The sequence below is a fragment of the Trachypithecus francoisi genome, unplaced genomic scaffold (assembly GCF_009764315.1).
Source record: "Trachypithecus francoisi isolate TF-2019V2 unplaced genomic scaffold, Tfra_2.0 Lachesis_group0, whole genome shotgun sequence".
Lineage (NCBI taxonomy): Eukaryota > Metazoa > Chordata > Mammalia > Primates > Cercopithecidae > Trachypithecus > Trachypithecus francoisi.
The window spans coordinates 123,455,343-123,527,431 of record NW_022681453.1 but is presented as its reverse complement, the minus strand read 5'-3'; the positions used below and the strand labels follow the sequence as shown (position 1 = coordinate 123,527,431).

The 72,089-nt window shown below is 37.8% G+C and overlaps 1 long non-coding RNA gene and 1 other non-coding gene across 2 annotated transcripts; one reads left to right on the top strand and one right to left on the bottom strand.

Moving 5' to 3' along the window:
- The first annotated feature begins 13,584 nt into the window (after positions 1-13,584).
- Positions 13,585-53,212, top strand: LOC117077215. Its single transcript, XR_004434700.1, has 3 exons — positions 13,585-13,676; positions 14,595-14,785; positions 52,697-53,212. It is a non-coding gene; the product is annotated as an uncharacterized LOC117077215 (long non-coding RNA).
- A 15,748-nt stretch (positions 53,213-68,960) lies between these two features.
- LOC117084727 lies at positions 68,961-69,124 on the bottom strand. Its single transcript, XR_004437628.1, has one exon. It is a non-coding gene; the product is annotated as a U1 spliceosomal RNA (small nuclear RNA).
- Between the last annotated feature and the right edge of the window lie 2,965 nt (positions 69,125-72,089).

Genomic DNA, 72,089 nt, shown 5'->3' with positions numbered 1-72,089 from the left:
CACAAAGAGGTCAGAAAAAAGACATGAGCACTATTGATTGATTTATTTATTTAGAGACAGCATCTCACTCTGTTGCCCAGACTAGAGTGCAGTGGTGTGATTTCTGCTCACTGCAACTTCTGACTCCCAGGCTCAAGTGATCCTCTTGCCTCAGCCTCCCAAGTAGCTGGGATTCCAGGCATGCACCACCATTCCCAGCTAATTTTTTTTTTTTGGTGTTTTTAGTAGAGACGGTGTTTCATCATGTTGATCAGGCTGCTCTTGAACTCCTGACCTCAACTGATCTGCCCACCTTGGCCTCCCAAAGTGCTGCGATTACAGGTGTGAGCCACCATGCCCAGCATCTTTTTTTTAAAAAACGAGAATTGGGCATCAAGAGAGTGGAGAGTTTCAAAAATAGTGCTTAGTGCAGTCAAGTACTTCAGAAAGTTCTTAGTCATTTTGCAAGGCTTAATAGGTTAGTTCCAAGGATTGTGAGCAAATTGCCTTCCACTCAGTTAAAACAACCTCAAGAAATTCTGGAAGAATATGTACAAAAAAAAAAAAAAAAGAAAAGAAAAGACAGAAAGCAAGCCAGTCCACACCAAACCCAAACAATACTTTTTGTTTCCAGATGAAGTATTGGCCCAAACTGCAATGTAGAACTGTAATTTAGATATTTGGTTGACACACAGAAAGACCTTAAAGACTCTTTTACTTAGAATAGGCATGTTACTTGGAACGCCCAATCTCATTGTTCTGTGTTTTATTTAGATGATGAAGAAATGTACATTCAAGGAAAATCAAACCAACTAAAGGAGGAAAAACTTTGAGTTCTGCTTAAGGTCTAGGACTTCCTAAGGCTAATTCCAACTCCTCCAGATGAAGGCATTTTTTAAGCTAGAGAAAATTACAAGTAATATTAAAATTTTTTGAATGAAAGAGAGAGAGAATTCAAATTAAATCTAATGTCTGAGAAAGAGAGATCAGAATCCACCATGACTTGTCATGACATGAACTCTGTGATCCAAATAAACACCCTGTCCCTAAACCAGAAATTTCCCTTAGAGATCAGTATCTTTCCAATATTCCAGTAAGAAAATCTCAGAAATACATCTATTGAAGTTTATCATTAGGAAGACATTGATTTTTTTAGGGATAGCATTTTTTTTTTAAATTATACTTTAAGTTCTAGGGTACATGTGCACAACATGCAGGTTTGTTACATATGTATACATGTGCTGTGTTGGTTTGCTGCACACATTAACTCATCATTTACATTACATGCTATCCCTCCCCCACCCCTCCACCCCATGACAGGCCCCAGTGTGTGATGTTCCCTGCCCTGTGTCCAAATGTTCTCTTCGTTGAATTCTTACCTATAAGTGAGAACATGCGGTGTTTGATTTTCTGTCCTTGCAATAGTTTGCTCAGAATGATGGTTTCCAGCTTCATCCATGTTGCTACAAACGACATGAACTCATCCTTTGTTATGGCTGCATAGTATTCCATGATGTATATGTGCCACATTTTCTTAAACCAGTCTATCATTGATGTACATTTGGGTTGGTTCCAAGTCTTTGCTATTGTGAATAGTGCTGCAACAAACATATGTGTGCATGTGTCTTTATAGTAGCATATTTTATAATTCTTTGGGTATATACCCAGTAATGGGATCGCTGGGTCAAATGGTATTTCTAGGTCTAGATCCTTGAGGAATCACCACACTGTCTTCCACAATGGATGAACTCCAACCAACAGTGTAAAAACATTCCTATTTCTCCACATCCTCTCCAGCAACAGTTGTTTCCTGACTTTTTAATGATTGCCATTCTAACTGGTGTGAGATGGTATCTCATTGTGGTTTTGATTTGATGACCAGTGATGATGAGCATTTTTTCGTGTGTCTGTTGGCTGCATAAATGTCTTCTTTTGAGAAATGTCTGTTCATATCTTTGTCCACTTTTTGATGGGATTGTTTGATTTTTTCTTGTAAATTTGTTTAAGTTCTTTGTAGATTCTGGATATTAGCCCTTTGTCAGATGAGTAGATTGCAAAAATGTTCTCCCATTCTGTAGGTTGCCTGTTCACTCTGATGGTAGTTTCTTTTGCTGTGCAGAAGTTCTTTAGTTTAATTAGATTCCATTTGTCTATTTTGACTTTTGTTGTCATTGCTTTTGGTGTTTTAGTCATGAAGTCCTTGCCCATGCCTATGTCCTGAATGATATTGCCTAGGTTTTCTTCTAGGGTTTTTATGGTATTAGTCTAACATTTAAGTCTTTAATCCATCTTGAATTAATTTTTGTATAAGGTATAAGGAAAGGATCCAATTTCAGCTTTCTGCATATGGCTAGCCAGTTTTCCCAGCACCATTTATTAAATAGGGAATCCTTTCCCCATTGCTTGTTTTTGTCAAGTTTGTCAAAGGTCACATGGTTGTAGATGTGTGGCATTATTTCTGAGGCCTCTGTTGTGTTCCACTGATCTATATCTCTGTTTTGGTACAAGTACCATGCTGTTTTGGTTACTGTAGCCTTGCAGTATAGTTTGAAGTTGGGTAGCGTGATGCCTCCAGCTTTGTTCTTTTTCTTAGGATTGTCTTAGCAATGCAGGCTCTTTTTTGGTTCCATATGAACTTTAAAGCAGTTTTTTCCAATTCTGTGAAGAAACTCATTGGTAGATTGACGGGGATGGCATTGAATCTATAAATTACCTTGGGTAGCATGGCCATTTTCACAATATTGATTCTTCCTATCCATGAGCATGGAATGTTCTTCTATTTGTTGTGTCCTCTTTTATTTTGTTGAGCAGTGGTTTGTAGTTTTCCTTGAAGAGGTCCTTCATATTCCTTGTAAGTTGGATTCCTAGGTATTTTATTCTCTTTGAAGCAATTGTGAATGGGAGTTCACTCATGATTTGGCTCGCTGTTTGTCTATTATTGGTGTATAAGAATGCTTGTGATTTTTGCACATTAATTTTGTATCCTGCGACTTTGCTGAAGTTGCTTATCAGCTTAAGGAGATTTTGGGCTGAGACGATGGGGTTTTCTAAATACACAATCATGTCATCTGCAAACAGGAACAATCAGACTTCCTCTTTTCCTAACTGAATACCCTTTATTTTTTTCTCTTGCCTGATTGTCTTGGCCAGAACTTCCAACACTATGTTGAATAGGAGTGCTGAGAGAGGGCATCCCTGCCTTGTGCCAGTTTTCAAAGGGAATGCTTCCAGTTCTTGCCCATTCAGTATGATACTGGCTGTGGGTTTGTCATAAATAGCTCTTATTATTTTGAGATCCATTCCATCAATACCTAGTTTATTGAGAGTTTTTAGCATGAAGGGCTGTTGAATATGGTCAAAGGCCTTTTCTGCATCTATTGAGATAATTATGTGGTTTTTGTCATTTGTTCTGTTTATGTGATGGATTATGTTTATTGATTTGTGTATGTTGAACCAGCCTTGCATCCCAGCAATGAACCGACTTGATCTTGGTGGATAAGTTTTTTGATGTGCTGCTGGATTTGGTTTGCCAGTATTTTATTATGGATTTTCACATTGATATTCATCAGGAATATTGGTCTTAATTTCTCACTTTTTGTTGTGTCTCTGCCAGACTTTTGTATGAGGATGATGCTGGTCTCATAAAATGAGTTAGGGAGGATTCCCTCTTTTTCTATTGATTGGAATAGTTTCAGAAGGAATGGTACTAGCTCTTCTTTGTACCTCTGGTAGATTTCGGCTGTGAATCCGTCTGGTCTTGGACTTTTTTTGGTTGGTAGGCTATTAATTATTTCCTCAATTTCAGAGCTGAATTGGTCTATTCAGCGATTCAGCTTCTTCCTGGTTTAGTCTTGGGAGGGTGTATGTGTCCAGTAATTTATCCATTTCTTCTAGATTTTCTAGTTTATTTGCATAGAGGTGTTTATAATATTCTCTGATGGTAGTCTGTATTTCTGTGGAATCGGTGGTGATATCCCCTTTATCATTTTTTATTGCGTCTATTTGATTCTTCTCTCTTTTCTTCTTTATTGGTCTTTCTAGTAGTCTATCAATTTTGTTGATCTTTTCAAAAGTCAGCTCCTGGATTCATTGATTTTTTGAAGGTTTTTTTGTATCTCTATCTCCTTCAGTTCTGCTCTGATCTTAGTTATTTCTTGCCTTCTGCTAGCTTTTGAATGTGTTTGCTCGTGCTTCTCTAGTTATTTTAATTGTGATGTTAGGGTGTCAATTTTAGATCTTTCCTGCTTTCTCTTGCGGGCATTTAGTGCTATAAATTTCCCTCTACACACTGCTTTAAATGTGTCCCAGAGATTCTGGTATGCTGTGTCTTTGTTCTCATTGGTTTCAAAGAACATCTTTATTTCTGCCTTCATTTCGTTATTTACCCAGTAGTCATTCAGGAGCAGGTTGTTCAGTTTCCATGTAGTTGAGCGGTTTTGATTGAGTTTCTTAGTCCTGAGTTCTAGTTTGATTGCACTGTGGTCTGAGAGGCAGTTTGTTATAATTTCTGTTCTTTTACATTTGCTAAGGAGTGCTTTACTTCCAATTATGTGGTCAATTTTGGAATAAGTGTTATGTGGTGCTGAGAAGAATGTATATTCTGTTGATTTGGGGTGGAGAGTTCTATAGATGTCTATTAGGTCTGCTTGATGCAGAGATGAGTTCAATTCCTGGATATCCTTGTTAACTTTCTGTCTCGTTGATCTGTCTAATGTTGACAGTGGAGTGTTGAAGTCTCCCATTATTATTGTATGGGAGTCTAAGTCTCTTTGTAAGTCTCTAAGGACTTGCTTTATGAATTTGGGTGCTCTTGTATTGGGTGCATTTATATTTAGGATAGTTAGCTCTTCCTGTTGAATTGATCCCTTTACCATTATGTAATGGCCTTCTTTGTCTCTTTTGATCTTTGATGGTTTAAAGTCTATTTTATCAGAGACTAGGATTGCAACCCCTGCTTTTTATTTGTTCTCCATTTGCTTGGTAGATCTTCCTCCGTCCCTTTATTTTGAGCCTATGTATGTCTCTGCATGTGAGATGGGTCTCCTGAATACAGCAGACTGATGGATCTTGACTCTTTATCCAGTTTGCCAGTCTGTGTCTTTTAATTGGAGCATTTAGTCCATTGACATTTAAGGTTAATATTGTTATGTGTGAACTTGATCCTGTCATTATGATATTAACTGTTTTTTTGCTCGTTAGTTGATGCAGTTTCTTCCTAGCCTCGATGGTCTTTACATTTTGGCGTGTTTTTGCAATGCCTGGTACCGGTTGTTCCTTTCCATGTTTAGGGCTTCCTTCAGGGTCTCTTGTAAGGCTGGCCTGGTGGTGACAAAATCTCTAAGCATTTGCTTATCTGTAAAGGATTTTATTTCTCCTTCACTGATGAAACTTAGTTTGGCTGGATATGAAATTCTGGGTTTAAAATTCTTTTCTTTAAGAATGTTGAATATTGGCCCCCACTCTCTTCTGGCTTGGAGAGTTTCTGCCAAGAGGTCTGCTGTTAGTCTGATGGGCTTCCCTTTGTGGGTAACCCGACCTTTCTCTCTGGCTGCCCTTAAGATTTTTTCCTTCATTTCAACTTTGGTGAATCTGGCAATTATGTGTCTTGGAGTTGCTCTTCTGGAGGAGTATCTTTGTGGCATTCTCTGTATTTCCTGAATTTGAATGTTGGCCTGCTCTGCTAGGTTGGGGAAGTTCTCCTGGATGATATCCTGAAGAGTGTTTTCCAACTTGGTTCCATTTTCCCCCTCACTTTCAGGCACCCCAATCAGATGTAGATTTGGTCTTTTTACATAATCCCATACTTCTTGCAGGCTTTGTTCATTTCTTTTTCTTCTTTTTTCTTTTGGTTTCTCTTCTCGCTTCATTTCATTCATTTGATCCTCAATTGCTGATACTCTTTCTTCCAGTTGATTGAGTCGGTTACTGAAGCTTGTGGATTTGTCACGTATTTCTCGTGTCATGGTTTTCATCTCTGTCATTTCATTTATGACCTTCTCTGCATTAATTATTCTAGCTATCATTTCTTCCACTCTTTATTCGAGATTTTTAGTTTCTTTGCGCTGGGTACGTAATTCCTCCTTTAGCTCTGAGAAGTTTGATGGACTGAAGCCTTCTTCTTTCATTTCGTCAAAGTCATTCTCTGACCAGCTTCGATCCATTGCTGCCGATGAGCTGCACTCCTTTGCAGGAGGAGATGCACTCTTATTTTTTGAATTTCCAGCTTTTCTGCCCTGCTTCTTCCCCATCTTTGTGGTTTTATCTGTCTCTGGTCTTTGATGATGGTGACGTACTGATGGGGTTTTGGTATAGGTGTTCTTCCTGTTTGATAGTTTTCCTTCTAATAGTCAGGACCCTCAGCTGTAGGTCTGTTGGAGATTGCTTGAGGTCCACTCCAGAACCTGTTTGCCTGGGTATCAGCAGCAGAGTTTGCAGAAGATAGAATATTGCTGAACAGTGAGTGTACCTGTCTGATTCTTACTTTGGAAGCTTCCTCTCAGGGGTGTACTCCACCCTGTGAGGTGTGGGGTGTCAGACTGCCCCTAGTGGGGGATGTCTCCCAGTTAGGCTACTCAGGGGTCAGGGACCCACTTGAGCAGGCAGTCTGTCCATTCTCGGATCTCAACCTCCATGTTGGGAGATCCACTGCTCTCTTCAAAGCTGTCAGACAGAGTCGTTCGGGTCTGCACAGGCCTCTGCTCCTTCCCCTGTTGTTTTTTAGCTGTGCCCTGTCCCCAGAGGTGGAGTCTACAGAGACAGGCAGGTTTCCTTGAGCTGCTGTGAGCTCCTCCCAGTTCAAGCTTCCCAGCAGCTTTGTTTACCTACTTAAGCCTCAGCAATGGCGGGCACCCCTCCCCCAGCCTCGCTGCTGCCTTGCAGTTAGATCGCAGACTGCTGTGCTAGCAATGAGGGAGGGTCCATGACCGTGGGACCCTCCTGGCCAGGTGTGGGTATAATCTCCTGGTGTGCCCGTTTGCTTAAAGCGCAGTATTGGGGTGGGAATTACCCGATTTTCCAGGTGTTGTGTGTCTCAGTTCCCCTGGCTAGGAAAAGGGATTCCCTTCCCCCTTGCGCTTCCCAGGTGAGGCAATGCCTCACCCTGCTTCAGCTCTCACTGGTTGGGCTGCAGCAGCTGACCAGCACCGATTGTCTGGCATTCCCCAGTGAGATGACCCCAGTACCTCAGTTGAAAATGCAAAAATCACCAGTCTTCTGTGTTGCTTGCGCCGCGAGTTGGAGACTGGAGCTGTTCCTATTCGGCCATCTTGCTCCGCCCTTCTGGTTTACTTTATTACTCAGATTGTTCCAGGTTTGGCCACTGGGACCTTTTCCAGTTGGTTCCTATATCCCTTTGGTATAGCCACATCATTGTCTTTTTGTTTCTTTGTTTGTTTCGGTACTTCAAGGTGCTCAGGGCTCATCTAGTATGTTCTTTGCCCCGTCCTAGAGTCAGCCATTTCTCTATGGAGTTCTGGTTCCTTTGATTAAAGAATGGTGTTAGAAATCAAGGTCAGGATACTAGGTCTGTTCTTTGCTACTGGGTCTCCTTGCTTCTAGGCCTTCTTAGCTAACAGAGCAAGGAGACCTATAAATGTATATGAATGCCCATGTATCTATAAATATTTCCGTATGTAGCTGTCTTTATTAAGCTAAACATTGATTCATATTGATGTCTCCAACTATAATTCATTAACATATGGCCTTGTCCCCTTGCTTATCTTCAACCTCCCCTTCCATCATCCACTTGACTCACCATCCAGCATCCATTTATATAATTGTTCAGTTCCAATATAAGTGTATATTGGCTTAAGAATTATTAACCTGTAGCTTTGTAGGAATCGATTTTATCACTGAAAGTACAGTGTTAACTATAGTTCCTTTTGCCTTTGTTCTTTCAAAAATTGCTTAGGTCAGCACTTTATTCCACCATCCCCGTTAGTGAGGTTGATTCAATCCTGTGATGTCCCCAATCTCTTCAGTGAGTTTTTAAAAATTTATATACATTAAGGCCTACTCCTTGTGTTGTAAATTTCTCTGGATTTGATAAATGTTTAATGTCTTATATTCAGAATTATTATATTATACAGAATAGTTTTACATCCTAAAAAATATCCCATGCTTCACCTATTCAATCCCTCTCTGCCACTAAATCCCTGGCAAATATTGATCCATTTATTGCCTCCATAGTTCTACTTTTTCCAAAATGTCATAAAATTGAAATCATACAGTATATAGCTTTTCTATATTAACTTTTCCACTTAGCAGTATGTATTTAAAATTCATTCATGTCCTTATGTGAATTTGTAGCTTATTTCTTTTTATTGCTGAATAATATTCTTTTTATGAGTGTACTACAGTTTATCCATTCACCTATTAGAGATCATCTGGGTTGCTTTCACTTTTTGGTGATTATGAATAAAATTGCTGTCATCATTTACATTCAGGTTTTTGTATGGACATGAGATTTCAAATTAGTTGGATAAATACTGAGGAGTGTAATTGCGAGATCATATGGTAAAACTATATTTAGTGTTATAAGAAGTCACAATGGTCATCCAAAGCAGCTGCACCATTTTGTATTCTGAATAGCAATGATTGAGAGAGTTTTTGTTGCTCTCCACCCTTACCAGCAATTGGTACTGTCAGTTCAGATTTTTAGTCTTTCTAATGGATAGATAGTGGTATCTCATTTTTGTTTTAATTTACAATTATCTGATGACAAATTGTCTTTTCCTATCCTTATTTGCTCTCTGTATATCTCCTTTGGTAAGGTTTCTAATACTATATTATGCCCATTTAAAAAATAACTTCAACTTTTATTTTAGATTCATGGGGTACATGCACAGGTTTGTTCCATGGATACATTGAGTGATGCTAAGGTTTGGGGTACAAATGATCCCATCACCCAGGTAGTGAGCTTAGTATTGAATAGGTAGTTTTTCAGCCCTTGCCCCAACCTTTTCCCTTTAACATCCCTAGTGTCTATTGCTGTCATCTTTATGTTCTCTAGTACCCAATCTTTAGCTTCCACTTATAAGTGAGAACATGTGGCATTTAGGTTTCTGTTCCTGCATTAATTGTCTTGGGATAATGGCCTCCATCTGCATCCATGTTTTTGCAAAGGACATGATTTTGTTTTTTTTAAATGTATCCTCTTTTTTTTTTGAGGCTGAGTCTCGCTCTGTCGCCCAGGCTGGAGTGCAGTGGCATGATCTCAGCTCACTGCAAGCTCCGCCTCCCGGGTGAATGTTTGCTCATTTTTAAAAATTGTGTTGTTTCCTTATTGTCGAAATTTTTGTATATTTTAAATACAAGTCCAATATCAGAGTTCTGAAAATAGTGTCTTCAAGTCTTTGGCTTCTTTTTGCATTGTTTTAACAGTATCTATCATAGAGAAAAATTTTGATTTTACTGTGTTTCCTTCAAGAAATTTTAAAGCTTTACATTTTACATTTAGGTTTACAGTCCATTTTGACTTCATTTTTGTGAAAAGTATAAATCTATGTCTGGATTCATCTTCTGTGGGGTGTGCATGTTCCATTGTTCCAGCACTATATTTTTTAAAAATTCTCTACTGAATTGTTTTTGCTACTTTGTCAAAAAACAGTTGACTGTATTTGTGTGGGTCTATCTAGGCTTTCTTTTTTGCTCCATTGAACTATATGTCTATTCTTTTGCCAAGATCACAGTCTGCGTCTTATGCAAGCCTTGAAATTTGATAATGCAAGTCATCGAGGTTTGTTCTTCTTCAGTATGGTGTTGGCTACACTGGGGTCTTTTGCTTTTCCACATAAACTTCAGAATCAGTTTGTTGGTTTCTGGAAAATAGTTTAGTGGGATTCTAATTGGGATTGCATTAAATCTATAGATCAAGTTGGAATGGTTTGGCATCTTCATAATATTGGATCTTCTAATCCATAAACATAGAATATCTCTCCATTTATTTAGGTCTTCTTTGATTTCTTTCATCCGAGTTTTGTAGTTTTACACATACAACTCTCATATATATTGTTAGACATACACCTATTTTATTTTGGGGAGTGGTAACATAAATGATATATATATATATATATATACATATATTTAATTTTAAATTTCAATTATTCATTGCTGGTTGTGGTAGACAGAAAAATGGCCCCCAAAGATGTCCATGTCTTAATGCCCCGAATCTGTGAATATTTAACCTTAAATTGCAAAATGCACTTTGCAGATGTGGTTAAGGATTTTGAGATGGGGAGATTATCCTGGCTTATCTGGGTGGATCCAATGTAATCATTAGGATACTTACAAGAGCGAGGCAGAAGAGTCAGAATCAGAGAAGGAGATGTGATGATGGAAACAGAGTCCAGAGAATCAAAGAAAGGTTTGCAGATGTGGTGCTCCTCATTCAGAAAATAGGTTGAGTCCATGAGCCACATAATGCAGGTGGCCTCTAGGAGTTAAAAATGGCAAGTAAATGGATTTTTCACTGAAAATTTTGTCACTGATCATTTCCTTGGGTTGAGTCTACTGATGAGCCCATCAGATAATCTTCACCACCCTTGCTCTGTTTTAGATTTCTAGCATCACCATCAATTCACCAAAATTACCATCTAAGTCAGGAATGTACAAGCTTTTGGCTTCCCTGGGCCACATTGAGAGAAAAAGAATTGTATTGGGCCACACATAAAATACACTAACGATAGCTGATGAGCTTAAAAAAAAATCGCAAAAATCTTTTAAGAAAGTTTACAAATTTGTGTTGGGATTCATTCAAAGCCATCCTGGGCTGCATGTAGCCCGTTGGGCCATGGGTTGGATAAGCTTCATCTAAGTGTTGCTGCTAGTTAGTTGTTCCAATGGCTTTTGCTGCAGATGATCTTGGCTTTGGGTTCTAGTTTGCCTGGGACCTATGTTCTCAGATGGGTTTTTAAAAAGTCACTAGTTTTCATTTTGTATAGCCCAATCTAAAAATATCTGCCTTAGAAGTTTGCACTAAAATATACTGGAAAAAAAAGATTAATTCAGAACTTTAGAATCTCTGTACCAGGAATTTAGGATTTAAAAACTCAGGAGTTTTGTAATTTTGGGAGTGAGGGGTGCACATACATCTTTCTTTTTTTAAACTGATTTAAAACTGAAATTTATCATGTTTTTCAATTATAAGCATAAGCAACAAAGCACAATAGTATTGGCAGTAGCTGTGACATTGTTACCAATGGAACTCACACGTATTTTCATATTACATTTATAGTTCTTTTCTAATAAATTAAAGTATCATTTATGCTGAACTCTTTGAAAAAGGGTTAGTAGACTCACCACTTGATCTTATTATTTAAAGCATTAGTGAAGATGCGGACATATAACTAAACCACAAATTTGCTTAAACATTTCTTTCACTAACTATATTTAGGTATATTTGTTTCCTTTTCAATTTGGTGTATTTTTATTTTAAAATGCAAAATTATTCTGAAGAAGTGTGCAAAGCAGAATAATGACCCCCAAAGATGTCCACACCCTACTCCCAGGGACCTGTGAATTTCTTAAAAGAGACTTTGGGTTTGTTGACCTGTAAATTAGTTCAACCAGTGTTGAAGACACTGTGGGAGACAGTATGGTGATTCCTCAAGGATCTAGAACCAGAAATACCATTTGACCCAGCAATCCCATTATTGGGTATATACCCAAAGGATTATAAATCATTCTGCTATAAAGACACATGCACATATATGTTTATTGCAGCACTGTTCACAAAAGCAAATACTTGGAACCAACCCAAATGCCCATCAATAATAGACTGGATAAAGAAAATGTAGCACATATACATCATGGGATATACACTCTGCAGACATGAAAAAAGATTCATGAAAAAAGAGTTCATTTCCTTTGCAGGGACATGGATAAAGCTGGAAACCATCATTGTCAGCAAACTAATACAGGAACAGTAAACCAAACATGGCATGTTCTCACTCATAAGTGGGAGTTGAACAATGAGAACACATGGACACAGAGAGGGAAACATTACACACCAGGGCCTGTTGGAGGCTGAGGGCAAGGGAAGAGGTAGCATTAGGAGAAATACCTAATGTAGATGACAGGTTGATGGGTGCAGCAAACCACCATGGCATGTGTATACCTATGAAACAAACCTGCATGTTCTGCACATGTATCCCAGAACTTAAAGTATAATAAAAATAAAAAGACAGACTTTGGGGATATGATTAAAGTTAAGGACCTTGATATGGGGAGATGATCCCAAATTATACACATGGGCTCAATCTAATCATACAAGTCCCTAAAAGTGGAAAAGAAAGGCATAATGTTGGGTCAAAAAGATGAGTCATGAGTACAATTGTACCTGTTTTTGCTGGAATTGAAGCTGCAGGCAGGTGACCATGAGCCAAAGAATGCAGTGGGAAAGACCTTCAGCTACAGACAGGAAGAAAATGGGGATCTCAGTTCTACATCTGCAAGAAGTTGAAATCTACCAGCAATCCAAATGAATAGGAAACAGATTACCTCCTAGAACCTCCAGCCTGCCTACATTTTTATTTTAGTCTGGTGTGACCTGTACTAGACTTCTGACCTACAGAACTGTAATAACCTGTTGTTTTAAGCCACAAAGTTTGTTCTACTTTGTTACAGCAGCAATACTAAACTTATATGCAAAGAATGCCCGTGCTTCATCAAAATATCAATGTTGTACATGACAAACAAAGAACCCAGCTGTAGTTTAATTCAACATCAGAGTCCCAACATGTTTTCAAAGGTAAATGTTATGGAATGAAATAATTAATGATCATTAAAACATCCCAAATTTTGGCACTGAAAATGATTCCATCTATGTTAATAAAGACATAAAACAATTGTAATAAATTTCTACCTTATCTCTTCCAATTTGGTTCCTAAATTTTCTAACTCTATGTGCATGGCTGATTATGACAATTAAAATTTTTTTTTCTGAAAATTATGATGCATATATAAACTCGGGCACCTAACTCAAGAGTAGCTTTTAAGGAATTGATTGCCATAAGCAATCAATTGAATGTAAACTTATGTCATTAAAGAATGCATATGGGTGGAAAGGTTGTACTAGCAAAATCTAATGAAGAAAATGATGTATTAGAAATACAGAAGAGTGATGGCTTGTTCTGAGTATGCATCTTAGGTTAGAATAGATTATCTTCTATTATAATTTCAATATTCTTTGGTAAGAGTAACTCTGAAAATGTATGTTGGTGCCAAAGCAACATCACTGTGTATTATTTATGGAAATATGTTTCTAAAGTAGTAATCAGAAGACCATGAAATTCTTTAAACACCTGTTAGGATTAGGGAGTGGTAGAAATCTAAATTAGGCTGTTGGAATATTGCAATATTTTACCAGATAATAGAAAGCCCATAGGCAATTATATGAAGGGACAATTCTTGAAAAACATTCTTGATTTTTTTCTTGGCATACACTTTCTAATTAGTTTTACTTTAGCACCTTTCTTTTTTATAGTTTGCCAAAATGTACTATCTTTTATTCACAGCTTTTGGTCCCAGGATTATTCAACCTAGCTCATAAAAGAAAACAATATTGCATTTGTAAGCATTTGTTCCTAGAATTGGCAAGTTTAGTCGAGAAAAGCTGGAATGCCATTAAAACAACACCCTGTCATCTTTCAATCAGTCCTTAGCTGAAGTTAAAATACCACTCATTCTACATGATCCAGGTAAAGATCTTCTTCCTTAAGGCACTTTACTGCCTCAGGCCTCTGTGGTTTGCTTTTTCCCTAAAAATCCTTAAATGTTTGGCACCCATGAACACTAAATGGAGTTTTCAGTATTCAATTCACTCATTCATCCAACACTATTTGATTGTCTGCTGGGTGCCAGTCATGGGGCTAAGCTCTGTAGATACAAGGATGAAAAGGACTCTGACCACATTCTTAGTATAAGAGGGAAATAAATGTGAAAAGTGATAGTTACAGTACAGTCTGATAAGCACTGTCTTAAAACTTGGAAGATTATCACACATTGACAATTATAAAATTATGGAGATGTGTTCTCTCTTTAGCTGTTAGTTAAGTCCCTAAAATGCTTTATGCTTTGTCTCCCTGTATTACCATGCTGATCTGTTCATAATGCCTGTTTTTAATTAAGTCTTCTTGATAAAATGTTTTTCTCTTACTGTGCTCTTCTCTTATTTTTTTTTCCTCCCATTCTTTCCATTTCGTACTGTGAACAGTGAGAAGGCATTTCTTCTCAGCCCAGTACTACTACTTTGAGTTAGTAGAGGGGAGTGGTTAAAAATTCAGGCTCAGGGTAGAGATTACCTGCATTTGAATCTAGGTCCAGCCACTGGATAGCCTTTTAACATAGGCAAGTCATGCAAACTCACAGTGCCCAAATTTCCTCATCTGCAGAATGATGAGGAATAGCACCTATTCCACAGTGTTCTTGTTAGGATGAAATGAGATACTGTGTGTAAAGTGCTTGGCATATAATAAGCACTGTGCAAATAGTGGCATTATTATTTGACAGCAGAACAGAGGCCAGAAATTTCTTCAGTTTAATTTAGGGCCAAATAGAAATGCTATTAATAAGAAATGTATTGTTTTTATTTTTGATTGCACATGACTGCTGGAGAGCCTCTGTAGCATAGAGTGAGTAGCCCCTTAGCAAGAACCAAAATGGAGGGTATGGATGAAGCTCAGATCATCACCATCTGGAGAATAGAGACAGTGCCTGAGTCACCAGGAAATCTGTCCCCTGCTCATCCCAGAATCCCTGATCTTTGACTTTTTAAGGGAACATGTGACAGATAATGCCATCTGAGAAGGTGAGCAGCAGATCTTCTAAGTGGTAGGATTGAGATTTCAACCTTTGGCTCTCTGACTTTAAACCATGTTTTTCATGTTTTTTCCTCTCCATAAATAAAGTGTGTTCCCAATGGGACAAGGATCCAATGAATGAGTATGTAGGAAAGAGACTTGTACAGGAGATGCTGTGATAAAGTGGTCTTAGCAAGAATTGGGAGCAGACATGGCAGTGTGGGATGTCATCTGTTGTCTAGGGCAATGACGATGTAGAACAGGGACAATATTTCTTAGTAGTGCTGCCATATGCTTAGATACACCCTAAGCTTTGTTGGTATGAAGTAGTCTGTAAAACGATTGGCTGTTGGTGAAACCACAATCAGTTTTGGCCTTTAAATTGTACTGTGTTGATATTCAATATTTACTCTGCTGGAGTGTCATATAGATTTGCTTTTTCTTCTCAATGCTGTGGCTTGACATTGCCTTAAATTCTAATAGATTATTAGTGTTTTAAAAGAGTGTGTCATTTTATATTCATAGTAATGAAATTCTGATGTTAAGGATCACACAAGGTTGTCAAGACAAGACAGAATTCATACAATGCGCTGCCTACAATGCTCTTGGCCAAAGGGCTTTCACCACTGGCAGAACCTTGTTACAATAGCCCTACCTTCCTGGATTCCCACAGCCTGGACCCTGAGGGCTGCCATGGAGCCAGGCTCCTGTATGGCATGGGTTTGGGGAAGAAGCCAGACAGAGTTCTTAGCAGGAATATAAATTGTGTGAGGAGTCATAAAAACTAGATAAGGAATGTGTTGTTTAGTAGTTAAAGATGTGCCGGCCTTAGTTTAACTATTTTAAACCCTTAGAAGGATTTGGAAAATGAATTGAGAGCTGGTTTGTTATTTTTGCCCCCATAAGTCTTTGTTTGTCTTTTTAACAAGCACAACGGCTTTAGAAATCCTGTCTCTAGTGATGTTTACTTCTTTTCTACTTGGGAAACATTCTAAGGCTCACAATGGTACTTGTGGCACCCTAGCACATTTCCCCACCTCTTATACCCCACCCCTCCCAATATAAAAAGAAAGAAAAGGAAAAGCTACCAACTGCACCTGAGCATTTGTCAAAATTCTTTGGCACAATTCAGCGCCTGCAAATGTTACAGGAGGATGTGCAGATAGATGCAAAAGGGCGTTTGTCAAATCAAGAGAACACTATTCAACCGGGACGCATTTCCAGCTCTCTGTTGTGTGGTCGCCTTGAGAATAATTATGTACAAGCACTGCTTGGATCTTATGGTGACCTAGCTAGGGGAAGAAGATTCTGGGAATAAACAGCAGCTAAGCAGCAACAGAGCTTGCCGTCTGTTTAAATAATGCTCTGTAAATGTCTTCAGGTAGCCTGTCTAAACCCTGGAATTTTATTTTCTTCAGGGTTGCTAACCTCTTCCCTGTGCTACCAAACTGTACAGGTGAAACCTTTGCATTTTATCTTTTAAAAACCTGCTTCTCACTGCTCCCTAAATACAACTACCATCACAGTTTTTCATGATTATCTCTGACTCTTTTAGCATTTGCATGTGGTTAGTTTTCTTTCATTATTTACTAGCCTTGAATGAATCTGTAGCCTTTTATATTTTATAGATATTATATAAAATACATCATGTTTGTCTCATAAAGATCTTGTTTTTCAACACTTTTGACTGTAGATGCATAGTTTTTGCAGCATGCTAAATCTTAATCTCAATTTTGTATTTTCTGGTTAAAATCATCTCTGTAAAAAATCAATAAAAGAGAGAAAGCACACTTTTTTTCCAGGTGCTCCCAGGTTGATCTTGTACAGTAGAAAGTTACAAGAGTTCACATATATCTGTCCAATCTAGAAAAATTTATTACACCTCTGATTCTGAGTGAAAATACAGAATGACTATCTTTAACTTTCAGGAAGCAAGGACTATAGTAGCTTTTTTGTTGTTGTTGTTGCTAATGGAAAATCTCCATTATTCCATAATTTTTGGAGCCTGTTGCCAAATTTGGTGGAGCATGAATATAGCTCCGCTTTTATCTTTCGGGGTGCTTGAACCTTCGCTCTCTTTCTTGGCTTTGGAGAAGCGTACAGTTGTTTTTTCCTTCATCTTTTCTCAGTCCTTCTCTGAAATTCTTGGATGGCTTGTTTACCTCTGTTCACTGTTTTATGGCTTTAGAGCTCAATTTTATATCTCCTGCCCTAACATCTCTCATGAGCTCCAGTACCTGGTGGAATTTCCACCTTAGACTTGGCCTATCTAACATTGACTGAGCTCACATCTTCCTCACTCCATCTTTCAGCACATTTGTGCCAAAGTTGTTTTCTGCCTCCTTTAGTCAGGCTCCAGAGGGCTTTACTAAGATTTCTATCATTTATCTTGATTGTGCCTGTTTTAAAAAATGATTTAAATAATAAACTCATCTTACTGTTAAGTCTAAATCTTCCTGGATGAGTTTGAATTCAAAGTTTTCTTTTGTTTATTCAAAATCCACTGTCTAAAAATTTTCACTTGTGTTGAAGTTTTATGAAAAACTGAAAAGTATGAAAAAATTGAAAAACATATACTTTCTATATGCTTAAAGGGGTCTTAGAAGTCATTTGGTAAAATTACACATTACATAGATGAATAATTCATTGTAGACTGTAGTGAGTTGGGTTTCTAGGCCCTTGGTGAAGCTTTGTTTCTACTAAATATAATGAGAAAAGTATGGTTGTTAATGAATTACATATTCCACATCTCTATGTACATTCATGTTTATTTCTTTCATAACATTTTGAATCTTCAGACCTATAAGAGGATCATCTTTTGGGAATTATATGCTTTATATTTGCAAAAGTCCATTTCTAAAAGTCTGACCTGAGTTTCATATAACTTGAGTATATTGCTTTCTTTCAGAGAACATGTGTCTTTGGGCCTCATCACATGTTGTTTCTTGTGTAGAGTCACTGCCTCAGACCTGTCACATGGCCAGTCTCAAATCATTAGCCAAGTCCAAGTTTTGCAATAACCAACCCATGAATAATGACACAATAATGGGAATTGAGCAGCAATATAAATTATGTTAGATTTAGCAAACCAGATGTTATGAACACATTAAAAAAAATACCGTTCCACTTTTAGAATGACCTTATTATGTGATGAAAAAGGGACTGAAGAGAATGTGGGCACTGCTAACTTCTAGAAGTAAGGAAAGTATGCTTAGATAGGGACATAATTTTTGGTGAACTGAAATTCCTGTCCTCAAACTAATAAAATTTGATTCATTTCTCTAAATGATCCTCTCTAAATAGATCTATACAATACTAAGTACCTACTGGCTTATATGGCTATAGTTCCTCATAGTTATTTGAAATGAGCCTGTGGTGATGGTTTGAGGCTAATATAATTATTTTCTTCCACTGCGGGCAAGGTATAAATCCTCCAGGACTTCTGAAATGCCCTTTTATACTCCTTTCAGGAAGGTAAAATGATTGCTTTATCAAATCCATGTCTGTAGGAATTGTATTTCTATGTATGCTATTTGATCTTATTAGATCAAATCACTTTCTATGGATCAACTTGTCTCAGTCTTCATTTCTTTTAAGAGGAAGGAATTATAAAGACTACAGTGGGGATATTTCACTTGGTTTGCATACTATTGGTAAAGGACAAATGATAAAAGAGGATATAATCATGACTCATACAAATATAAAATAGATACATGTCAACATTTTTATTTCACTCACTAATTAGTGGAGGAACTGGAAAAGTTGTTAAAATGGGTTGCTACAAAGGAGAATTTAAACAGCCAACCAATACACAAGCTCATCAGAAAGGCTGATTTAAATTTGCTTAATAGATGCAAAGCTAGCTTCTTCAACAGTGGGAGAGGGAAGTCGATTGAATTTCCACTGGACAGAGTTTATTTGCATGCCTCTAACCAAGAATTAGTTGCATTGTTATCAGTTTTCTGCAGGTTAATGTCTACTTCTACAGAATTATAAAATAGCTGAAGACAATGAAAAGCACAAACTTCACAAAATTAGATAATCTTGCGTGTGTTCTAAACAATGTATTGTTTTGCATTAATGACACCCTTAGTCTTTTGGTCTACTTCATTAGCTTTCCCAGTTTTTCCCTACAGATTGCCCTCTTCTTTGGGCTTTATTTTTTTCAACGGTTTTGGGGAAAGTAGCACCCAATTTATGTTTCAGAATAATTTTTATTATCTCTGCCTAAGCCTTTTGTTCCCTCTTCTTCAAGTCCAGCTTAGGCAACTCAGTCATCAATAAGTCCTCGCGAAGAGCATATCCCCAAATTGGAAAATAATCCTTCAGGGCATCTGAACGTAACTACATTTGGCTTACTTGGTGAAACAGTTGTCTGAATAGAATAAGACTACATGAAAGGAGGCGAGTGTTCGACATTTTAAAATGCACTTTAAGAAAACTTAATTTTGGGTCTTTTTGCTTACCATATTTATTTGCTATGTATTTTATTATTATTTTTTGAGACAGGGTCTTCCTCTGTCACTCAGGCTGGAGTGCAGTGGCACCATCATGGCTTACTGCAGCCTCTACCTCCCGGGCTCAAGCAATTCTACCACTTCAGTTTCTTGAGTAGTTGGGGCTACAAGGGTGTGCCATCACAACCAACTAATTTTTTATTTCTTTGCAGAGATAGGGGTCTCACTATGTTTCCCAAGCTGGACTTGAACTCCTAGATTCAAGCAATCTTCCCACCTTGACCTCCCAAAGTGTTGGTATTATAGGCATGAACCACCATGGTCACCATACACTGCTCTGCATTTTAGAGTAGTTAATACAATTGTGACAAATTACAGTGGGAGGTAAATCAATGAATATTGTAAAACATTAGCAAAAATTTAAGGTCATATGGTCCAAACATCTAAACAGTTCTATTGTTACTTCACTAATGAATTAATTCATTTATTCACTAGATCAGAAGCTCAGTAAAGGCAATAACTTCACCTATTTTGTTCCCTATTGCCTCCCCAAAGCCTTGCACAGTGTTGGAGGCATAGTGTATTTGTGATATACACTTATCCAGTGAAATTTTAAGAATAATTTATTAATCACCTACTCTTTATCTGACACTATGATAGGTGCTGGGGGTTAAAAATAAATATATAATATGCATTATGGTTAATGTTTTAGAAAAGTTCCTCATCTTTTATTGGATCTTTCCCCTCAAAGGAATTTGTCCTTGATGAGAGAATTTTAGGCATTATGGCGGGCTAACTGGAGAACAGTCTGAGTTTTCCCCAAATCACACCATATAGGAAAGTTTCTTTTGAATGTGTGGTTAATATTATCTCTAGTGGGATCTCCCCAAGCAGTATGCTGGGTGTCACCCACATAGAGACATTGGAGGTTGCTGAGATGTAGACCACTGGCTTCAATGGCAGCAGTTATTCAAGTTCTCCTAGCAACCCTTCACCGTGTTTCTGAGTCTGATCAGAGATTCTTCCTCTTATAGCAGCCTAAGAAGAATAATCACTACTACCGGTTAGAATGTACCAGAATCTAGGCTAAGCACTTTGTAACTTATATCTCATTTAATCCTTATACCTACCCTGTGGGGTAGGTGAGAAGTTAAGGATTATTATTTCATTAATGCAGCTAGTGAGTGGCAGGGTTAGGATGTGATTTGAGGTCTGCCTGAAGTCAAAGGCCATATGCTTTGTGTAGTCTCAATATCTAGAACTGATGTGATGAGAATATGGCTGAGTCTATGTTGAGTGTTTTTGGGTCTGCATGAGTGGATGTGGGAGAAGCAGGATTCTTTTTTCTTCATTCATGGTGCAATAAAGACAAAATGTGCATTATCCATTTTTGCTCTGCTGTAGACTTCTCTCCATCTAGGCTCCTGCTGAAAAATTACATAGTGACTCTGACAATTGAATCAAGACTTCTGTTAAGGCCCCAGAGAGGTCAGCCTTTCATACAATGGCATTTCAACCCTCTCTTCCACCCTCAGCCTGAAGAGTTCTGAAATAGCTGCTGTCTGCCCATAAGTCATCCTTCAAACCTTTGTATTTACAGGACAACTTGGCATTTTTCTTCTCTTCATCTTTCAAAATTTCCAATACCTTTAACATTTGATTTTTTCTCTCAGAATTTACTTCTCTGAAAATGTCTACATTTTGGCTTCCTTTAGTTTCGTTTCCAATTTTGAACTCAGTGTGCTCCTCTGAAATCATTTCCCTCCTTCTAATTAACCTGACTCCATTACATACACATTCCCTATTCTTAGCTTCATTGTATCATTTACATAAATTACTAAAGTTATTTCAGCTTTATCTCAGACCTCCTTTAACACCTACTCTTCAGAATTCTTGGTTTCTTGCCATTATCCCTGATTAGCCTCAAATCTCTCTCTCTCTCTCTTTTTTTTTTTTTTGAGATGGAGTGTCTCTCTGTCGCCCAGGATGGAGTGCAGTGGCATGATCTCGGCTCACTGAAACCTCTGCCTCCTGGGTTCAAGCAATTCTCCTACCTCGGCCTCCCGAGTAGCTGGGATTACAGGCACATGCCACCATGCCCAGATAATTTTTGTATTTTTGTGGTAGAGACGGGGTTTCAACATGTTGGCCAGGCTGGTCTTGAATTCCTGACCTTGTGATCCACCCGCCTCAGCCTCCCAAAGTGCTGGGATTATAGGCGTGAGCCACCACATCCCCAAATTCTTTTGATTGGCTCTTTCTAATATCCCAACTAATGTGAACTGAGAGGAAAAAAAAAAAAACCAGAATGTTTGGAAAATTAGAATAAATTCTATAAAGATTTACGTAGTCATTTAGTTTTTATAAACAGACTCTACTCAACTTTGTTGGTCTAAGTTCTAAAAGGTACCTTTGGGGTAAAAAATAACTACATAGCATATTATAGCAAAATAACTATGTTTTAAGAGTTTAATTTTCAATTTTTATTTGATCTGTGACTATTTCAATGTAATGGTTTATGTATGCTCCTTTTGTTGTAACTATATTTTTTTGTAGAAAATTTCAAAAATATGCAAAAATAGGACAGAATTAACAGCCATGTAGCTGTCACTTAGTTTTAACTATTTAGAACTCATGACCAATCTCATTCCATCTACTTCCTCCTTCCTCCTGAAGTGTTTGGAAACAAACTCCAGACATCATATCATTTTATATAAGTATTTCAGTATGTATTGCTAAAGGAAAAGCAGCACTTTGGGAAAAATCATAACTACAACTAAACATTTTCTTAAAGATCATCAGGTAATAGCCAATGTTCTAATGTCCTTGTGTTATTTATTTTACAGTTTGTTTGCTTCAATCAAAATCAAGTTCATGAATTGAATTGGTTGTTATATTTTGTGTCTTTTTAATATGTAGACTCTCACTCATCTCTTTATTGCCATCAATTTATTTGTTGAAGAAGTCAAGTTATTTGTTTTATGGTGTTTCCAACAGTTTGGATTTTGTTGATTGTATTCCTGTGGTGTGTTAAACGTATTGCTTTAGCATTTATATTTTCTCTAAATTGGTGATCTGATTCAGATCACCTTAACGAGATTCAGGTTTGACTTCTTGGGAAGGTTACTTCATAGGCAGTATTGTGGACTTTCGTCAGGAGTTAGCACAATGGCTGTTTATCTCTCTTTTTATGATGTTAGTGACCATTGGTTTTCACATCCTAGATTCACAGAGCAACCAAATAAAGATGGTTGAGTGAATGGCTAAAGAAATAAATATGTTCGAATCTGTACTCATCTCATGTCTTTCCCGATGTAAGTATAGAAATTAAGATTATTCAAAGATCATAATAAGTTTTACCTCTTCCAGATAAATATCATTTTTTTCAATAAAGTTTCCAAGGACCTAGATAATTTAGGATTATCTTGTCCAATGAGACCTTGGAATATTTGTGTTTGGAGTCGCTGTGGAAGACATATGTACATATTTTAGAAAGCTGAGGAGCAAGCTGGCATTCTCTAGATAAGATTAAGAACACAGCTAGATGTATACTTTTTTTAGGTGAGGGAAGGAAATGATCTGGGCACACACAAAATAAGCTGTTAACAATGATTATCACTGGTGAGAATGAGTGCGGGAGATAGGAAAGATTGTCATTTTATTTTGTACCTGTCTATTGTTTGAACTTTCTCCATGATTATCTAGATGGGATCACGTTCATTTCGATTTTCTTCCTTGTATTTATATAGTTAAAAACGTAGTAAATGCTAAATAAATGAATGAGTAATTAATTAAATTAGAAAGCTATTTAAGACACTTGTCTGGATGGAGATACTTCCCATTCCTTTTTTTTTTTTTTTTGAGACAGAGTCTCGCTCTGTCGCCCAGGCTGGAGTGCAGTGGCGCGATCTCGGCTCACTGCAAGCTCCGCCTCCTGGGTTCACGCCATTATCCTGCCTCAGCCTCCCGAGTAGCTGGGACTACAGGCGCCCGCCACCACGCCCGGCTAATTTTTTGTATTTTTAGTAGAGACGGGGTTTCACTGTGTTAGCTAGGATGGCCTCCATCTCCTGACTTCGTGATCCACCCGCCTCGGCCTCCCAAAGTGCTGAGACTACAGGCGTGAACCACTACGCCCAGCCGATGCTTCCCATTCTTAAGGCACTTACCTGGTTGGAGAAAAAAAACAAAACAAAACTAGGACACAGCACTTATGTTTATCAGCACACTTACTGCACGTATACTAGGCACTGGGGGTGTTACAAGAGAAAAGATCATGTTTCTTTCTAAGATTTCCCATAGGACTTGCATCAACTCTACTGTGTAGGAGAAGCGACCAATCATCAGGCCTCTGCCCATGCCCCCGAGCACATCACCTATAGGCTCTGAAAGCCCCAAGATCTCAACTGGCTTCCCGTAGGCCTCTGTACCAGCCGCCTTGCACCCTAACCTGACTTGAAGGCATCCTGCCCCATGCTACTTCTCTCCCACTGCAATTCTCCTCTGCATTGCTCTTTTTGCTTTGTACAGCTCCGGACTCTCCGGAACCTCTGAACATTGCTTTTTACCTCTTGTTTTAATGAAACCAGTTTCCCCAGTGGCATGGCTCTCCTTTTTGAGCTCCTTAAGGGACAGGTTGATTTTACTTCTTTGGTAATATTCCCCTTCAGAGGCTTGAGGCGCCTTCAAACTATAAACTTATACATGATAATTTTTCTTCTCTCTTAGAAAAAGGATAAATTTATAATGGCTCTGTTAACTAAGGTTTTTAATAAGCTACACCAATATTAATGTGTACCCTTTTCCTGGAAGATATATTTTATTACAGAAAAGAATGAAATATGCATTTTCAAAATTTTTGTAAGAATTTTCCAGCCTCAAGTCATTCAAGTTGGAGGTTTAATGTGGGACCTGACCAGTGAGCCTACTTCAAATAAAGTAGGGAGCTATGACTCCCCTCACTGCCCATAAGAACTTATGTCCCAGGAGAAGAAAGGGGCAAGGACCAGCACAGCTCTTAAAGCTGATGGAACCCATCCTCAGTACCACTTTCCACAGGGCACTGGGTTAGGAAAAAATGTCTAGATCTGCTCAGACAGCTGAAAAGAAAAAGGAGAAAAAGAAACCTAACAAGCAGAGTGCTAAAATCGATGTGCCCAATGTGAGAAAACAATAAAAGGTGCATCCCTTGTGAATTTATTTAGTTTCCAATAACAGAAAGTCCACCTAAAAGACTGACGTAAGTAGGCATTTATTCTGCTTATGAAACAAAACATCCAGAGGTGAGATTTTTCTGGTATCAGTTCAGTTGCTCAAGTTATCATCAGAGATTACATTGATTTCTCCTCTTTTGTTCTGCTACCTTACTTTGTTGATCATATAAATATACGTTTGCTGCATCTTTATCACAAGATGTGCCAGATATTTTGTCCACATTGACAGAAGAAAGAGGAAGCACATCCAATCATTCTCAACCTCTCTCTTCAGGAAGACAAAAGTCACCAACTTCCTCAAGCAAATGTTGCTTTATGCCTCATTGGCTCAAGTTGCATTCTCTTGGCACCCTCAAATGCAAGAGAAGCTGGGAGGCCATGGAGCAGTCATTGTCTCACCTGAGACTGGATGTGTAGCAACATTAGGCAGTGATCTGTTAGCAAGGAACAAGCTGTAAAGCGAGGGTGGCAGGTGGAATTACAGGTAGGCAACTATGAAAGACGGCAGAATCTGTTTGACTGATACCTAGGCCTTTTGGAATCCTGGAGTGTCTGTCCTCACTACTTGTTTTAAAAAATCTCAAACGAAGCTCAGACTGGAGTATGAAGTCACTAATTTTCACACATGCCTAAGATTATTTGACACTGAGGATTTTGGGGTATGTGAAAAGCAAATCCTAGGTCCAAATAAACTCCCTTGTGTTGAGTTGGGAGGTGCCTTTTCCTGGGAACTGTGGAGAAAGATGATGTAATGAGTTAGAGTTTAGTTTTTTTCTCTTTTTGGCACTGTCTATCCCAAATGCCTGTCTCTTCTTTTCATGGGAGTATGGTAGGAAAAGTAACTCACTCATATCTTATCAATTATAACTATAAACTTTATTTTTTATATATGTGAGTTAATTTTTCTATTTTTGTCTGTGATTCTGAAGAAAAACCTGTGATCTTGGAATCCTTTACTTTATGCAAACATAAAAGAGGCTAATTTAGCTACAGTTGTGTTTATAGAGATCAAGGGTAAAAATGGTTTTGTGGAAAAGATGACTCATAAACATAATTTAAAAAACTGAATTGATAACATAAAGCACCTAAGTTTAAAACATAAAGTTATCCTTTAAAGATTCTAATTGAAAGACAAATGGGTGCTAGCTAGTCCAGGAAAAGATGAAGAAGCTTGTTTGAAAGATTAGGTGGTTGTAATCTTTATTATTTCCAAGATGCATTTCCACTGAGTGGGCTAAAAAATCCTATTATGAGTTCTATCCTCTGTATCAGAACATTTTAAAAGAAACCTGCCAAGATGAGGGGAAATTCCCTTTTATTTGCTGGGATCTAATTAATGAATTGGGGGTTTTGGAAAGCAGTGAAACATGCATTCACAGCTCTAAGAGATAGAAATCATTTAAAAGATTTGTTTTCCATCCAAATTCTTCCATAAGTTTGGAGCTAATATGATACAGTCTTCCAAAATCTAGATCATTGACAGGATGTCCAATCACAGCTGTTTTTATTTGAAATATTGAAATGTGTAGGAGTTTCTTTATGAAATATTTGAAGCAGTAAGCATACATATATTTTCTTGACTTAAATAATAAAAAATTTCCAGAACATTATATAAGTTCATTTCTATTCCTTGTTTTGAGTCAAATAAGTTATGTCTTGGGATAAAACAGGGCCTTGGTTGGGAGCTAGGCTTGCCTGTTTTTTTTTTTTTTTGTTTTGTTTGTTTGTTTTCTTGAGATGGACTTTCCCTTTGTTGCCTAGGCTGGAGTGCAGTGGCACGATCTTGGCTCACTGCAACCTCTGCCTCCTGGATTCAAGCGATTCTCCTGCCTCAGCCTCCCTGAGTAGCTGGGACTACAGGTGCATGCCACCATGCCCAGTTTATATATATATATATATATTGGATTTTTAGTAGAGATGAGGTTTCATCATGTTGGCCAAGCCGGTCTTGAACTCTTGACCTCAGGTGATCCTCCTACCTCGGCCTCCCAAAGTGCTGGGATTACAGGTGTGAACCACCACTCCTGGCCAGGCTTGCTCATCTTTATTGCACATTTCTCTGCACACGCATATGCCTCCACCCAAGTGAAAAACCCATGCCCTTGAGAGGCTTGTGACTCTGGCATATTCTCTACTTCTCTGCATTGTAGTCATCCTTGAACACTCAGATGCTGTTTGTTGAAGTCTTCAGCAATAAACTCACAGATATCATGTCCATGTCCTGTCCTGTCATAATCCTGGCTCCAACTCTCTGGCCATTCAGTCCTAGAATATAAATGACTTTGACCCACCTCTGCCTCATGTCTGTCAGTGTTCAGTCCACATTCAGTCCACACATGCTTTACAACACTTTGAGACTTTTAGGCTCCCCTCACTCTGAAATCCTCTCTTCTTGGCACCTGTGGCACTTTCTAGCTTTTTTCCTGTTCTCTAGATGGGTCTTCTTAGTCTTTTTTAAAGCTCCTAATTCTCCATGCCTCCCTTGAATCTTGTTCCTCAGGCTTCAGTCTGTGTGTTTTCCTTAGGCCAGCTGATCCTTCGCATGGCTTCAATTAGCACCTGATGAAAAGAAAAATCTACAGCTGCTGTTCAATACTCATCCTTGAACTCTAGGGCCCTATCAAACTTCATCCTGGGTCTCTCAATTTGAAAGTCTAATCTCAAACTCCCCATGTACCTCCTGCACTCATTGCCTTCACCTTCCACACCACCATTTCGCTGTTGACCATTATACAGCTCTGGCTCCTGTTTTCCATGTCTCAGTGTTGGCATCTGGTTGCCCAAGCTATAAATCCGGACGTTTTCTTTCACCCTTTCCTTTACTTCTCACTTCCTCTATATATAATCAATCCAGCCCTATGAATTCGCCTTTTAAAATGTATCCATAACAGCTCTCAAATGTGGTTATTGCTTTCTGTTCTTGCTGTTACGCATTTATAGGTGACTACTTCAATAGTTCTTGTTGCTTTCATCTTCCCTTTTTCTACTCCAAAAAGTAACTAGAGCAATTAGTTTACTCCCTTTTGATAGTGTCTCAATTTTTTCTTTTTTTTTTTTATGATTATACTTTAAGTTCTAGGGTACATGTGCACAACGTGCAGGTTTGTTACATATGTATACACGTGCCATGTTGGTGTGCTGCACCCATCAACTCGTCATTTACATTAGGTATATCTCCTAATGCTATCCCTTCCCCCTACCCCCTCCCCGCAATACGACCCAGTGTGTGATGTTCCCCTTCCTGTGTACAAGTGATCTCATTGTTCAATTCCCACCTATGAGTGAGAACATGCGGTATATGATTTTCTGTTCTTGCACTAGTTTGCTGAGAATGATGGTTTCCAGCAGCATCCATGTCCCTACAAAGGACAAGAACTCATCCTTTTTTATGGCTGCATAGTATTCCATGGTGTATATGTGCCACATTTTCTTAATCCAGTCTGTCACAGATGGACATTTGGGTTGATTCCAATTCTTTGCTATTGTGAATAGTGCTGCAATAAACATACGTGTGCTTGTGTCTTTATAGCAGCATGATTTATAATCCTTTGAGTATATCACCAGTAATGGGATGGCTGGGTCAAATGGTATTTCTAGTTCTAGATCCTTGAGGAATCGCCACACTGTTTTCCACAATGGTTGAACTAGTTTACAGTCCCACCAACAGTGTAAAAGTGTTCCTATTTCTCCACATCCTCTCCAGTACCTGCTGTTTCCTGATATTTAATGATTGCCATTCTAACTGGTGTGCGATGGTATCTCGTTGTGGTTTTGATTTGCATTTCTCTGATGGCGAGTGATGATGAGCATTTTTTCATGTGTCTGTTGGCTGTATGAATGTCTTCTTTTGAGAAATGTCTGTTCATATCCTTTGCCCACTTTTTGATGGGGTTGTTTGTTTTTTTCTTGTAAATTTGATTGAGTTCTTTATAGGTTCTGGATATTAGCCCTTTGTCAGATGAGTAGATTGCAAAAATTTTCTCCCATTCTGTAGGTTGCCTGTTCACTCTGATGGTAGTTTCTTTTGCTGTGCAGAAGCTCTTTAGTTTAACTAGATCCCATTTATCAATTTTGGCTTTTGTTGCCGTTGCTTTTGGTGTTTTAGACATGAAGTCCTTGCCCATGCCTATGTCCTGAATGGTATTACCTAGGTTTTCTTCTAGGGTTTTTATGGTATTAGGTCTAACATTTAAGTCTCTAATCCATCTTGAATTAATTTTCCTATAAGGAGTAAGGAAAGGATCCAGTTTCAGCTTTCTACTTATGGCTAGCCAATTTTCCCAGCACCATTTATTAAAGAGGGAATCCTTTCCCTATTTCTTGTTTTTGTCAGGTTTGTCAAAGATCAGATGGCTGTAGATGTGTGGTATTATTTCTGAGGACTCTGTTCTGTTCCATTGGTGTGTATCTCTGTTTTGGTAGCAGTACCATGCTCTTTTGGTTACTGTAGCCTTGTAGTATAGTTTGAAGTCAGGTAGTGTGATGCTTCCAGTTTTGTTCTTTTGGCTTAGGATTGTCTTGGCAATGTGAGGTCATTTTTGGTTCTACATGAACTTTAAAGCAGTTTTTTCCAATTCTATGAAGAAACTCATTGGTAGCTTAATGGGAATGGCATTGAATCTATAAATTACCTTGGACAGAATGGTCATTTTCACAGTATTGATTCTTCCTATCCATGAGCATGGTATGTTCTTCCATTTGTTTGTGTCCTCTTTTATTTCACTGAGCAATGTTTTGTAGTTTTGCTTGAAGAAGTCCTTTACATCCCTTGTAAGCTGGATTCCTAGGTATTTTAGTCTCTTTGAAGCTAATTGTGAATGGGAGTTCAATCATGTTTTGGCTCTCTGTTTGTCTGTTACTGGTGTATAAGAATGCTTGTGATTTTTGCACATTAATTTTGTATCCTGAGACTTTGCTGAAGTTGCTTATCAGCTGAAGGAGATTTTGGGCTGAGACAATGGGGTTTTCTAAATATACAATCATGTCATCTGCAAACAGGGACAATTTGACTTCTTCTTTTCCTAACTGAATACCCTTGATTTCTTTCTCTTGCCTGATTGCCCTAGCCAGAACTTCCAACACTCTGTTGAATAGGAGTGGTGAGAGAGGGCATCCCTGTCTTGTGCTGGTTTCCAAAGGGAATGCTTCCAGTTTTTGCCCATTCAGTATGATATTGGCTGTGGGTTTGTCATAAATAGCTCTTATTATTTTGGGATACATTCTATCAATATCGAATTTATTGAGAGTTTTTAGCATGAAGGGCTGTTGAATTTTGTCAAAGGCCTTTTCTGCATCTATTAAGAAAATCATGTGGTTTTTGTCTTTGGTTCTGTTTATGTCCTGGATTACATTTATTGATTTGTGTTTGTTGAACCGGCCTCGCATCCCAGGGATGTAGCCCACTTGATCATGGTGGATAAGCTTTTTGAAGTGCTGCTGGATTCGGTTTGCCAGTATTTTATTGAGGATTTTTGCATTGATGTTCATCAGGGATATTGGTCTAAAATTCTCTTTTTTTGTTGTATCTTTGTTAGGCTTTGGTATCAGGATGATGTTGGCCTCGTAAAATGAGTTAGGGAGGATTCCCTCGTTTTCTATTGATTGAAATAATTTCAGAAGGAATGGTACCAACTCTGCCTTGTACCCCGGTAGAATTCGGCTGTGAATCCATCTGGTCCTGGACTTTTTTTCATTGGTAGGCTATTAATTATTGCCTCAATTTCAGAGCCTGCTATTGGTCTATTCAGGGATTCAACTTCTTCCTGGTTTAGTCTTGGGAGAGTGTAAGTGTCCAGGAAATTATCCATTTCTTCTAGGTTTTTCTAGTTTATTTGCATAGTGGTGTTTATAGTATTCTCTGATGGTAGTTTGTATTTCTGTGGGGTCGGTGGTGATATCCCCTTTATCATTTTTTATTGCATCTATTTGATTCTTCTCTCTTTTCTCCTTTGTTAGTCTTGCTAGTGGTCTATCAATTTTGTTGATCTTTTCAAAAAAACAGCTCCTGAATTCATTGATGTTTTGGAGGGTGTTTTGTGTCTCTGTGTCCTTCAGTTCTGCTCTGATCTTAGTTATTTCTTGCCTTCTGCTAGCTTTTGAATGTGTTTGCTCTTGCTTCTCTAGTTCTTTCAATTGTGATGTTAGGGTGTCAATTTTAGATCTTTTCCGCTTTCTCTTGTGGGCATTTAGTGCTATAAATTTCCCTCTACACACTGCTTTAAATGTGTCCCAGAGATTCTGGTACATTGTATCTTTGTTCTCATTGCCTTCAAAGAAGGTCTTTATGTCTGCCTTCATTTCGTTATGTACCCAGTAGTCATTCAGGAGCAGGTTGTTCAGTTTCCATGTAGCTGAGTGGTTTTGATTGAGTTTCTTAGTCCTGAGTTCTAGTTTGATTGCATTGTGGTCTGAGAGACAGTTTGTTATAATTTCTGTTCTTTTACATTTGTTCTTTTAAGGGCTTCTCTACTTTGATTATACTAGTTAGCCATTCGCCAAATTTTTTTTCAAGGTTTTTAGTTTCTTTGCACTGATTACGTCATTCCTCCTTTAGCTCTGAGAAGTTTGGTTGACTGAAGTCTTCTTCTCTTGTCAAACTCATTCTCCATCCAGCTTTGGTCCATTGCTAGCGATGCGCTGCGTTCCTTTGGAGGGGGTGATGCACTCTGAGTTTTTGAATTTGCAGCTTTTCTGCACTGCTTTTTCTCCATCTTTGTGATTTTATCTGCCTTTAGTCTTTGATGATGGTGAGGTACTGATGGGGTTTTGGTGTGGGTGTCCTTTCTGTTTGTTAGTTTTCCTTCTAACAATCAGGGCCCTCAGCTGCAGGTCTGTTGGAGTTTGCTTGAGGTCCACTCCAGACCCTGTTTGCCTGAGTATCAGCAGCAGAGGCTCAGAAGATAGAATATTGCTGAACAGCGAGTGTTGCTGTCTGATTCTTGCTCTGGAAGCTTTGTCTCAGGGCTGTACCACGCCGTGTGAGGTGTCAGGTGTCAGTCTGCCCCTAGTGGGGGATGTCTCCCAGTTAGGCTACTCAGGTGTCAGGGACACACCTGAGCAGGCAATTTGTCCATTCTCAGATCTCAACCTCCATGCTGGGAGATCCACTACTCTCTTCAAAGCTGTCAGATGGGGGCATTTACCTCTCGGAAGGTTTCTGCTGCTTTTTGTTTAGGTATGACCTGTCCCCAGAGGAGGAGTCTACAGAGGCTGGCCAGCCTCCTTGAGCTGTGGTGGGCTCCACCCAATTCGAGCTTCCAGGCGGCTTTGTTTACCTACTTAAGCTTCAGCAATGGCAGGCACCCCTCCCCCAGCCTGGCTGCCACCTTGCAGTTAGATCTCAGACTGCTGTGCTGGCAATGAGGGAGGCTCCGTGGGCGTGGGACCCTCTGGGTCAGGTGTGGGATATAATCTCCTGGTGTGCTGTTTGCTAAGACCCCTGGTAAAGTGCAGTATTAGGGTGGGCGTTACCTGATTTTCCAGGTGTTGTGTGTCTCAATTTCCTTTGGCTAGAAAAAGGAATTCCCTTCCCCCTTGTGCTTCCCAGGTGAGGTGATGCCTCGCCCTGCTTTGGCTCTCACTGGTCGGTCTGCACCTGTGGCCGGCTCCATCCATCTGACAAGACCCAGTGAGATGAACCCTGTACCTCAGTTGAAAATGCAGAAATCACCCGTCTTCTGTGTCGCTCATGCTGGGAGCTGGAGGCTGGAGCTGTTCCTATTTGGCCATCTTGGACACGTCCCAGAATTTCTCCCCAAATTTTTCTTAACCTAAATTCCTAACTCTGTGATTCATTTACAGCACCCTTCCTGATCTGGCCCTTCACTTCCTTCCATTCCTCTCCTTGCCAACTTCCAAGGCCCAGTCCATGTTATTCCGCCTCCTTGAAAACGTTTTCTATTATTCCCTCTTCCATGAAGCTTCTTCCTGAGCCTTCAACTACCAGACTTCCACAAACTTTTCACTTATTTGGTAGACATCATTTTCTCTGCAAAACCTCTCTTGTTCACTCCCTGTCTGCATGTTCAGTCTCCTGCCTCTCGTGCGTTCTCCTAGTTATAACACTTGTTGCTCCATAACTATTCATTGTCTTTTATCTCCATGATACCATAAGTCCAAGATTTTTGTTTTGTTTAACTTGTTTACCACTGCTTTCCCTTTGCTGCGAAGAGTGATTGGAACATAGTAAGTGCTCAATAAAAAAAATGAACGAATGAACAAATTCGTAAGGAACACTGCTAGGTATTCAACTACTGAGATCTGGAGTCAAATATGTGTGTTAGAGTTCCCTCTTCATTCTTGCCCTGTGATAGTTGAAACATTAATTCCTATAAAAATATGTTTAGTACTTTTCTTGTTGTTATGCACCATTCTCATGGAATGACTATACTAATGAGCGAGCTAGGTCTTGAATAACTGAAAAATAAATGAATTAATTTAAAAGTGATGGTAATGTGTTGGGAAAGTGCTGTGAGGAAAGTGAGATGTAGTGTAACTCTGTGGGGCAAGGGTGATGAGCAAAGGCTGAGAGGAGGTGGAATTTAGGCTAGGACATGGAGAAGAAGGAAACAGTCATGTTTAGAGCTAGGGGAAAACGATTCCAAGAGGAAAACACAGCAGCTGTGGGCTCCTCTGAGCTTTGTGCTTGTCTTCCTTCATCTGTAAATTAGCATAGTAATAATAAATGCCACATAGAATTACTTTAAAGTTCGAATCAGATCAATCATGGAAAGTACCTTTCCTACTGTCTAGTTGATAGTGAGCACTAAGCAAAGGTCAGTTGGTTTTATTATGAAGAATACAGTAGATTAAGTTGTCCTTTTTTAAAGGGGGTCTTTAGTTATGGATATTTTACTTTACATAGAGAACCAGTTTCTCTTTACTTGTACCCTAAACAAATTATTATTGAGGACCTACTCTGTGTAAGGCAGTATGCTGGCGACTGTGGAAGGCTAAAGAAGTATCTAGGAACTAAGGTCTATTTTTTTACACTCTACATTTCACTTCTGTTATTTATTACTGCTTTGTCTCACCATCCATTCTAGAAGTTACCTCCCCAAACACACACACGCACACACACAAGCACACACATCTCTCTTTATATTTTCCCTCTGTTTGGCAGCTAGAAAATTCAGTGTACATGGTTTTTCTTGGGTGATGACCTTATAAATCATTTGAATCACAGTTGGTATTTCTGAACATTTGAAATGCTCGCGGCAAGGAAGCCTTCACATTTCTGAAAGAAAGGCTGTCACAAATACTGAACTTTATTGAAAAAGGAGCCAGATGCTAATAGAAAATATAAATGTTATCCAAGAAAAGGTTTGCAGTTGTATATTAGGAATATTTTTTGTACATAATAGCTACATGTGGCTACATTTCTTTCCTTCCTGTGGGTGTCCACTTCCAAGGAAATGATGATTGAAATGTTAGAAGTGCAAAATTAATTAACACCTTGTATAGTTCATTTGGCTCCTGCAGACTCAGTAATGACTTTACTTGTATATAACTGTGTCTGTTGCCTATTTTTGACAAGTTTGGACAAAATATCTGCTCGGCACTATTTCTGGATTTCTGATGCTGCCGAGAATAGCTGCAAGGATAAGAGGTAATGAAAAGAGAACAAAAGACTCTAAAATGTTATTGAGAGGGATTATGATTCTATTTGTATGATTTTGGGTCAATCCTGCATTTTTATTTAAAAAGAAAATATATTTTAATGCTAATGGCTTATTTTAAAAAAACAAAGTAAACAACAATCATAATTTTTAAAGCATAAAAATTGCATCTTTAAAGATGTTTTTGTAACTTGATGCCAAAGACAACCTCCCTCAATAAAGCAAGACTGATCTAAATATGACATGTGGAAAAAGGGTCCTGAAAGCTTACCTTTACTCTCTTATCCACTACTTAATTGTTCTTTTGTCTTCATCTTGCTTAGTTCTTTCTCTTTAGACTAAACAGTGCCTAAACTAACCCAAACAGGAGGGATCTTATCCTTTAAACTTACAGTTTTAGAACAGTTTTAGTATGTAGTTGTAGGGCTGATTGCAAAACAGATTTTATCAATTTTATGGTTTGGTGACTCTATATTAGGATATATTTCTCTGATATGAGAATGATCATTTGTTATGTGTGTATATATATGTGTGTGCATAAATATTAATGTGCATATATTTGTGGGCATAAATACAAATATATAAATTATGTGGGTATATGTGTATGTGTTTAAACCTTGATGAGAATTTTTGATTACTTGTAAACTTTCTCAATTTTTTTGCATGATGTTACCATTGCATTTCCAAAGTCATAGGTTGGAAATATTTGGGGAAAAGTTTGTTTATAAAGTATCAGAATTTAATGCTATGAAATTTGAGGTGAACTATTGTTGATAATTGTCTTCAGAAATACAATATGCTGGTAAAGTTGTTGTTAGATCCTAAGAGCATTATAGAACAAAGAAGAACAACTACTGTTTGTTTATTATTTTATATTTTTTGAGCACCTATAAGTATCACAAGTTGTGCTAAGTTCCAGAGTAGCAAACTGTAGTTGCCCTGGTCTTCAGCTGCCCATCATGTTGCCATCTTTCTTCTTTCTCTTAGTATCAGCACACCCTTTCCTCACTTTTTGTCCCGTTGGGGTAATAATTGTGATGCCAACGTCTCCTGAGCTCTTGGTGACAGATATTTGACTTAGGCTGGGCTAATCGTAGTACTTGACATAAATTCACAGACGTGCCTATAACTTATAGGGGAATTAATCTGTGGGACATTTGGGAAAAAAAGATTTGCTTTCCTTTGGAGTTACTAATCTAAGTTTACATAATCCAGAATGTATTAGTTAGTAAACTAGTAGTTTTCCTTTTATGCCTAAACTAGAATTTGATTTCTATCTCTTGTAGCTAAAAGTCTCGATTAGTGAAATTGTGGATGCAGAGATGTACAAAGTAAGGTTTTAGTCCTTAAGTAATTCTGTTTGATTAGAATGGACTCATGAAACAACAGTTCCAATGTAATATGAAAAGCATTATTTTTGGTGTATGTATAGCAAAGTGGAACCAGAGAGGAGAAAGAAACTTGGCTGGTGAAGACTTCAGAGAATGATATTTGAGCTAGAGGTTAAATTTTGTGTGAATAGTCATGAAAGCAAACTGAGAGAGAAGGGATACGTAAGACCTAAGAAATAGCATGTCAAAATGTAGGAATTAGAAAATGCATGATGTATTGGGGAACTGCAAGAAGTTCTATATTTTCGCTGTTGCATAGACTGTGAATAGAAGTGAATGGTAGATGAAAGAGTGATGGGTTGGGTTGCTTTTGGTACAATTTGAAAGATATGCACCTGTGGAAAAATCCCACTCCCAAAAGTAACAATAATCCCAGGGAAATTTTAAAAAATCCTGTTAAAAATAGGTTTTGAAAAAGTTAATGTGTGAGTGTTAAAAACCTACTACCATTTCCCTGCCTTTTCTGTATGTACCAGCTGGTTTCCCAAACTTTTCATATGCTGGCCCAGGTAATGGGTGAAGCAGGAGACTGGAAAAGGCAAAAAGGACAAATTATAAATGCTAAAGACCTAACTAGGGGAGCAAAGATTGCTTCTGGAGAAGTAAAGCGATGGAAAAACGAAAAAGGGTGGGGGGAAAAGCCAATGAAAGCTGAGTTTTAAGAGCTTTTGAGGCTTTTAAATACCTGAACCTGGAACCTAAAAACCAGACACTGTGGGTGGCTATTGTATTGTGTGAGATGAAAAAGGGTTGAGAGATTATATTTAAAACTGTTGCTGTGTGTTCTGAATGTAATGTTTCCCTTTACCAGCGATATTAGTAAATGTTTTCTCAGTGATTTTCTTTCATTGTTATTGAATACATGTTTCTGTGGAATAGGACATCCATATTAAGGCTGTCCAACATTTATCAGGTTATATGAAAACAAAGGACTTCTCTATGAATCTTCATTTTAGAAAAGGTCAACTGTACATTTCAAATCTTTAGTTTAATGAAGCTAATGTATAGAAGATTGTGATGGTTAATTTTATTGTCAACTTGGCTAGACCATAGTACACAGATATTTGGTCAAAATCAGTCTAGATGTTTCTGTGAAGGTTATTTTTTAGATGAGATTAACTTTTAAATTAGTAGACATTGAGTAAAGCAGTTACCTTCTGGAATATTGCTTGACCTCATCTAATAAGTTGAAGATTTTAAGACAGGGGAAAAAAGACTCAATTTTTCTTTTTCCAGGGGAGAAGGATATTCTGCCTTCAGACTGCCTTCTGACTTGAGTTGAAAATCAACTCTTCCCTTATTCTTTAGCTTGCCAGCCCACTCTGCAGATTTCACTTTTAACCAGCCCCCACAATCACTTGAGTCAATTAAAAAATAAATCTCTCTCTGATACCCATGCACACACACATACACACATGCACACTCATGCATAACCTTCTATTCTTTCTATTTCTCTGGAGAAAGCTAATATAAAGTACAACCATCCAAAATGAGCAAATTAAATCTAATTGAGCCTATTCAGCAGTATGTTACTTAATGTCTCTGGAATAGAAAAGATTGAGAGAAGTGTCTAGGAGTCAAATCCTGAAACGCTTGACCAGCCACATACCATAGTTACCATAGTTTTACCACATCACTAGGTGCCCAAATAGATGCATGCATAGAAAGCAAAGGCAAGTGAGTCACAATGATGATAGGGGTTGTGAAGAATTCATATCTTTGTAGAGAAGATTTTCTTCTTCTGTCCTAACGCCTACAAAAGTGTTCCCTACTTCTGCATATTTTCTCCAAAGCCTATATCCTAAGTTCAGTACTCTCGATTTTGCTACTCTGATGGTGAGAGAAGTCAAGGTGAAAATTCCAAGGAAAATATCTTCAAGGGAGCATGGGAATGTTTCTTCCCTAGGTCCAAAGTACCGTTGTAAGCATCTTTCAAAGATGGGGCTTCTTCTGAGAAGAAAAGTAGACTCAGACTCATCTAAACAAATTTGAGAAGAGAGAATCAAAACAAGGTGGGTCCAAAATACAAATTCTAGAGGAACAAGCTACTTGAAATTAGATGATTTAAATATCTTCTCTCCAAATAAGAAAAGTTTAAATTCTATTAGTTATGGGTCATAGTGTCTTGATCACTACTAATATTTTCTTAGGTCCAAAATTTACTGGTGGGGGCAGGATGGTATGGGAAGGAAGAAATCTGGAGTTTCTTCCAGAATTCAAGGTAAATTTTAGGTATCTGAAAAACTCGATATGTATCATCTGCTTTCCTAAAATTTCTGTGATTCTGTAATATTCTCAAAGTTTTTATACACTCATTTTTTTTTGCTTTGCCTTTTACTATAATTCTCCTTAACAACACTGTCAATATAGAATGGGTTAGAAAGAATGTCATTAATTTAGGAACAGAAATATTGAGTATAAGTCCTGATATCACAGAGGAGTTTAAAAATTTTTCAGACTAAGTCTCAAGGTCTTCAAAGAAACTCAAATCAATAATCTAATATCGCCAAATGTTTTGGGATAGTTTCAAGACACACATAAGACTGTTTAAAGACATTTAAAACATAAATATAAAACCATATCCAAACTCTATGCAATTTGTGGCCAACCAAGCCAAATTCAGTATTAAACAGGAAGTAGAAATAGGAAAAGAAAACTAGTCTTTCAGAGGTTTACATTGTTCATCTTTATGTCTTCCATTGCTCTTAGTACAATTATATATGTGTATATATATATATATATATATGGCAATCAGAGAATTTTGGAATTAAAATTTTAAATAAATTTGAATTTCAAGATGATGCTGGTGATTTTTATACTGGTAAAGATAATTATCTTCCGAATAAGGACTCTGTAAACTCTCAGAACTTTACAGTGTGCTTTTTAATGAAATAAAATAACTTTTCTATGCCATTTAATGATAAGAGCAATCAATGAATATTTGCTGTGTCCTCTTATATGCATGTTAGTAGCATCCACTGCATGCCCAGTTGTGAATGAGCGCCTTTATTTAGTAAAGTTCCTGAAGCAATGCTGACCCTTTATGACCTCTTTGAGAGACAGAAACAGCAAATCTCTCTGGTATTATAGGGAAGAATACTGGTGAACCAATGTAACAGACTTCCTTTTCAAAGAAAAAATAGACTCATAATTAGAAAAGTGTTTTGGGTGTCGCTGACCTGACAAAAGATTAAAATTAAACTCTAAAGTAAAAATGACTCAAGTAAGATAATACTTTAAAGCATTTTTTCTTCTCTTTTGCAATTGGTGTTCTCATAGATATGCTATAAAACACAATTATGTAATATATAATAATATACATATCATTTGGATATATGATATAATCAAAGTAGATATAATAATTGCTACCATTTTTAAGAACAGACTATGTGCAGGGAATAGTGTTAGGTTCTTTAAATATATTCTCTTATTTATTGCTCTGAACTAGTATATAAAAAATATTTTATAATTCACAATTTAAAAGTGAGGAACTGAGGCATGGTGAAATTAAATAACTTGCCTAGAGCAACAGAGTTAGTAAGTTTGTGGAGCTGGAAATCAGAACCAGGTCTGTAATTCCAAAGACTACACTCTTTATTCAGTAGCTATTTATCATTGCTATCATCTTTGATGACATGTAAAGTAAATAAGTGAAACAGAAACCTCTATATGCAACATGATGGATACATTTTTATTTATCAAATAAAAAAATGAGAATACACTTCTTTTTTTTTTTTTTTTTTTTGAGACGGAGTCTCACTCTGTCGCCCAGGCTGGAGTGCAGTGGTGCGATCTCGGCTCACTGGAAGCTCTGCCTCCCGGGTTCATGCCATTCTCCTGCCTCAGCCTCCTGAGTAGCTGAGACTACAGGTGCCCGCCACCTCGCCCGGCTAGTTTTTTTTTTTGTATTTTTTAGTAGAGATGGGGTTTCACTGTGTTAGCCAGGATGGTCTCGATCTCCTGACCTCGTGATCCGCCTGTCTCGGCCTCCCAAAGTGCTGGGATTACAGGCTTGAGCCACCGCGCCCGGCCCCCAAGAATACACTTCTTAAAGAAAAGTTTACTTGGCCAGGTGCAATGGCTTACCCGTGTAATCCCAGAACATTGGGAGGCCAAGATGGGAGGACTGCTTGAGGTCAGGAGTTAAAGACCAGCCTGGTCAACAAAGTGAGATTCCCATCTCTATTTTTAAAAGTGAGAGAGAAATTTACTGAATGTTCCAGTATATAGAAAAACAGAAGATACAAGCTACATACACCTCTTTTTGACTTTGGGTACATTACTGGTGATGTTGGTTCAATGAGACTACATCAAACAAAAGAAAAATCAACAATCCAGAACCTATGAAGAACTCAAACAAATTTACAAGAGAAAAACAAACAATCTCATCCAAAAGTGGGCATAGGATATGAACAGACACTTCTCAAAAGAAGACATTCATACAGCCAACAGACACGTGAAAAAATGCTCATCATCACTGGCCATCAGAGAAATGCAAATCAAAACCACAATGAGATACCATCTCACACCAGTTAGAATGGCAATCATTAAAAAGTCAGGAAACAACAGGTACTGGAAAGGATGTGGAGAAATAGGAACACTTTTACACTGTTGGTGGGACTGTAAACTAGTTCAACCATTGTGGAAAACAGTGTGGCGATTCCTCAAGGATCTAGAACTAGAAATACCATATGACCCAGCCATCCCATTACTGGGGATATACCCAAAGAATTATAAATCATGCTGCTATAAAGACACATGCACACATATGTTTATTGTGGCACTATTCACAATAGCAAAGACTTGGAATCAACCCAAATGTCCATCAGTGACAGACTGGATTAAGAAAATGTGGCACATATACACCATAGAATACTATGCAGCCATAAAAAAGGATGAGTTCGTGTCCTTTGTAGGGACATGGAAGCAGCTGGAAACCATCATTCTCAGCAAACTAGTGCAAGAACAGAAAACCAAATACCGCGTGTTCTCACTCATAGGTGGGAATTGAACAATGAGAACAATGAGATCACTTGGACACAGGAAGGGGAACATCACACACCAGGGCCTATTGTGGGGAGGGGTTAAGGGGGAGGGATAGCATTAGGAGATACACCTAATGTAAATGACGAGTTAATGGGTGCAGCACACCAACATGGCACATGTATACATATGTAACAAACCTGCACGTTGTGCACATATACCCTAGAACTTTACATATATAAAAAATCAACAAACCTTATTTTTAGAAATCTGAAAACAATAAATACTGGTACTAAGATTATAATATATGGTGATTCTTTTCCACTTTTACTTGATTCTGTTGTCCTCAGAACCGAGGAAGAAGTGTTTTCCAGAAATCTCAGAGTCTACTTTTGTTAATCCACACTTGTCTCCTGAGGGGGATGAGATATTGTATGCTGCTACTGTATTTGAAAATCATACTAGAATTCACTTCAGACTAAGAACTGTTATGTAGTTGGAACTATATACACTTGGACATACTATATGACAACACTGAAAATGGGTGTTGTATATAAACTTCCCTCTATCTGGATATGTTTTAAATTCCACAGCAAATAGAAACGTTGCCAAGACAGGAAGAATACTAAAGAATAAACATTTCAGCCTTCCAGAGGCTATAATTCATTTAGTCATTCATTCTAACACACTCATTCATTTAACAAGTATGTATTCAGCATATGCTAGAAACCAGGCACTGACATAGGTGCTAAGGACACACTAGTGAACCTTAAGGATGGATGGAAATCCCTACCTTGTTAAGCAGACCTTCTGCTAATAAGATGTATCGTCAACATACTAGACTCTTGTTAACATACCCCTAGAGCCAGGGGCATGTTAATGTACCAAAATTTTTCTGTGAAGGGTCAGATAATACATATTTTAGGCCTTGTAGGCTATATAGTTCCTATTATAACCACTCTGATCTGCCATTGTAATGTGAGAGCAGCCATAGGTAATGTGTAAATAAATGTGGCTATATGTCAATAAAAACTTTAATTACAAAAGCAGGTAGTTCAGTTAGACTATAGATCATCTAGTCTGAGTCTCTGACTTGATAACTTAGAACAGAGACAAAAAGCTGCACAATATGAAAAGTTACTTTAGAAATCAATCCAGAAATCTTCATTTTGCAGATGAATTAAATGAGGTCCTGAGAGGTTTAGCTCCAGGTAACAAAGTAAACTAATGGCAGAACCAGAACTAGAACCTATAACTCCTGACTCTTAGTAGAGTTTCTTTCTACTTCACTAGATTGCCTCTCCTGTGCTGGAAGTCATAGGACTTACTACAGTGTTGTTGTACTCTGTGAAAGAGAACATTTTTCTTCGGTTTCTTGGGGTCCAAATACTACTAGTTTTAAAAACACCTGTGCACTATCATCACTATCACCACTATCATCACTACCATCATCACCAGCCTCACTATCATCACAACCACCACCAGTACTAACGTCATCAGTATCATTATCACCACCATCATCACCATCATCATCACAAGAAACAACCAAAGACCACCACAAAAACTCAAAGTCACAAAGGGGTTTATTTTTCTTGGTGCAGCAGGATCTGAGAGTGCATTTAAGTGTCATTGTGAAAGCACCTCAGTAAGGGGGTGTTGAGAGGAGCTTCTTATGGGCTTGGGTTTGTGCCGATGGTTCTGAGGATGGATTGCAAAGCAGAAACTCATTCTAGATCAAATGCTATCAAGAAACCAAGACTGTTTTAAAGTCCTTGGGATTAAAAAAAAAAGAGAGAGAGAGAGAGAGAAACAGAGACAGCTGATGATTGTATTTCTTTATTTATTTTGTCTAGCAGGTGGGAGGATTATAGCATAGGTAGAGTTGTGTTGGTAAAGAAGTACCAATCACTCAGCTTAGCCAGAAGAGGGGTAAGCTAGTCATTTTTGTGGTGGTGAGTGGTCTTGTTGCTCTTTTGTTTCAAGCATCAGTTTTTTACTTTCTTGTATTTTCATACTTCAATAGCAATAAATAAGGTCTACTGTTTAAAAATTATAAAATTCAGATGGGAAAAAAAGAAAATTAAAATCCTCCATCTATAGATAACAATAATTAACAACTTGGTATGTACCACTTTTCTGTGTATACATGCACATACATATATTTGCACAAGATATGAGATAACAGTATGCATTCCAATTTAAACTACATTTTTACTTAATGTATACAACATGTTTCCATAAAAAGCATCATTTTTAATGAGTTCAAAGATATTTCACTATGTGAGTCTGCCATAATTTATTTAACCAATGACTTATTATTATATATTTAGAAGAAGGTTTCCAGTCTTTGCTGTTATTAAAAACATAGTCATTTTTGTGCAAATTCCAAATACTTTCCTTCGGATAAATTCCTAGAACTAAGAATGTTTAGATCAATGCATATATACATTTTAAGACTTTAAAAAAAGTTAGTAAATTTCCATCAGAAAATCTGTATACATTTTTGCTCATGCATATAGTGTATGAGAATATTCCTAATCCTCCAAAAATAAAATATCAATTTTACTTAAAACTGACTCTAGCATAATGTCCTAAGACCATAATTTTATTCTTTTTACATAGAATTTATTCACATTTCCCATCAGTCCGATAAACTTTCATTGAATATTAGTGTGGGCCAGTCACTGTGCTAGGTGCTGAATATAATCTGTGATTTTTCATAGTCAGTATCTTTACTTGTCACCATCTAGATACATGACCATCAACCACTTTTATAGAAAAAGGTAAGAGGAAATATAAATCTTGTTAGATGAGGTTTTTTAGGAGGAGAATTGTGTCTGTATTGTGGCACCACTAACAATCCATTACAAATACTTTATCATCATCATCTTGGATGTGCGACACAAGTTAACATTTTCTCCAAATATTTTATTTAGTTCTATACTTTAGATAAATTAATATAACTTTTGTCTGTTTTTTTGTCCAAATATTTATCGAACTCCTAAGAAAATATTAGTAATCACCATAAAATACATTACTGACTCATAGGCAAACTCTGAACTAGTCATTCTGGACCAAAAAAAGTTGCTGGATGTAATTTCCATATCCTTGTTGTTCCACTGTTCAATTAGGAATATTTGTCAAGTCTCTATCAAAAGAGATAACAACACAAGTATTAATATGTGAGGTTGCACTAGCTATCTTGAAAATAAAGCTTCATGTTGCAAGGAAAAATTAAAACTGGAATCGAAATGTCTAAAATACACAATTGTAAAGTGAGTTAATTTTTTTCTTTAATTTTATTTTCTGCTGCACTTTCTTAAGATTAGGGAGGGGCTTCATTATTAACCAGATTCTTGCTTTCTTTTTCTTTTTTTTTTTTTTTTTGAGACGGAGTCTCGCTCTGCCACCCAGGCTGGAGTGCAGTGGCCGGATCTCAGCTCACTGCAAGCTCCGCCTCCCGGGTTTACGCCATTCTCCTGCCTCAGCCTCCCGAGTAGCTGGGACTACAGGCGCCCGCCTGGTCGCCCGGCTAGTTTTTTTTTTTTTTTTTTGTATTTTTAAGTAGAGACAGGGTTTCACCGTATTAGTCAGGATGGTCTCGATCTCCTGACCTCGTGATCCACCCGTCTCGGCCTCCCAAAGTGCTGGGATTACAGGCTTGAGCCACCGCGCCCGGCCGATTCTTGCTTTCTATTAAAAGCATATACACCGTGAGCTTGGGCATATACACCATCCTAAAATTCTGTTGCATGTGTACACTTTTCATTTCCTTGTATCTTTTTTACCCAATTCAGTGCATGTCAATAAACACTATTAGACTTTCATACTAACAGCTGTAGCTATTTTATAAATTAAAATAAATTCATAAGAGTTTCAAAAGATAATTTCATTTGACATTTATCTATATTCAGAAGTGAAATATATCTGCTAATATCACACTAAGGTTGTTTCCTCAATACTTTCTTTTGCCTTTTGAATTATTGTTGAGTCCTTTCACATGAAACTTATTTAAGCTGTAATGATCTGTTTTTAAAACAAATCATGATAATGACTGTAATTTTCATTCTTTACAAGCTACTTTAATTTTTAAAGTAGCATTGAATAATTCTACAAAAATTTGGATTAAAAATAAAATATAAAATGCATTCAGCATATGAAATATTATTCCTTTGATATATTTTCTTTGTATCCACATCGTTCTAAAGCAATTTTATATATTTTATATTCATCAATTACAATAAAGATGAATTTTGATATGTGCAGAAAATCATAATCATACATAATATGTATAAGTCTTAGTCTTCTTTTTCATTATTACGATTTTTAAATTGCTACTTTATAACTTAAAGTGACAACCAAAATTATCATTGGCACCCTGAGTTTTAAATATGCTAATACATTAATTGAGTTGGCTTTGTTGCTTTTATGTAACTTTGCAAGTTTTGTGTGTTGTGAGTGATATAAGTTCAAAGATCTCAATGTGAATCATTACTGAGACAGTTATAAATATCATTAATTGTTTAATTTTGGTATTTATATTTTGTAAATGAAATTAATTTGAAATAACTAATATACTTTGTTATTCTTTTATTCATTTTGACTTAACAAATGCATATTGAATACTCTGTGTAAAACACTGCATGAGGGGTCAGCCCGTACTTCCCATACTTTCATAAAAGAACCATTATTTTTTGGCAAAATCTCTTTCTCTTTACTCTCTTTTTCTCTTTCTCGCACACACATACACACATACAGAATTTATTCAGCAAAAGTAAAAATTATATATATATAAAATCAGTTTTTAATGTTTATAATTTTTTATTCTTTAATTTACAGTAAACTTTTCTGGGGCGGTGTGTAGTGGTATATATTTTGCTAATACATGGAGTCCTGTGCTCACTACCACAATCAAGCTACTAAAGAGTTTCTTCACACACACATACCAATTTCTCATGCTGCCTTTTTGTAATTGGCCCCTCCTCCACTTCAATCCCTGGGAACCACTGATCTGTTCTCTGCCTGGTAGTTCTTGCCTTTTCCAGAATGTCATATAAATGAAGTCATAGAGTATGTAGTCTTTGAATGGGGTTTCTTGCACTTAGCATAATGCATTCGAGATCATCATGTTGTCATACATATCAGTAGTTCCTTTTTGTTGCTGAGCAATGTTACACTGAACGTATGTGCAACTGTTTCACTAATTGGGGGACATTTTGGTTGTTTCAACATTTAGCAGTTATGAATAAAGCACTTGAAAACATTAGCTATTTTGCTAAACATAAGTTATTTCTCTTGTATAAATAGGAGTGGGATTGCGGGTCATATGGTAAATGTATGTTTAATTTTAGAAGAAACAGCCAAACTGTTTTCCAAAGTGGCTGTGCCATTTTACATTCCCACCAGCAATGTGTGAGAGTTCCAGTTGCTCTGCCTCATTGCCAGACTTATGACGGTTAGTTCTATCAATTTCAACTATTTAAATAGATGTATGTCGTATTGTATTATGGTTTTAATTTTTTCATTGTCCTAATGACTAATGACACTAAGGTTATTTTCCATTTGCATATCTTCTCTGGTGAAGCATTTAAAAAAAATCTTTGACCATTTTAAAAATTGGGAGATTTTTGAAAATGTTGAATTCTGAGATCTGGATACAAGTCATTTGTCAGATATGTGATTTGAAAATAAATTACTTAAATATGCTTGCTGTTTTATTCTCTTAACAGTGTTAAAAGCCTTATTTAACAATTTTTTATTTTAGGGCTCATGCTTTTGTTGTCATATCTAAAATCCCTTTGCCTAATCCAAGGTCTTAAAACTTTCTCCTATGTATTCTCATAGATGTTTTTTAAAGGCTGGCTTAATGTTCAAGTCATCCTAGACAGAACCTTGCTGATTCTGTTAGGTCTTTGGACACTGAGCATCATTATCTAGGTTTCTCTCTTGATTTGGAGACCACCCAAGTGAAAGTGCTATGTAAATTCTAGAATGCTGTAGACTTTTTAGTTATGTTTCCTTACTTTTAAAATTATGAAAACTGTTTTAAAATTAGGAACTGTTATGTACTTACATGTGGGTCACAACCCTGTGGTTCATTTCCCGAGTTCCCTGAACCTGGGCTCTTTCTAGCTCAGTAAAATGCAGCATGGTGGTTATGAGTTCTGGATCTAAGTAGATCTGCTTTTTGATAAATCTGGCTCTGGACCCACTAGCTGAGAGAATTTGGGAAGACTATGTAGCTCGAGTAGCAGTTTCCTCTATGAAGTAAAAAACTCAATCTTTCCCAGTGTTTTGGCAAATCTGTTATTGTTAGTTAGCAATTGTTGTCATTTGTATTGAAATGCTGCCTTGCTCCTTCCATTCTCCTCCAGTTATTAAACTACACAAGAGTCCAGGAGTTGAGGTTCTTTCCTTGTTGCCAGTCTTTCCTGTTGTTGACCAGCATCCCAGATACCCCATTGCAGTGCACCCTCCACCTACAGAGACTTTACCCCACCCAGTTGCTCTCTGATGATGATAATCACCAGTTGTGCCGAAAGACACCGCGTGTCTCTAGACATGAAATTCCACCTGCCGAATCTGTCCTTCTCCACCACCTACCCTTCCCTGATGTTCACTACAAGTTAGAGTAAATGCTGATTCCTAGGTCCCAGCTCCTCGTGAGGTTGCCTGTACTCCACTCTCCAACTCAGAAGCTCTCTCCAATATATCTATTTTGCCTCTTTTCAAAGCATTCAAAAAAGCTTTGTCACCTCTTTTTTAAGTTCTTAATTAAAAGACAAAACTCATATCATAAATTCACCACTGATTTCTACTTGCATGGGATTGAAATCTCTTACTTAAGTTTAGGAAGTTCATAACAGACTGTATAGGTAATTTTCTGCCCCTCTTGATTTAAAATGGCTGCTATGATGGAAATTCAGATTGCATAACACATTCCATTTCAGTGGAACGGGATTGAGGAAATTATGGGGTGGCAATAATTTGAACATGATGGGTATTGAAAAGTTTCATGTTCCAGAACCGTGGGTATGTCGAGGCAAACCCTGACTCTTTTAGCTATAAAACCAACTGCTGAACTGTACAGAGGTTTACTGTCTCGGGTCACATAAGATTTCTTTTGTGAAAGGTTCTTTTATTTGTTTGGGAGTTGGAGATACTGCTTACATTGCTCTGTAGTGTTTTGAATGCCATCATTTTTTCCCCTTTGTAAATACAGGAGTTTTCTGTGTGTTTTGAAGTCTGTTTTCATCTTCTTTCATCTCTTCTCACTCTCGAAACTAAAGTAAGGATGTGAGAGATGTAACATCTCCACTCACTTCCCCATCCGGGAGCTGTGATTTTTCAGAGGAAGAGAGAGAAGTGCCTTTTGATTATTGTTTAGGGGCAATTGCAACATCTTCCTGGAAAGTTAAGCACAAGGAGAGATCAAATGCTCTGGTTTGAAGTCCAGTTGTATTCGCAGCTCACGTGAGAAAAATGTGAAATCAAGGAAAAAAACAGATGAATAAAAGTAAACCAAAATCCAAATGATAGTGAATTTCGAGCAAAATATTGTAGAAATGTGAAGAAATCACATGCTGTAAGCCAGTGGAAGATGGATACTAGTAATTTATTATCGAGTGCATTGGGTATGTTAAAAAAAAAAAAAAAAAAAACAAACCCAGGTGGAGTCCACTTCTTAGGCTCTTGGACCACCATGCAGTTAGCTTCTGCCTGCTGTCCCATGGAAAGTCTCTCTGGAATCACCTGCTACCTCATACGTACAGGCAGAGTCAAAGTGGGTGCCAGCCACCCATCTTAATGAATCAGTGCTGATGGGGTGCCAGGAAATAATTAATGCATTCAATTTCTTATTCTGAGGATGGTTAAAAAGTGAGATTTTTAAACAAAATTGTGTCAGAACCATTGAAGTCTTTGGTTAGCCTATCATGGCCTTGGTTGTCCTTCCATTTGTTCTGCTAGGAAGGGCTGTTATCACTTTTCAACATCTGGTATTCTCTTTTATTAACACTTTGGGCTCCTTTTGTGATTATGATATGGTTTGAGCTGTGATTTTTATGATTCATGTCACTTTGGTGTTTATTAGAATTGCATGTTGCTGGGTACAGTGTATCAAAACTGCATATTACAGGCTCAGGCCTGTACTCACAGCATTTTGAGGAGCTGAGGTGGGAGGATCACTTGAGCCCAGGAGTTAAAGACCAGCCTGGCAGCATGGCAAAACTCCATCACTACAAAAAATACAAAAGCTAGCTAGGTGCGATGGCGTGCGTCCATAGTCCCAGCTACTAGGGAGGCAGAGGCAGGAGGATTGCTTGGGCCTGGGAGGTCAAGCTGCAGTGAGCCATGATAGCACCACTGCACTCCAGGCTGGGTGACAGAGCAAGATTCTATTTCAAAACAAAACAAAACAAAATAAAAACCCTGCATATTGGGGTGGTAAATCTTGATGTCAGAATGAGCAGAGCACCTAGCTCCATCTTAGGGATTTTCCCATTGCCAGTGACCTGGAACTCTCTCTTACATGATGTCAGCAGTCCTGAAGAGGTAAGATAGAGTGAGACCCACCACACCACTGGAAAAACATCTTAAAACTGAGGTGAAGGTCACAGATGTTAGTTCCTGCCTCTTGTAGTGATACCTTTACTCCCTAGGAGAGGCTGTCAGATACGAATGATTGGGGAAACACTTAACAGTATGGATGGTGTGAGTAAACCTCTATCCCTGGAGCAAGGTGACCCTACTTATTCTTGCACAATGACTAAAGAAGAGACTATATGCTGAAATGCATTAGATCTGTATATGCCTTATTCCTGGGCACAGTTGGACCCACAGTAGAGCGATGCTCTTGGGAAGGGGTTCTAACTCTCCTGTTATTATCCTTTGTACTAAATGGAGAGAGCAAATAATATGCAGTCTAGATTTGCACACCAACTACTCAAGGAGTCACAGACACATATCTCGCAGCTAGCTACCTGCTATCATGGATATCAAATCCCTGGTGTGATAGAACCTGGACACATTGTACAAAGCTGAAAATAATAGAATCTCCTCCCATTGGAGAATGAGGAGCCACTAATCTCAGGCAGCTTCTTGTCAGTCAATGTGGAGGCAGCCACCAATATTATCCAGCAGAAACTCTTGTTTATCTCTCCAAAATAATATATGAAAAAGAGAATAGGCCAGGTACAGTGGCTCAAGCCTGTAATGTCAGCACTTTGGGAGGCCGAGACAGGCGGATCACGAGGTCAGGAGATGGAGATCATCCTGGCTAACTCGGTGAAACCCCGTCTCTACTAAAAAATACAAAAAATTAGCTGGGCGTGGTGGCGGGCGCCTGTAGTCCCAGCTACTCGGGAGGCTGAGGCAGGAGAATGGCGTGAACCCGGGAGGCAGAGCTTGCAGTGAGCTGAGATCGCACCACTGCACTCCAGCCTAGGCGACAGAGCGAGACTCTGTCTCAAAAAAAAAAAAAAAGAAAAAGAAAAAGGGAATAATACATTGTGAGGACATATGTTAATTTTTGCATTTATAGCAAGGGAAGGAGGTTAGAATATGGGTAAATATTCAGAAACAGATGAGGTTATGGGTTTGGTGGAGGAATTGAGGTAATTACACACAGCAGGTTTCTATTTTCTTTATTAACGGCAGGTTAGGTCATTTGTTGAGAATGAAGTGAGCAGCATCTGGTTCAGAGGTTTGAGGAAGGTGGAGAAGTATAAAAATAGTCACTGTGGACAACAGGAAAGAGATTTTCCTGGAGAAGAACTGCAGGATTTCTGGACAGTTACAGTTTGAAGCCATGAATTTTTAATGGTATCAATCTCAGTGGTTGTGTGATTATTCTCTAGCAGTGATTGAATATAAATCCAGCAGTCCAGGTATAAATATGAAGAAGGTAGACTTTGGGATGAAGCAGGGTTGAACATTTACTTTATGGCATTGTGTCAGGGTGGTTGTACTTAATATTACCATTTGTTGCCATTACTTTTAATGGCAAAAACCGCTATTATTTTTGCACTAACCTAATATATTGGTAGAGAACAATTGTAATGATAAAAGTATTTAGGACATGGCCATAGGGCCTGAAGTTTGAAATGGAATGGGAATGAAGATAATGAAATAAGGCAATGGAAAAGATAAGAGTCTTAGAAATGTAGCTTAGACTCCAAAGCAGACTAAAATACCAAGGAAACAGTGAAACATTTGATGAAGAATGAATCAGTTACTTGTAAAATTTAGGAAACATGAAGTAACTTAATGGCAATAACTATTTCATGGCTATTTTTGTGGGTTCCTCCTTTTGCTTATACCCCACAGGAAACTCTTATTTCCTCCAGCTTGAACTGTGTCAGAGCTAGATGGGAGTCTGCAGTTGTCCACTGAGGAGCCATGATGGTTACAAATACAGGTCCGTGGTTTCTCAACTCACAGGGATGAGTGAAAAAGTAACCAGAAGCTGAGGGAAGAAAAACTGGGCTGCTAATGACAGGCTAGAGTGAAATGAAGAAATGAAAGTTCTTGCAAGAGAGACATAGCCTTTAGTGAGGCCAACACAGCACATGGTCAGCCCATAGACCAAAGTCAATTGCTTAGCTTACCTGTACTTATGTGTCTGCCCAGCCCTTCCCACCTGCAGATCCATCCCACACAGACAGTGTTCCACCTGAACGTGAAATGCATTCACTGATTTCTCTAACTCACACCCTCATACATCTCCCTATGTTAGAATAGAAGGTGGAACACTTTAGAAAGATAGTGGGATAAGAAAGCCCTGCTCTGATCAGGATTGAATTATATAAAATTATTTTTAAATCTTCTTCTGAGTTGTGTAACAGAAACTCACAAGACTCCTGCAATCAGAATTATTATTATTATTTATTATACTTTAAGTTCTGGGATACATGTACAGAACATGCAGGTTTGTTACATAGGTATACACGTACCATGGTGGTTTGCTGCACCCATCAACCCATTATCTACGTTAGGTATTTCTCCTAATGCTATCGCTCCCCTAGCCCTCCACCCCGTGACAGGCCCTGGTGTATGATGTTCCCCTCCCTGCGTCCATGTGTTCCCATTGTTCAACTCCCACTTATGAATGAGAACATGCAGTGTTTTGTTTTCTGTTCCTGTGTTAGTTTGTTGAGAATGATGGTTTCCAGCTTTATCCATGTCCCTGCAAAGAACATGAACACATCCTTTTTTATGGCTGCATAGTATTCCATGGTGTGTATGTGCCATATTTTCTTTATCAAGTTTATCATTGATTGGCAGTTGGGTTGGTTCCAAGTATTTGCTATTGTGAACAGTGCTACAATAAACATATGTGTGCATGTGTCTTTATAGTAGAACGATTTATAATCCTTTGGATATATACCCAGTAATGGGATTGCTGGATCAAATGGTATTTCTGGTTCTAGATCCTTGAGGTATCGCCACACTGTCTTCCACACTAGTTGAACTAATTTACATTCCCACCAACAGTGTAAAAGCATTCCTACTTCTCTACATTTTCTCAAGCATCTATTGTTTCCTGACTTTTTAATGATTGCCATTCTAACTGGCATGAGATGGTATCTCATTGTGGTTTTGATTTGCATTTCTCTAACGACCAGTGATGATGAGCTTTTTAAAATATATATATATATATGTTTGTCGGCCTCATAAATGTCTTCCTTTATCAGAATTATTTTTAAAGGTAGTTTTGAGAAAGAGAATTTGGGACTATACTATGGAAAGTCTTAAATTTCAAGATAAGGAATTTAGACTTTATTCTAAGATTCTAAACTAAGGCTCTCCCCTTTGGGGACAGAAAGATAACATGTTGGAAGTAGCACTTTTAGAAGATTCGTGAGATGCTGGTGGATGGATGAAATGTATGTTTGTTTCACCTTACATCAATGGGAAATTTGTCTTTTGTTCACTATCAACAGATCTTGTAGTTTCTTCCTAAATAATGTCTTTAAATAGTTTTCCTTTCTCTTCTATTATTCTCTCAATTTCATATGCAGCCACTATCATTTTATTTATTTTTTCTCTTAATTTGCTCTCAGACACCCACCTTTCCTCCTTTAGTTCGAAAATGCCAGCTACTTTTGTCTTTTTAGTAACTTTTGTGGAAGAAGATCACCCATTGAACTAATCCAAAACCTCTCAGTGGTCTCATTTGAACCAAATGAAAATCTCCAATTATGAGTTCAAGGTTCTTCTATCCATTCCTTATCTAGTTTAATTTCCTTTATTTCTTAGGATTGCCTCGTTTACTGTATGTTTTCCAGTGAGATGAAGATTTTGGTCATTTCCTCATTCATATTCCTGCTTTTCAAAACCCAAGCAAGAAAGGAAACTTCTGCAGTGACTTTCTCATTATGAAATCTTAGCATTCACTAACCGGCCATGATGGACAACCAGCCAAATGGACACATATACACTAGTCTGTATCTGCAGAGAAAGAACTGCAAATCTCTGTGATCAGAAAACTATCCTATCTTGTACATTAGTAAAAGTCTGCCTCCAAAAAGTTTACTTCTGGAGTACTGTAATTGAATAGAATCAGGGATCCTACCTGTGTCCTTCAACTTTCACATCTTGTCTACTGAAGTAAAGGTTGAATTTGCATTAGACCCAATGCAGTAGACCCAGTAGTCTGTGAATGGAAACGGGCAAACCTGTGACCTCCCAAAAATTAAATGTGAAAGTTTTGTTTGTGTATACTCATGGCATTATTCTTTTAATGAGGAGATAATCTGTATACTTTTCTTTTTTAAAAGATACTTTTATTTCCTTATTGTTGTGAACTGACACAGCTAATTTCTTTCTGAAGAGGTTCTTTGGTTGATAATGATAGCAACTAGTTTGATGTGGCTGGTGAGAGTTAGCAGTCCCCCACAATCTTACTTTCAGGTTATAATGAAAGAAACCTCTTACAAAATTTTTACACATGGTGAAGGCTGCTCTCTGCTTCCAAGATATCCTCTTCTCACTGCAGCCTCACATGACAGAAAGGCAAAAAGGGACTAATGCTGTGTCCTCACATGCAGAGAGATGGAAGGACCAGGCAGCTCTCGGAAACCCCTTTTGTAAGGTCATTAATCCCATTCACAAGTAGGAGCCCTCATGACTTAATCACTTCCCAAAATTTTTTTTGTTTTTTCATGATTATGGGTACGCAATTGTTGTACATATTTATGGGGCACATGTGATGTTTTGATACAGGATACAATGTGTAATAATTACATCAGGGTAATTGGGTATCCATCACCTCAAGCATTTATCATTTCTTTGTGTTAGAAGCATTCCACTCCACTCTTTCAATATTTTAAAATATACAATAAATTACTGTTGACTGTATCACCCTGATGTGCTACCAAATACTAGACCTTATTCATTCTATCTAACTATATTTTTGTCCCCATTAACCATCCTCACTTTTTCCCCTCCATCCTGAACCTCTTCCCAGCCTCTAGTAGCCAATATTCTACTCTGTCTCCATGAAATCAGTTGTTGTAATTTTAGCTCCTACACAGGAGTGAGAACATGCAAAATTTGTCTTTCTATGTCTGACTTAGTTCACTTAACAGGATATACCCCAGTTCAATCCATGTTGTTGCAAATGACAGGAGTTTCTTCTTTTTTTATGGTTGAATAATATCTCATTGTGTATATGTACCACATTTTCTTTATGCATTCATTTGTTGATGGAAACTTTGGTTGATTCCAAATTGTGGCTATTGTGTATAGTGCTATAATAAACCCTGGAGTGCAGATATCTCTTTCATATACTGATTTCCTTTCTTTAGGATACATACTTAACAATGAGATTGCTGGATCATATGTTAATGGTATATCCATATGCAGAAGAATGAAATTAGACTTCTATCTCTTGCCATATACAAAAATCAAAGCAAAATGGATTAAAAGCTTAAATCTAAGACTCCAGTCTATAAAACTACTACAAAACACTGGGGAAACTCTTCAGGACATTGATCTGGACAAATATTTCTTGAGCAATACCCCACAAGTACAGGCAACCAAAGCAAAAATGGACAAATGGGATTACATCAAGCTGAAAAGCTTCTGCATAGCAAAGGAAACAATCAACAAAGTCAGGAGACAATTCACTGAATGGGAAGAAATACTTGCAAACTACCCATTGACAAGTGCTTAATAACCAGAATATAAAGGAACTCAAACAAGTCAAAAGGAAAAAATAAAATAATCTCATTTAAAAATGGGCAAAAGATCTTAATAGACATTTCTCAAAAGAAGACATACAAATGGCCAATAGACACATTAAAAAAAGCCAACATCATTGATCATCAGAGAAATACAATTTAAAACAACAATGTAATATCATCTTAGCCATTAAAATGACTTTTATACAAACAAACACTGGTGAGAATGTGGAGAAAGAAGACATCTTATACACTCTTGGTGGGAATGTAAATTAGGATAGCCACTATGGGGAAGAGTATGGAGATTCCTCAAAATACTATGTTGAAGTATTTAAAGTTAATTACAGGTACAGTAACATTTATGCATATAACATACATATATAAAATTTTGCATAAATGTAGAGATCTCATCATATATGCTCTTTTTTTATTATTATACTTTCAGTTCTAGGGTACATGTGCACAACGTGCAGGTTTGTTACATATGTATACATGTGCCATGTTGGTGTGCTGGACCCATTAACTCATCATTTACATTAGGTATATCTCCTAATGTTATCCCTCTCCCCTCCCCTGTCCCCACAATAGAACCCATTGTATGATGTTCCCCTTCCTGTGTCCAAGTGATCTCATTGTTCAGTTCCCACCTATGAGTGAGAACATGCGGTATTTGGTTTTCTGTTCTTGCACTAGTTTGCTGAGAATGATGGTTTCCAGCTGCTTCCATGTCCCTACAAAGGACACGAACTCATCCATTTTTATGGCTGCATAGTATTCTATGGTGTATATGTGCCACATTTTCTTAATCCAGTCTGTCACGGATGGACATTTGGGTTGATTCCAAGTCTTTGCTATTGTGAATAGTGCCACAATAAACATATGTGTGCATGTGTCTTTATAGCAGCATGATTTATAATCCTTTGAGTATATCCCCAGTAATGGGATGGCTGGGTCAAATGGTATTTCTAGTTCTAGATCCTTGAGGAATCGCCACACTGTTTTCCACAATGGTTGAACTAGTTTACAGTTCCACCAACAGTGTAAAAGTGTTCCTATTTCTCCACATCCTCTCCAGCACCTGTTGTTTCCTGATATTTAATGATTGCCATTCTAACCGGTGTGCGATGGTATCTCGTTGTGGTTTTGATTTGCATTTCTCTGATGGCCAGTGATGATGAGCATTTTTTCATGTGTCTGTTGGCTGCATGAATGTCTTCTTTTGAGAAGTGTCTGTTCATATCCTTTGCCCACTTTTTGATGGGGTTGTTTGTTTTTTCTTATAAATTTGATTGAGTTCTTTATAGGTTCTGGATATTAGCCCTTTGTCAGATGAGTAGATTGCAAAAATTTTCTCCCGTTCCGTAGGTTGCCTGTTCACTCTGATGGTAGTTTCTTTTGCTGTGCAGAAGCTCTTCAGTTTAATTAGATCCCATTTGTCCATTTTGGCTTTTGCTGCCGTTGCTTTTGGTGTTTTAGACATGAAGTCCTTGCCCATGCCTATGTCCTGAATGGTATTACCTAGGTTTTCTTCTAGGGTTTTTATGGTATTAGGTCTAACATTTAAGCCTCTAATCCACCTTGAATTAATTTTCGTATAAGGAGTAAGGAAAGGATCCAGTTTCAGCTTTCTACTTATGGCTAGCCAATTTTCCCAGCACCATGTATTAAAGAGGGAATCCTTTCCCTATTTCTTGTTTTTGTCAGGTTTGTCAAAGATCAGATGGCTGTAGATGTGTGGTATTATTTCTGAGGGCTCTGTTCTGTTCCATTGGTCTATATCTCTGTTTTGGTAGCAGTACCATGCTGTTTTGGTTACTGTAGCCTTGTAGTATAGTTTGAAGTCAGGTAGTGTGATGCCTCCAGCTTTGTCCTTTTGACTTACGATTGTCTTGGCAATGGGGGATCTTTTTTGGTTCTACATGAACTTTAAAGCAGTTTTTTCCAATTCTGTGAAGAAAGTCATTGGTAGCTTAATGGGGATGGCATTGAATCTATAAATTACCTTGGCCAGTATGGCCATTTTCATGATATTGATTCTTCCTATCCACGAGCATGGTATGTTCTTCCATTTGTTAGTGTCCTCTTTTATTTCACTGAGCAGTGGTTTGCAGTTCTCCTTGAAGAGGTCTTTTACATCCTTTGTAAGTTGGATTCCTAGGTATTTTATTCTCTTTGAACATATTGTGAATGGGAGTTCATTCATGTTTTGGCTCTCTATTTGTCTGTTACTGATGTGTAAGAATGCTTGCAATTTTTGCACATTGATTTTGTATCCTGTGACTTTGCTGAAGTTGCTTTTCAGCTTAAGGAGATTTTGGGCTGAGACAGTGGGGTTTTCTAAATATACAATCATGTCATCTGCAAACAGGGACAATTTGGCTTCGTCTTTTCCTGTCTGAATACCCTTTATTTCTTTCTCTTGCCTGATTGCCCCAGCCAGACTTCCAACACTATGTTGAATAGGAGTGGTGAGAGAGGGCATCCCTGTCTTGTGCCAGTTTTCAAAGGGAATGCTTCCAGGTTTTGCCCATTCAGTATGATATTGTCTGTGGGTTTGTCATAAATAGCTCTTATTATTTTGAGATACGTTCCATCAATACTGAATGTATTGAGAGTTTTAACATGAAAGGCTGTTGAATTTTGTCAAAGGCTTTTTCTGTATCTACTGAGATAATCCTGTGGTTTTTGTCTTTGGTTCTGTTTATATGCTGGATTATGTTTATTGATTTGCGTATATTGAAGCAGCCTTGCATCCCAGGGATGAAACCCCCTTGATCATGGTGGATAAGCTTTTTGATGTGCTGCTGAATCCGGTTTGCCAGTATTTTATCGAGGATTTTTGCATCAATGTTCATCAGGGATATTGGTCTAAAATTTTCTTTTTTTGTTGTGTCTCTTCCAGGCTTTTAATTGGAGCATTTAGTCCATTAACATTTAAGGTTAATATTGTTATATGTGAACTTGATCCTGCCATTATGATATTAACTGGTTATTTTGCTCGTTAGTTGATTCAGTTTCTTCCTAGCATCGATGGACTTTACATTTTGACATGTTTTTGCAATTGCTGGTACCTGTTGTTCCTTTCCATGTTTAGTGCTTCCTTCAGGATTTCTTGTAGGGCAGGCCTGGTGGTCACAAAATCTCTAAGCATTTGCTTGTCTGTAAAGGATTTTATTCTTCACTTATGAAACTTACTTTGGCTGGATATGAAATTCTGGATTGAAAATTCTTTTCTTTAAGAATGTTGAATATTGGCCCCCACTCTCTTCTGGCTTGTAGAGTTTCTGCCGAGTGATCTGCTGTTAGTCTGATGGGCTTCCCTTTGTGTGTAACCTGACCTTTCTCTCTGGCTGCCCTTAATATTTTTTCCTTCATTTCAACTTTGGTGAATCTGACAATTATGTGTCTTGGATTTGCTCTTCTTGAGGAGTATCTTTGTGGTGTTCTCTGTATTTCCTGAATTTGGATGTTGGCCTGCCGTACTAGGTTGGGGAAATTCTCCTGGATGATAATCCTGCAGAGCGTTTTCCAACTTGGTTCCATTTTCCCCATCACTTTCAGGCACACCAATCAGATGTAGATTTGGTCTTTTCACACAATCCCATACTTCTTGGAGACTTTGTTCATTTCTTTTTACTCTTTTTTCTCTACACTTCTCTTCTCGCTTCATTTCATTCATTTGATCTTCAATCACTGATACTCTTTCTTCCAGTTGATCAAGTCGGTTACTGAAGCTTGTGCATTTGTCATGTAGTTCTCGTGTTATGGTTTTCATCTCTATCAGTTCTTTTAAGGTCTTCTCTGCACTGATTATTCTAGTTATCCATTCATTCTTTCTTTTTTTAAGGTTTTTAGTTTCTTTGCGCTGGTTACGAAGTTCCTCCTTTAGCTCTGAGAAGTCTGATGGACTGAAGCCTTCTTCTCTAAGCTCGTCAAAGTCATTCTCCATCCAGCTTTTTTCCGTTGCTGGCGATGAGCTACGTTCCTTTGGAGGGTGAGATGCTCTCTGATTTTGTGAATTTCCAGCTTTTCTGCACTGCTTTTTCCCCATCTTTGTGGTTTTATCTGCCTTTGGTCTTTGATGATGGTGAGGTACTGATGGGGTTTTGGTGTGGGTGTCCTTACTGTTTATTAGTTTTCCTTCTAACAGTCAGGACCCTCAGCTGCAGGTCTGTTGGAGTTTGCTTGAGGTCCACTCCAGACCCTGTTTGCCTGGGTATCAGCAGTGGAGGCTGCAGAAGATAGAATACTGCTGAACAGCGAGTGTTGCTGTCTGATTTTTACTCTGGAAGCTTCGTCTCAGGGGTGTACCCCACCATGTGAGGTGTGAGGTGTCAGTCTGCAGTAGTGGGGGATGTCTCCCAGTTAGGCTACTCAGGGGTCAGGGACCCACTTGAGCAGGTAGTCTGTCCATTCTCAGATCTCAACCTCCATGCTGGGAGATCTACTGCTCTCTTCAAAGCTGTCAGACAGGGGCATTTACCCCTGCCGAGGTTTCTGCTGCTTTTTGTTTAGCTATGCCCTACCCCCAGAGGAGGAGTCTACAGAGGCATGCCGGGCTCCTTGAGGTACAGTGGGGTACACCCAATTGGAGCTTCCTGGTGGCTTTGTTTACCCACTTAAGCCTCAGCAGTGGCCAGCGCCCCTTCCCCAGCCTGGCTGCCCCCTTGCAGTTAGATCTCAGACTGCTGTGCTAGCGATGAGGGAGGCTCTGTGGATGTGGGACCCTCCAGGCCAAGTGTGGAATATAATCTCCTGGTGTGCTGTTTGCTAAGACCCTTGGTATAGCATAGTATTAGGGTGGGAGTTACCCGATTTTCCAGGTGTTGTGTATCTCAGTTTCCCTTGGCTAGGAAAAGGAATTCCCTTCCCTCTTGTGCTTCCCAGGTGAGGCAATGCCTCGCCCTTCTTCAGGTCTCTCTGGTCAGGCTCCACCAGCTGACCAGCACCGATTGTCAGGCACTCCCCAGTGAGATGAACCCTGTACCTCAGTTGAAAATGCAGAAATCACCGGTCTTCTGTGTCACTCACACTGGGAGCTGGAGGCTGGAGCTGTTCCTATTGAGCCATCTTTGGCACGCCCTCCATATATGCTCTATTTTTAGTGGAATCTTTTTATTTTATTTTATTGTTTGTTTAGTCTTCTCTTACACCTTCCTCACTTATGTGTTTTACAAATAAAAAAGCAATAATGTTATGCCCATTTTTCTATACCTTTTAAAAATGTCTTGTTTAAAAATTTTAAACAAAGTGTAATTTAAACAACATAAAATTCATCTATTTTAAGTGCACAGTTCAATGATTTTTAAATAACTTTACTGAGTTTTACAATCATTACCGTAATCCACTTTAGAACATTTTCATCACCCCAGTATGATCTCTGCTGGGATCAATAGTTAATCCCTGTTCCCATCTCCAGCCCTTGATGACCATTAATCTAATTGTATTGGATACTTTCACTGTACCCAATTTATAGACTTTTATCCCTCACCTCCCTTCCCACTCTTTTCCCCAAGTCTCTGTAGATTTGACTATCTTGATAGGTTTTTAAAAATAATATGCAATGGAAATCCCTCCACCTCAAATAAGTAGTCTCTAATTCTTTGCTTTGAATTTCAGCACATTTTTCCAGGGTGTAGATATATAGTATTTTATTCAGTTCTTTCACTATTGATGCTAATCAGTAAATGTGAGCATGTTTGCCCTGTTTTAAGACCTTGGATATCTTCTCTGTGCGTGTTCATTCATATGCTTTGCCATTTTTTTTTTCTGTTGGGATATTTGTCTTCTCTATGTCAACTTATAACAGCTCGTATATCATTGATATGAGCCTTTTGCCTATTTCTTGTATTACAATTTTTACTAGGTTTATTAATTTTTAATTGTATTGTATTATGCTGAGAATGTGACTGAAAAATCTTTACTTAAAAAAAAATTCACTAGGATTGTCTTTGTGACCAAGATCACTAATTTTTGTAAACATTACAGGGACATACATTTACTGAAATGCTCCTGTTTCTTTTGAGGTATGTATACTTCTTAACATATATTAGCTCACATTTAATGAATTCTATTACTCAATTTTTATCTGACTCAAACCTACTACATCTGTCCATTTCTGACAGAAACATATTGAAGACTCCCATGGTAATTAACTTTTTATTTTTTGCTATCCTGGCACCTTAGAAAGGTTTGATTTTGTGAGCTACCAGCTATATTGGTTGTTACATATATGTTTATGACAGTTACACAGCCACTTTTTTCACTATTGTATATTAACTGATTCATAATTATATCCATTTTATCTGACTAGTGTATTTTTTTTTTTTATTATACTTTAAGTTCTAGGGTACATGTGCATAACGTGCAGGTTTGTTACATATGTATACTTGTGCCATGTTGGTGTGCTGTACCCATCAACTCGTCAGCACCCATCAATCATCCTTTATATCATGTATAACTCCCCAATGCAATCCCTCCCCCCTCCCCCTCCCCAAGATAGGCCCCAGTGTGTGATGTTCCCCTTCCCGAGTCCAAGTGATCTCATTGTTCAGTTCCCACCTATGAGTGAGAACATGCGGTGTTTGGTTTTCTGTTCTTGTGATAGTTTGCTAAGAATGATGGTTTCCAGCTGCATCCATGTCCCTACAAAGGACGCAAACTCATCCTTTTTGATGGCTGCATAGTATTCCATGGTGTATATGTGCCACATTTTCTTAATCCAATCTGTCACAGATGGACATTTGGGTTGATTCCAAGTCTTTGCTATTGTGAATAGTGCCGCAATAAACATACGTGTGCATGTGTCTTTGTAGTAGAATAATTTATAATCCTTTGGGTATATACCCAGTAGTGGGATGGCTGGGTCATATGGTACATCTAGTTCTAGATCCTTGAGGAATTTCCATACTGTTTTCCATAATGGTTGAACTAGTTTACAATCCCACCAACAGTGTAAAAATGTTCCTATTTCTCCACATCCTCTCCAACACCTGTTGTTTCCTGACTTCTTAATGATTGCCATTCTAACTGGTGTGAGATGGTATCTCATTGTGGTTTTGATTTGCATTTCTCTGATGGCGAGTGGTGATGAGCATTTTTTCATGTGTCTGTTGGCTGTATGAATGTCTTCTTTTGAGAAATGTCTGTTCATATCCTTTGCCCACTTTTTGATGGGGTTGTTTGTTTTTTTCTTGTAAATTTGTTTGAGTTCTTTGTAGATTCTGGATATTAGCCCTTTGTCAGATGAGTAGGTTGCAAAAATTTTCTCCCATTCTGTAGGTTGCCTGTTCACTCTGATGGTAGTTTCTTTTGCTGTGCAGAAGCTCTTTAGTTTAATTAGATCCCATTTATCAATTCTGGCTTTTGCTGCCGTTGCTTTTGGTGTTTTAGACATGAAGTCCTTGCCCATGCCTATGTCCTGAATGGTACTACCTAGATTTTCTTCTAGAGTTTTTATGGTATTAGGTCTAACATTTAAGTCTCTAATCCATCTTGAATTAATCTTCGTATAAAGAGTAAGGAAAGGATCCAGTTTCAGCTTTCTACTTATGGCTAGCCAATTTTCCCAGCACCATTTATTAAAGAGGGAATCCTTTCCCCATTTCTTGTTTCTCTCAGGTTTGTCAAAGATCAGATGGCTGTAGATGTGTGGTATTATTTCTGAGGACTCTGTTCTGTTCCATTGGTGTGTATCTCTGTTTTGGTAGCAGTACCATGCTGTTTTGGTTACTGTAGCCTTGTAGTATAGTTTGAAGTCAGGTAGTGTGACGCCTCCAGCTTTGTCCTTTTGACTTAGGATTGTCTTGGCAATGCGGGCTCTTTTTTGGTTCCATATGAACTTTAAAGCCGTTTTTTCCAATTCTGTGAAGAAACTCATTGGTAGCTTGATGAGGATGGCATTGAATCTATAAATCACCTTGGGCAGTATGGCCATTTTCACGATATTGATTCTTCCTATCCATGAGCATGGTATGCTCTTCCATTTGTTAGTGTCCTCTTTTATTTCACTGAGCAGTGGTTTGTAGTTCTCCTTGAAGAGGTCCTTTACATCCCTTGTAAGTTGGATTCCTAGGTATTTTATTCTCTTTGAAGCAATTGTGAATGGAAGTTCATTCCTGATTTGGCTCTCTGCTTGTCTGTTACTGGTGTATAAGAATGCTTGTGATTTTTGCACATTAATTTTGTATCCTGAGACTTTTCTGAAGTTGCTTATCAGCTTAAGGAGATTTTGGGCTGAGACGATGGGGTTTTCTAAATATACAATCATGTCATCTGCAAACAGGGACAATTTGACTTCTTCTTTTCCTAAGTGGATACCCTTGATTTCTTTCTCTTGCCTGATTGCCCTAGCCAGAACTTCCAACACTCTGTTGAATAGGAGTGGTGAGAGAGGGCATCCCTGTCTTGTGCCAGTTTTCAAAGGGAATTTTTCCTGACTAGTGTATTTAATGTTATATCCCATTCTGGTTGATACTGTACACCCCTCCTCAGTTCATCCCACTTTGTGTTTGGTTTCCCTTACATGATATCTGCTTGCTTACACTTCATTAAGCTTTTTAAAAATTACTTATTTTCAAACAGTCTATAGCTGGCCTTCTCTCTGACTCCTTGACTACTACTAGAATCTCTTTTAAAATTTATTTTGTCTCACTTTCTCTTCATTACTTAGATTCTGCTTTAATTTCTTTCCTTTTTTAAATTTCCATAGGTTTCTGGGGAACAGGTGGCATTCAGTTATGTAAATTCTTTAGTGGTGATTTGTGGGATTTTGGTGAACTCATCATCTGAGCAGTATGCACTGTACCCAATTTGTGGTATTTTATCCCTCACCCCTTTCCCATCCTTTTCCCCAAGTCCCTAAAATCCATTGTATCATTTTTATGTCTTTGCTTCCTCGTAGTTTAGCTCCTACTTATGAGTGAGAACATACGATGTTTAGGTTTCCATTCCTGGGTTACTTCACTTAGAAAAATGATCTCCAACTCCATTCAGGTTGCTGTAAATGCCATTATTTCTTCCCTCTTTATGGCTAAAGAGTATTCCATGGTGATATCTATCTATCTATGTATCTATCTATCTATCTATCTATCATCATCATATATGTATCACAAAAATTCTGTTTCTATTTCTATATTTTCTTTTTCTTTATTGTTTCTGCTTTGGTCAAGTTTGTGTTCAATCTGCTAGCCCTCCCCCTTATTAATTCGAAAGTGTTTTTAAAAATCCTATTTCTGTTACACTTGGATTACATTTACTACTCTTTTCTTTTACCTAATTTCTTTGTTTTTGGTGAGATCATTTAGTAATAATACTAGTAATAACTAATGTTTATTGATTTTTTCTTGATTAGGAAATTTTCTAAAGTGTTTTCCTCAGAGGTAGTACATAGGTGATATATTCTCTGATGTCTTGTACTTCCTAAAATATTTTTCTTTCACCTCAACCTGTAATTAATATATCATTTGCATGTAGGATTCTTGGACTGTAATCATTTTTTACAGTGGTTCTATGAATGCGATTCCACTGGCTATTATTTACTCTGGATTGAAGGTGAGATGTCTGGTACTAGTATGAATTTGATTAGATAATTTATTACATTTACATTGACAGGTAAAGACTTACTACTGAGGTTTTATTACTTCTGGAGTTTCCTCAGAACTGTTATTTTGAACTCTTGATCTGAAAAATCACACATTACTATCTCTTTAGGTTTGATTACTGGGTCATTGTTTTTCCCATTTGCGAATGTCATGGCTCCATGTTTTTTCTCTCTCTCTCTCTCTTTTTTTATATAAACATATATCATGTCTTCACATGGAAGTATTAGTTATTCCAGTCTTTGTTGTCTGGCTTGGTTTGGTCTTTTACAAGTACACCTGTCTAAAAGTTTTATGCAGATTGACTATTGGGTTCCTTTAGTTCAAGACTGCTGCCTCCTTTAAGGCACTTGATAGGATACTAAATCCAGGTTTACTGTGGCCCTCACAAAAGTTTGGAACACTGCCCATCCCAAATGGGATACTCTGGCTGTGTGAGAAGACTGGCTAGGGATTTGTGTCCAGAGAACCTATGGAGCATGCCTCTTACAACATGGTGCTGCTGAACAGCATCTCTGATTTGGCATCTCCTTTGGCTGACATGAAGAGCAGCCACTGAGTTTCACATGCCGGGAGTTGCTAGCCCCACCTCCACTCTTCATTTCTAGTTGCCCTCAGAATTATTCACCCTACAGGCCTGATGCTTTCCGTGGATTGAAGCAGGGACCATTTTCCTGTGAAGGAACCCAAGGTCATGGGGAAGCTGGATGTCTGCCTCAAGCTCACTTTTCCCAGTGAGTCCAGGAGAACTTTTCAATGAAGTGCCTGGAAGTTTGGGCGAGAGGTGTTATGGCTAGAGAGGTCCATTTATCTCACTTTCTGCTCATAGTTTTTCACTTCTCTGTGGCCACTGGGATTGTCACAGACTCAGTTTTGAGTTCTGGACTTGTGCTGGTGATAATTTTGACACTGGATAGTGGTTGGTGGTTTTCTGTGGAGGAGAGTGAAGCCAGATTGCTTCTACTCCTCTATTTTCTAGTCATTCTCAGTTTGACTTTAATTTCCCTTTATTAGCTAAGTGATTCTTTCAGCTGGAAAGTCTGAATTTTTTTGAAAATTTATCTTCCAAGTTCAAGAAGTTACCAAGGCATGCTTAGTTGCACGTCTTTTCTCATCAATCCAGCCCTTAGCAAGTCCCTTGAATTTTCAGACTCAGGTCTCTTCCTTTCCTTGGGAAATTTTCCTTCTAATATTAGTTTATTTTCTTTTTTTCCATCTGCTCCTGTTTTTCCTCTGGAGCTAACAAAATATTCTTATGTTAGTTCTTCTGCACTTATTCTTTGATTGTCTTATTTTATTTTTACCTGGTGATTTTCATCTCCTTAATTTGCTCTGTATTTTAAGACAACGTGAGAGTTCTCACACTTAAACTTCCAAGTCACTAATTTGGGCCTCAATAGTGCTTTATCCTTCAACTCATCTGTTGAATTTTTAAATTTGGAAATTGTAACTTTTGGCTCCAGGAGTTCTTTATGCTTCCCTTGAAGAATTCTCAAGTGAATATATTTTTATTCAGATCCTAAGTTATCTCCTCTAGCAGTTCTGTATCACAGGATATCTATTCTGATTATTTTTCTGGATCAACTCTAGCTTTTCAGGCCCTTTCGCTTAGTTGACATTTTTTCTTGGACTTGCTGGGCTGAAGTTGGTCAAATACAGTATTGTAAACAGCAAGAACTTTACTTGAGTGTCTGCATTACTGGTGCATATTGTGTAGGTTTTCAGGCCCTGTTAAGTTGCAGATACTATTCCTTGATCTCTGCTTTTACTGCTGTCTCCTCATTTCAGGGTTAGCCTTTCCATCTCCTGGCCTTCTGCAGTCAGAGAAACCTACCATACTTCTCAGAGGCATCTGGTCTCTGAGAATCAGTTTAATCCCAGGACCATAACTTTTTGTCTTTGGTTCTGAGCTCTGAAGCTTTTTTTCAGGTGCTTTTCTAAGTACAGGGAATAAAGTTTCTTATTACTTCTTTCTGCTATGGTGACAAAGGAGTTGAGATCTTATTTGAGCCAAGCTATATTTAAGTCTCTGCAGGCCAGAGACACAGGTAGACATGATTTCAGACTGGGTCTAAAGAGATGTAAATATAGCATCATTATTTATGGAACATAAACTAATTGCTCCATGTGCTCTAAAAATACATCTCTAAATGATGTAGAATTGGGAAGAGACAGAAAGGAGCCACTGTCAAGACGTCCTGCATTCTTTATCACTTGTCTGTTCAGATCCAAATAGATTTCAATCTAAATCTTTGTTTTGATTGGGTTTTCAAAGCAGCCTGTAACTCACAAAGTAACTGTTTCTCTGGATAATAACAACATAACTGTTAAAGTCATGTGTTCTCCATGTCTTTAATGCATTTATCTGGGAATGACTTTGTATATGGATGACAATGCCTATTAAGATTCATAGGACTGTCCATCTAATCTACCAGACAGTGGCCTGTAGTTTCCTCCTACTACAACAAACTATTTTTTCCCCTGTAGGGCAAAACATTATAAATGCAGCTTATTATAGGGGCTCTTGCAGATACTTAAAAACAAGTACATGACAAACCCTCTGTAAGTCTTTGATCTTTAAAAGTGTCTTTATTCCAAATGGCTGAGCACTATGAAAAATTGATATTTTAAAAAGGCTTTTATATCTGCTAAAACATCAGATTGTTAGAAAGAGACATTTCAAAAAAATAATAACTTCAGAAATCCTGACTGGGTCTTAAATCCCTTCACTACAAAATTTGAAGGAACATTAAAGATCCTTAGTCCAATTTCTCATTAATGCCAAGTGGTTAGTTGGTTTCTACCTTAATTCCCTGGAGAGGCTAATTTAATACCCCATGGGTAGTCAATCCATTTATTGGAAAACTCTGACTGTTAGAAAGGTCTTGATATATTGAAGTTGAATCTATCTCTTTGCAAATTATAACCATTGATTCCAGTTCTACCTTTGGAACATCTATTTTGCAGAAGAACATTATTCTTATAAAAGCAAGATTTTATCATCTGGAGAAAAGCATATGTACTTGCAAAGTTTTCTAAGAAGGTATATGTGCTTAAATGCTATTATTATTTGGAAGCTTAAATGCTATTTTGACCTTTCATGTAATTTTAATTTGGAATATTCTGAATTAACTAGGCGAGATAGGCATATAGATTTGACCCTTGAACAAAGCAGGCTGAAAATTCACGTGTAACTTTTGATTCCCCAAAAACTTAACTTCTAATACATACTGTTGACTGAAAACCTTATCAATAACATAAACAGTTGACTAACACATATTTTTATATGTGTTATATACTGTACTCTTACAGTAAAGTAAGCTAGAGAAAAGAAAGTATTATTGAGAAAATTGTAAGAGAAAATATATTTACTATTCTTAAGTGAAAATGGATTATCATAAAGACCTTCATCTTTGTTATCTTCACATTGAGTAGACTGAAGAAGAGAAGGAAGAGGCGGGGTTGGTCTTGCTGTCTTAGGGGTGACAGAAGAGGAAGAAAATCCATGTATAACTGCATCTGTGCAATTCAAACCTGTGTTGTTCAAGTGTCAACTAAATATTGATCTAATCTTATGACATTTAATTATGAAACTTGGGATTTTAGTGCTGGAAGTAACTTTACATATATACAACCTAGCACAGTAAACTTTTTTTTTTTTTTTTGAGACAGAGTCTTGCTCTATTGCCCAGGCTGGAGTGCAGCGCGTGATCTCCGCTCACTGCAAGCTCCGCCTCCCGGGTTCACACCATTCTCCTGCCTCACCCTCCCCAGTAGCTGAGACTACAGGCATCCACCACCAGGCCCGGCTAATTTTTTATATTTTAGTAGAGACAGGGTTTCACCGTGTTAGCCAGGATGGTCTCGATCTCCTGACATTGTTATCCGCCCGCCTCGGCCTCCCAAAGTGCTGGGATTACAGGCACCAGCCACCACGTCCGGCCAACATTTTTTCTTTTTTTTTCTTTTTCTAAACCTAGGAGGTTACTGAAGTCCAAATAAATCAAGTTTCTTTAAAAAGTCAGTGCCATTCCTGCCTAAAATTCAGACCTCCTCACCTCTCATATAACGGTTTTAAAACCTACTACACAATAACTAGAGATTAAAGAAGGATTCAATGGATGCTAAAAGGTAGATAACAAAGAGTGCTGAAATGATTTATAACTGTCAGAGACTAACATAGACAGATTTGAGATGCAGAAGAAACAATAAATATCATTATGGAAGACCAACTAGTTACTTACTGCCACATACTTTAGTACTTTAAAAATAAGTCCCTTCATAATAAACCCTGTCTCTAAGAAATTTGCAAACCGCTTATAGCGATAAAACCTAAGTAATTACCTAGTACTCTGTGCTGTCTAGATCTAGCCTAATATGAAAACTAATAAAGAAAATAATCTTTCAAAATTCACCATCGGTTGAAAACTAATTATAGTGTTAAAATTACTGAGCTGCTGAGATATTAATTTTTTGACAAGAAAGAAAATCTAATGCTAAAAGTTAAAAATAACATAAAAATTCTGTTACTGAAGAATAGGTAAGATAAAGTTTTTAATGTAAATATATCTTAATTAATGATTCCAGATGGCATGTGACCATATCATTAAAGGAATTCACCTGTTGAATTTATGGATAAAAAAGCCAGAAAGAATGATAAAAAGGACTCCAAAGGAGACTGGAGAGTATAAGAAAAATAAAACTTTTCTTCTTCTTCTTCTTTTTTTTTTATTTTTTTTTCAGGGGAAAGCGCGAATGCAGTCCCCCACTACCACAAATTATACAGTCGAGTTTCCCACATTTGGGGAAATCGCAGGGGTCAGCACATCCAGAGTGCAATGGATAAGCCTCACCCTGGGAAAACCACCTTCGTGATCATGGTATCTCCCCTGCCAGGTAAGTATAAAAACTTTTCTTCTTTTGCTTGTTGAAGTGCTAAAGGAAGATGATTCAGAATCAGTTTTCCTTGGTGGAGATGTTATTCTTTTTAAGATGCTTAAGAGATCACTTTCCTGTTGGGTGGTTGGATATGCATGCAAGGAAACCCTCATCACTTCAACACCATTGTGCTTTATGAGGAACTGAGAAGTATTTCTCATCTACCTGCCACATATGGTGGCATGCAGTAATAAAGACACAAGACTATTGAAATGGAAACACACAGCAGACTTTGACTAAAACAATTCTTTATTTTTATTATTTATGCCATTGTTGCAGGATACAACCATCTCTGAATTACGACTCCTTGGGGGCTGGACCCGTGTTTTGTCTTTGTGTTATACTACAACATTGAGATGAAACCATAGTTTATTTTCTTTCTCCTTCTTTCCTTAAAGCTTTTGAAGAAACTCTGGCCTGGCAGTTCAGCTTTTATTGAACAAAACTAAAAGAAATCAAAATGAACAAAATACGTGTGTGTGGTATCACCCCACATGGTACATAAACAACCTTCCTCCTTTAGTGAATGTAATATTTTAGCTATCAAGAGGTAACCAATTGCAAGACTGTTTCTCAGTTATACTAGTGGGTATAAAAATACCATGTGATTTCATTTCATCAATACACTGGGCAAAGAAGAATTATTGTTTCTTTTACTTTGTGGCTCTGGTGAGTCCTCAGGAAGTGTAGTTGAAAAATCAATTTTCCAGACTGAAGTCTTTGCTGGTCACAGTTCAGGGATTAGAGAAATCCAATTTGAAGAAAATACTGGTCTGCCTGAAGGTTCCCTTACAGCTTATCTTTTTGAAGTGCTAAGATGGCTTCCCTTCTGGGTGAATATACAAGCCAAGATTTTCATCTGTTAATGTAGAACTTCCTCCTTGCTGCTTATGTGTTCAAGATTTCTGGATTTTTACCTTCATTCAGAAACAAAAGGTATCTACACATCACCGGAGGGTTTAAATGTGTACCAATTGCCATTTAGGTCCCGCTAAGGCCTACTAATATAGGTGTTATTTGAAGAACCTTGGTCTAAAGGACATGTTTTCTATCCACTTACATAGGAAGACTAATTTCCATCCTTTTAGTGTAATTTTGAATGTAGTATACTTAATCATAAATAAGCCTCGGTAACACTAAATTCTGTGATGGGGTCAAGAGTAAGGTCAAGTTGTTAGTTTTGATTACGGTATATCAAAATCTTTAATTTAATATTTAGGAGGGGTATACTTCACAAAGGTTTCTGTAGGTAATTGTGCCCGGAGGAAACAATTGACCCCAACAGAACCTACACTCTGAATGTAAATTATAAGTAACTAACTCTTTATATAAGCTGTGCTGCCCTTGCAAAGTAACTAAAAATTGCTCAGTTTCTCTCCCGAATAAACAGAGCTCCTAATAGTGGCATACCCAGGCCTGTCTGTATCTTTATACTATAACTTTATACTATACTTAATGCTATACTGTTAGCACCTAATGGCTGACAGAAGTTGCTCAATAATTATTAAAAAATATATCCCAGCATTAGTACTGTAAACACTTAGCACATAATTGATGAGCTTTTTAAAATTTTCTTTGCATGTACTACATCTCAGGGGAACAACTGGTTTACAGTCTTACCATGGGACACTATGTTGCAAGAACCACATTAAGAATCAATGTGTGGGAAAGACAGTTGCCTCTTAGTACAGGTTTTTCTTATAACTATGAGTTAGTTGAATGGATCTGGGTGTTGGAACTAACATTGATCTACTTTTAATTCAATATCCCTACTGCCTCAGGTGAAGGGAAAAGTTATTAGCCACATATAATCAAGACAGTATCAGGTCTTTCTTTTTTTGTCCAATCTGGATGCTACACTGTCCTATCTTGCCTGATCTGCATTGTAACTGTTATGAGATCTAGAACAGACCAAACACTTCTTGATTTTTACTCACTCTCTGCCAATTGCTGTGATTTTGTTTCTTCTTACCCCCCAGATGCTTGACTTAATCTTTAAATAATTTGATGTTTTCATCACACCATTCAATTTGAAGCCCTCTTTTTTTGATACTGGAGGAATTTGGGTGAAGCAGGAATTATGGTTGTGGCTGTGTAGCAACTTCAGGAATACACTTCTAGGAGCTGTCAACATGACTGCATGGGAAAGAATTTCATAGTTTGCCGTGGTTTTAGCAGGGAACGTGGATATTTTCTGAGCTAAGTGCTCTCTAGAAGGTTTACTTCCATTACTCAAGCAGTGAACCTTTTCTTTACATTGCTCTTACCTGTCTCCTTACATTGCTCTTTATATTGCTCTTACCTGTCTCTCACCATTGCACCTCTAAAGAAGAAAGGGTTCTAAAGAAGAAATTGTTCCTGGGACTGTGGATAAAATAGATACGTAGCAGATTGTTTAATTTCTCCGTATCTATATGCCCAGTTTGCCTGTGTGTATTCTTATATATGCATGTATGTTAGAAATAAGCACACTGCCTATAATCTAAAGTTTAAGACAAAATCAATAATCGTCATGAATCTGCTATAGAACTGGACATGACACTGTGGTCCTCAGTGCCTCAGTGTTCCATAAAGTGTTTTGCTCAAGAGTAGTGGCAATTTCTGAGATTTTCGGAAGCCTTTCAGAACTTTGTCTTCTGGACTGTAATATTCATTGCCTCCCATGCCTTTGGCCTCTCACTGTTATGGGTTTTTCTCTGCTCCTGCCTCTGTTGTCCACTGCTGGAAAATCATTAGAGCCCAGTCCTCATCTCATCAGCAATTATTTTTCCTGTAGCAATGCCTAGAGAAATTTCAGACACTTCGGCGCTAGGGAATTTTTCCGGAATCTCAGATTCAAAAGAGATCACCTGGGATCTTTGTAGCCCCTTATACAGGAGCTTTAGGAGTCTCTCTTGACCTGATCAACATCTTGCTTCTCAAGAATAGGTT